The 72,089-nt window shown below is 39.5% G+C and overlaps 2 protein-coding genes and 1 long non-coding RNA gene across 7 annotated transcripts in view; 1 reads left to right on the top strand and 2 right to left on the bottom strand.

Moving 5' to 3' along the window:
• LOC120111876 overlaps positions 1–4,941 on the top strand; it is an 11,299-nt gene extending 6,358 nt beyond the window's left edge. Inside the window, exon 2 of the mRNA XM_039129959.1 lies at positions 3,302–4,941. Coding sequence (XP_038985887.1) covers positions 3,302–4,697 — 1,396 coding nt within the window. The 3' untranslated portion in view covers positions 4,698–4,941. The remainder of the gene's footprint in view (positions 1–3,301) is intronic.
• A 4,768-nt stretch (positions 4,942–9,709) lies between these two features.
• On the bottom strand, positions 9,710–10,645 carry LOC103709390. The gene is made up of 2 exons (XR_604441.4): positions 10,295–10,645; positions 9,710–10,211 (listed from the first exon to the last, which is right to left on the bottom strand). It is a non-coding gene; the product is annotated as an uncharacterized LOC103709390 (long non-coding RNA).
• Positions 10,646–38,302: 27,657 nt separating this feature from the next.
• On the bottom strand, positions 38,303–62,131 carry LOC103709388 (zinc finger CCCH domain-containing protein ZFN-like). 5 transcript variants are annotated; one of them, XR_005513280.1, is made up of 12 exons: positions 61,888–62,131; positions 61,242–61,454; positions 60,843–61,000; positions 55,930–55,992; positions 50,187–50,306; positions 49,772–50,065; positions 45,660–45,986; positions 39,529–39,991; positions 39,315–39,434; positions 39,153–39,237; positions 38,784–38,868; positions 38,303–38,694 (listed from the first exon to the last, which is right to left on the bottom strand). XR_005513280.1 is itself a non-coding variant. In XM_039129957.1 (7 exons), the coding sequence occupies exons 1-7, from the start codon at positions 61,988–61,990 to the stop codon at positions 39,653–39,655; spliced, it is 1,404 nt and encodes a 467-aa protein (XP_038985885.1). In that variant the 5' UTR covers positions 61,991–62,131; the 3' UTR covers positions 39,463–39,652. The 5 variants fall into 5 exon arrangements, 1 of the variants encoding a protein (XP_038985885.1); XR_005513281.1 differs by having other exon boundaries at positions 61,242–61,390; positions 61,888–61,957; XR_005513278.1 differs by lacking the exon at positions 61,242–61,454.
• Positions 62,132–72,089: the final 9,958 nt, after the last annotated feature.

The following is a 72,089-nucleotide window of genomic DNA, read 5'->3' as shown; positions in this document are numbered from 1 at the left end:
TTCAGATAAACAGCTCAAATGGTTAGCAAATCATGCCACATCATTGATTAACATGCATGCAATGATGTTCACATGTATGTGCCATAGAGTACATTTTGTAAATGGAAACATGGGTGGATTCCCACCTTTCTTCTCCAAAAAATGAAGCCCTATAAGACACCTCTCTTTGCACTTGTGCATTGATAAGAGAGGCACCATCAACGAGGAATAGATGTACTGCATTCATAATCAAATGTTGCACACTGTGAGGGTGAACCGAGTTTTTCATAGAGATCAACAACTAGATCTAAAAGTTCCTTCTCTTGTTTTCCTTTACTTGGAGAGAAATGAGTGGGAAAAAAACAATTTCCTTCACCTTCTTTTTAACTGGAGTTTTGGAGTGATATTCAAGTCTAGGAAATAAGATGGTCAAAATAATCAAGTTCCAGTTTGATGTCTTTTGGCAGGGAGAATATTCAGAGTGAAACAGTTCTCCATCAACTTGGGGAAGAGAACTAAAAATAATTCAAAAGTCCCTTTAAGCGGCCAATAAAAATGAGAAAAAGTGAAAACAAGATGTCTGTTCGGAAGGAATGTAAGGGAGAAGTAGAAGAAGGAAAGAAGAGAACAGACAAGACAAGAGAGTACGTAGGCGTGAACAGATGAGATAAATTGGGCATGGACCTTTCTTTCTTTATAATTTACTATGATGAGCACTTTGGTGTTAGTGCTTTAGTTTGGTATTTAGCTTATGATTTACGGTGAAATGTCAATGCAGTTCTATATATCAAACATTTTTGTATAGGCTTTTACCAAGTTAACTGAAACTTTAAATTATTAGCCTCTGATTCCCTGAGCTTCAACAGTTAACAAGTATAGTACCCATTAATTGATTGGCCTTTCAATCTTCAATCAGATCCCTTTCTTTCTCAAAGTTGCCTGGCCTAGAAATCTGGCACCAAAAGATGGGGTTAAATAAACTGGTTAACTGGTTGGCAACCATAAGACGGCCATGAATTTCTCATACTATCGTGTAATGCATCGTCGCATAAAACCAACCGTCATATATGGCATACAATTAAGCTTAAAGTAAGTTAGGCTACCATCATGTATCCAAAAGACTAAAATATCCTTCTAGTGGTGGTCAACGACTGACTTTTGTTACATCAGCTTATGTACATAAAGTAGGATGTTTAAAAGTTTGACTTATATTTTTTTTGTTTGATACAGTCTTGTGTTTAAGTTTTTGCTTAATCCATTAATTACATGCATGGGTCACTAAGGTCTGTCGAACCGGGCCAAATCGCTCGGTTCAGACAATGCCGAACTGACCGGATGCAAAACCAAGTCGATTCGCCTAATACATTCGGTTTCGGCTCCATACCGGCCGGAACCTCTATCGAGCCGGCTGGAGCCGGTCTGTTACGGACCGGAACCAATCGATAAGTGTCCGAACCAGCTAGAACCGGTCAGTTCGGTGCAGACTTGGTGCGAACCAGTCGGTATGCACCGATTGAACCCAACTCCGAACCAGGTTGACACTGTGGACTTGCTCCTGCTGCTTTTTAAAGCATCAGATGTCTGTTGGGAAAGCCTTCCAAACAACATTTTGAAAGTGGCGGCTCTCTCCGCTGCTTTCGCTTCCCAAATACTCTAAAAATAATATCGATTCAGGCTATCAGAAAGAAGATTCAAGGCTAAATAAGGTGTGCTTTCTCTCTCCTATCTCATTTTCTCTTTTTTTTTTTGGAGGGGGCCTGAAAAAATTGCAAAATAATGAGATATCGTATCAAAATATTTTATTTGGGCTTGATTTTTTTATATGTTGTATATCTATGGACGATCTAAACGTTGACATAAAAATTTTTAATTTGTGGATTATATATAAAAAAATTTAAAAAATAATTTTGGATTAAAAAATAATTTTTTAAAAAATAAATAAAAATTGAAAAAATTAGGGGCATGCAAGCTACTCTCCATAAAAATTTGGTGTCGATTCATTTAAGTTTTGATGCGATTATGCGCATAGTGGTCTAGACCTAAATTTGGAAAAAATTAAGAAATAAGTAGAGTAGGATCTATAGACGTATCAGATTTCAAGTCATATACTGGATCTTATCATCTGTAGTCACAGACAGCCTATGCCTATACGCATACGGATATAGATATGGTGCGTTTGAGGCATCTTCCAATGGCTACTACCCTACGCAATCCAAAGCATCTTACGTGTCAAATTTTGCTGCCAGCATATTCAGATAGGCTTCTCCATAGTCGTATTATCAACTAAAGCTTCAGCGAGAGATCCGAAAGTGCTTATAATCCGGTGTCCGTTCTTTATAGGATGAACATACAAAACTACAATACCGTTTAGTTAGAGGGGTGGGCTGATGTGTCTCCTGACATATGCTAATGATCCGAATATCTATAAGAGGCACGCTACTCGATTCGATTTTAGATATTGGTATGCATGTTGGACTTTAATCCGGATATCTACAAGAGGCATCGCCACTCGATCCGATTTTAGATATCGGTATTAATTTTTAATTTTCACATCACTACTTGATTTGAGAATTTTTATATTGTTTATTTTATGATTTGTATCATTTTAAAGCAATAAGATTCATCATCTAGGTTAAACCGAGATTATAGAAACATCAAAAAATATAAAAAAAAGTCAGAAAAACATCATATTAGACTTAAAATCATTGAAAAAGTTCAAAAAGAATGATTACCAATTAAATATTCTTGAAACTCCAAAAAAAATTGAGCGTGCCGGCCCGTGAACCGGCACGCCCTACTCGTACCGGTTTGGTACAATACGGAACCGGTATCAAACCGTACCGGACGCCGACCGGTATGGGTCTCGATACTGGTCCGGCGGACCTGTGGGTCACTACTTATGATCTTTTTTAGACTTGTCATTTGACCACCCAAGATTAGTTATGCTTTGCGGTTATTCACCTGGCCAATTCCTATAGAACAAAAAGTGGATCTTTATGTTGGTTCATAATATAAAATGCCAACTAAATTTATTTTCTTGGACAAATTAATCTTTTGACTACTAGTTTCCACTCGGGATAAGCCGCTTACACTTCTAGTGTTATGAATTTCAACTAGGTTCTGTTGCATCATTCTTCTAAACATGCATGTATCTATTCATTAGAACATATATCTTTTATTCACGACAGGTGCGTTGACATGACTGCATTTATGATCGGGGCGTATATTCTTCATGCCTCTTTTGTTTTTATTTTTTTCTTTTTTGGGTTAGATAAGCAGATGGAATACTTGTCCTAACTTCGATTTGTCATTTTTGTTCCAGATTTTTCATTACCAGTTCTGTTCTTGATCTTACAATTGTGGGGTTTGATACTGTGGATGTTGACTCAACTTCACAGGGGCAGCAGCCTCATTACTTGAAGACCTGCTGCAACCCGAGCCTTGATCTGGGCAGTGTGGTTTACCTTCTAGGGCACACAGACAAAAAGGAGCTGATGGTTGGTGAGGGCAAAGTAGTGATAGCCACTGACAATCTCATAAAACTTTCGACAGATGGAGGGACATGGTGCCCAGGATCTGCTGGTTTTGATGTCCAAGGAAATCTTGCTTTCATGGTCTGTGATCCAATGAAACTTGCCTCATCTCCTACTGCAAGATCATCATCTGCATCTTCTTCATCATCTCTATCCTGGAAGAAGGATTTACCCATGCAATTCGGGATTCCAATTCCTATCATCTGTGATTGGTTGAATCAGCACTGGGAAGGTAGCTTTGATGAGGTCAGCAAGCCCAAGTTGCCTCTTATTCGATTGATGTCTTCTGGACAGAAGAATGAGCATTCTTGTGCTTCTTTCACCATGCGTAGGGTATTCAAGTCCACTGAGGAAGATGATGATATTTCATCCGCACAGATAGCTTCAAAATCTATACATCAGATTGGATCAAGTAGTTCAGCCAATGCAAAAATTTCTCAAGGGGAAAACCAACTTGTTGATTTATGTGCAGCCCATGAGCAGGGAATACCGACTCCCGAAATCTTTGAATCTCCTAGGCTGACTTCTGGGCCAGTTCATGAGATGGAACATGCCCCAGTACAGCTCTTGGATATTAATTTCCCTCCTAGAGCTCCAAGATCTATTGTTCTGCCACTTCCCCTCAAACAGTTGTTCTCTAATCAAAATAATGTTGAAGAACCTAAACTTGGAAATCCATCAAGAGAAACTGGTCATGCAATGTCGGAGGTGCCACACGCCAATTCTGAAGCAGATCATAAGGTTCTTCAAGTTGGTCCATGTCCAGAGGATTGCTGCAGTGAGGTGCAGTCGAGTTCATCTCCATTGGTGGTCTCGGAATTTCGAAATGAGGGGGATGGGTTTAGTAGCGGGGAGGAAACTATGTACTCGGCTGAAACTATGGAGAGCAGAAACATTCCGAGTCCCAAGGAGAGCAAGCTTCAGCATGTTGGCAGGAGCCAAAGCTGTGTGAACTACAGCAGATGGAATTCTACTCAGAGGAACTCGGCAGCACGGAGGGGTGCCTTACAAAAGCAGCGCACTATAATCCCTGTGAGAAAGACACGCTCACAAGCTGCGCCTCAAGGGAGTCATGATTATTTCAGCCCGACTGTCTCCTCGAGCATGAAGAAGAGGAACAGCACAGAGCAACCGATGAGGCCCCGCCAAAGTGTTGTTCAAGTGTCTCCGAGATGGATGTTCTGATCGCTTGTTTCTCAACGAAGAAAACAGAGAACAACCTATTCCTTATATCTGCTTGGTGTTCTGTTGAACTCTCAGCCACAAATTGTTTTCTGACAATGTAGTAACTAATATTTTTTTGTGATTTTATGTGCAGAATGTTAAATGAATAAACAGATCCACTCAAGGGTCCAGATCTGATGGATAGAAATGAGTGTGTTTCAGGTGATTATATTAAAAGGGAAAATGTAGCATTGCTTCTTTATCATGGATTTGCCCATTTACTGATCTCTTCTTAGGGAAAGCTTTAGGATGCTCTCAAATGGTATTTGCTGTAGCAAAATTTCTCAAACAGCATCCATATCGATAAGTTTTAATACCTTGTTTGATAACCAGACGTGGCAGTTCATGATTTTCACCTTAATGATTTTGCTTAAATTTGTCTTCTCAATATTTTTATGAATATTACTATATTTGGTGATTAGATTGGATGCTACATTGTAAAAATATTTTTATGCCTGAAGTTGCACCTGCATAATATTTGGATCTATCCTATAGTGAGCTTATGGTTGAGTTGTGCAGTGAATTTCTGTAAGAAGTTGCTTTGTTAGGTGGCATGTTGTCCTCGTAGATGTTCTTAGCTAAATTAAAGTTTTGAAATTATTGTTGTAACCAAGATAGCTCTGCAACTATATTCAGTCGATGCTTGAAGTATTGTCGCAACTAAGGCTCTTAACCTAATTTATTATTTAGTTGTTGTAACAAAATATTTTATCCACATGCATATCATGTTCTGCAAGTTTTTGGAGGTATCAATGAAAGTAATGCTCATTCACCATGCCTTCGCTTCTTGGGCTATCAAAATTACCCTAAATGAAAAGATGCAAACCTTACGCTGTAAATATTATGTCCCTGTAGGGATACAATTGAAAAAAATATTCTAAGTTGGGATAAGTATTCGTTTTGAATTTAAAGATGGGAGAGCCTAAGTGAATTCTCTCTCAACACCACTCTCTATAACCATCCCTAACTCTAGTCCTAAACTCCTAATGCTTATCTACTTCTATTTTTAGCAGGAATGCTTATCTTCTATAAAACTAATTCATAAATATTACATAACTGATTTTAATTATTTTGTTAATTTACATATGTGTGTATATATATCTATGTATGTATGTATGTGTATATGCACTCGTAAGCATGCATGCATATAAAATTTTCAACAATTACTAATGTTTATTTAACAGAACCATCGAAATATAAAATTTTTATTTCTAGACAATTCCAATAATGTATTTTATGATCAACGATCTGAATTTTTAATTTAAAATTTTTATTTTTAATTTTGAACTATGAAATTTTTAACTAAAAATGAATGTATAATATATAGTTTAGTGATGAACAAATTGGCACCAAGATATGCTGCTAATTTTAGAATTTTTTAATTGATTGGCTGAAGGTTTTTCCTGTTACTATTTGCAAGGGTCTCATCTGTTCCCATCATTGCTATGCTATTTGAATTAAGATCTCACCCAACTGGCCATGATCTACATCATAAATTGCTGAAATATTTTATGAAAGCCTGATCAGGTGGCCAGAAAGTGGACCGATTTATTTTTGTAACATGTCAAAAGTTTATGATTTTTTGTTTATTTTAGCTTATATTTAGAAATATATTTTTTGTTGTGTAGATCATGAATGGCATAAATTTAACAATTAGGTGGCGAAGAAAACATTTTGGCACTCCTGTAATTACAACTTATAGCAACATAAAATGCGCGAAATGTTTATAAGTGAAGAATGAAATGTTTTGGAGGCTCTTTCTTTTTCCTCCTAAGCATCAAGTAATTGCATAATTCTTTATGACATTATAACTGGCTTGCTCAGAATTTATGTATGTGTAAATGATGGCCAATGTGCAGAACATGCAAAATTTTGTGGATTTTTAATCCTGAAAATTTCAATTAACCATTGGCATGCACCTTTCTGGATGAGCAAAGCACCCTTCTGCTTTAATGAGTGTAATCAAGTCATCCACTACCTATTAATAAATGTCTGTTTAAGGAGCTTGGGTGCAGTAAGTACATGTGATGAAGTACTAAGTTCTATCAGTTAAAAGAAATAAAAAAGGGAGGAACAGATATTATGACAGTTCTGCAAACTCCCAGTCTTTTGAGCTTATTAATAGACCAGTACTTTTTAATAGTATATTTAAAACAAGAAAGGGAATAGCATTCTTTTGGTCTCTTAATTTTATTTTGTCCATAATGAAAAATAATTAACTATTAAGAATTTTTATTATCAATTTCTTTTAATGGCTGAAATTTAAAACTAGAAACACACATTTTACCAAGATACTTCTAATGAAAGATCTCTTCTCTTTACTATTGGAAAAACAATATTTATGATATTTTTAAAAATAAATTTTTGGGTGAGAAAGTGAAGGGGATAACTCCATACTATATTCGAAATACTTAGGAACGTGCTATCCAACACTTGAATTTAAAACCTCTAGTTGCTGAACAAAAGATTAGGGGTGCTGCTGAGCACGACCTAGTTCACTATTTAAAATAAATCCATATCTAACCTACATGAAATGAACCTGTCCATCGACTGAAAAAAAAAACTCATAATAAAAAACATCTAATAATTATCAATTATATTTTATATTCAGATAACATAATTTTCAAAAAGATATATAAGTAATTCTAATATAAGATTTCTTCTTCTTCTTCTTCTTCTTCTATTTTATAAACCAAATAAAAATAATTTAATAAACTACCTTTAAGTAAAGTAGGTTTTGCATAGGAAATCCACTTAATTATTTTTTTGATTGAAAAAGTTGGATTAATTCTTTTTACAAAATAGTCTACATTTAGGGTTTCTAGACAATTTTATCCCTAGGTTTAAATACGAAATGAGCATAGTCCAAAAGAAATGTGCATATGATGCTCAAAGTATGTTAATCATATCAATAAATACATATTGCTTGTCTTGTAATCAGGCTCATGGGCAAACTTATCTTGAAACCCTTAAATATGTTTTCTGAAAAACTTAATTTAAACTTTTTTTTATAAAACCAATAATTAAGTGGACTTTTTCTTCTTTTTTTTTTTGCAAAATCTGCTTAAGTGAAGAATTTACCTACTTTTTTTATTATATACAATAATGCATGACATGTATACACAAAGCACTACCTATGCATTTGATATTTTAAATAGAAAACTTTCCCTTTAGTTATATTTTAAGTATCCCTCATTGATCAATAGTTGCACCCCTTGCTTGGAAGCAAGGGGTGAAAGATTTGGATTTTGAGTAGTGTTACCGATAGGTTCATCTACCTCCTTTTCTCCTACTGAATGGGACTTTCCTCCCATATGTAAAAGAAAGTCAAGTTTTAGGGCTATAGGCCATGAAAAGAAAGATATTAATGGATAAGTGGTTTTAACCACCCACTTAGAGATGGCCTTTCTGTTTACCCAAAAAAATGGCTTTTCTAGTCAACACCTTAGAAATCTTCTCATAATTTGCAGAGGTAACATAAACAGAAATTAGCTAGAAAAATTACTCTAAATTCATATTGACCAAAATAAGCCTTACATAAAGAGCCCGATTTTAACATCACCGGACCATTATGCCTCCATCATCACATGAATGCATGTATATATTTATCTTGGTAGATAACAACGCATTGGTAAATGATAATAGATGAACATAACACAGTTTGATGCACACTTGAAATATTTTTATAAGTAATCATGAAGATAGGAGTTTTAATAATGCAATAAAATTCAACTCAAATTCTTATAATTTATATATAAATTTAATAATAATTCTCTTCTCAAATGCTAATGATTATCTGATTTCAGAACTTGGTCCATGAACAATTTTATGTATTAAGGCCTTCCACAGAATAATACAGGAAATTTTAACAGCATATTGATAGGATCCAAGTCACAATGGAGCTGAAGGGCAGGTTTGTATTAATCTATTTGTCCATGGCAGACAAAGTCATGAGTGTTAAAAAAAAGCAGGGCACAGACATCTTCCAGGAGCAAGCAAGGTTCCTAATCCTAGCAGAATTCCCTCAAGGCTTTTATTATATCCTTATTATAATAGTTGGGTATTGATCTTAAGTTTAGTCCTTGCCTGCAGAGCACATGGTGGTGCACTGTCCAGAATGGAGGTCAATGAGATTCCTCAGGGCTCTCCAAATGAGGCCATCCATGACATCCTTAATAAAAACAAATTGCAATAAAGGTTGTGGGGTGAAGAATGGGGAACAACCAGAACAACCAACCATGCTCATGAGATGCCACATGCATCAAGACAACATGTCTCCTAGGAAATTTTGTTTGTAATGCTGACAAATACTGCAATTACATTTTACCTTCAATCTCCAACTTTAATCCCTGATGTTTTCTCTGCATTGACCAAAGTCTGCGAGGACTAAAACAAGGAAGCAGGCACCACGTATGGTTTGCCTCCCTTCTTTCCTCTTCTCACATTACCGGGATACTTCCATGCTTCAGCATGGGAGAAGTAAATAAAAATAGTCATAAAACTAGGCAAGATTTGCCGTATCGGTTGGTACTATACCGTACCAATACTCGGTACAAAGCTTGAGCTTACAACATTGTACAATATACTGGCATGGGGTTCACTATCGAGATGGCGAATTTTGCTAGGAGGCTTTAATTTCTACAATCACATGTTACATAACATAGTCCAAGCATTTTCTTGCACAGCTGCAACACAATTCAATCATGATTCATATCAATCTCAAAAACAATAAAATAATCCTGCGATAACAATTGGCCCATCTTTTCGCTCTATGCTCACTTGTAACAATATCAAAGCCAACATTCAAATTCGGGATGATATGATCTCTTTAGATGATAGATACACTCTGTGTGCCTCTACATGGACAAACGTTCTACAAGGAGACTAAACAAGAGAGTGTATTTGTGAAAGCAGAAATCCATGCATCAAAGTACTGCACCACCACCACCCTTGAGTCCAAAAATAAACCAAGCTATGAGCACAAGAACCCTGGCCCCAACATAGAAGGGTGGTAATTATAATGATCAAGCAAGCCACTACAACATGTCCACTTCTTATAATAATGGTATTGTTAACAAAATACTCTTGCACTGCGACCAACAGAAGAACAATTCCAATAAACTATAGGGAGGGGGAGCAGTCATTGTTTCTTACCCCCTCCCAACATCATGAACAAGCAAGTAGAGACTGAAAACATAAACAAGATGGAATACATCTTGATCAGTAATGGCATCCAAAGCAGTTGCAAGCCTTGGGTGTAAAGGAGCAGAAGCCAAATGGTCGATGAGGTATGTTGCAATTGATGGCATAGCAGCAGGGAGAAGGGAGGCAGAGTCCTTTGGGGCCACCGCAGCAGGTACAGAGAGCACATATTTGGAAGTTCCCGAGCCTCCTTCTGGTCTCATTCAGCACCAAAGCCCCCTGCCCCGGCACAGCCACAGGCTTCATCGCCTCCGACTCGTTCAACAGAGCCTGCTGAAATGGCACAGATCCATTAGAAAATTCAGTAAAGTAGAGCTCATATCAATGCCCCATTAAGCAAAGATGGAAAAACTTACATGACCTGAGCTTAGCCCATTGGAGAGATGACTCATGAAGAGGAGAAAAAAGAGGTAGTGAGAGAGAACTCTGAGTTTGGAAGTCATCTCTCTCTCTCTGTCTGTAGCTATGAAGGGAGCTTGAGAGGAAGAGGATTTGTTTCTTTGTGGTTTTAAAGACTGGAGAGGGAGCTTTAGTGGGAAATTCTAGTGCACCTACCTCCTAGTTTTATGTGAAGGAGGTCTCAGTTTTGTTGGTGAAATGCCAGGAGATGGGAGTGGGAGAAAGGGCATGGAATAGGTGAAGAAGGTGGGTTGGAGGGGTGGGGAAAATGCTGTGGGGGCTAAAAGGCTTTCTGAGCCTGGGAAGGAGGGGATCTGGGGTTTTGCTTTGTATTTTGACCCCTTCCCTCTTCCAGCTGTCAGTCTGGAAGTCTTTTCCCATATAGGGCCAAAATGATGGTCCCTCTGCTAGCTAAAAAGTAGCAGTGAAAAGAAGGGGTTTAAAAAGTGATGGATAGCATGGCCTGCTCCCATCACTTGAATGCTGAGGCTTGGACTCAAGTCTTCTCTATATCTCATCCTCCTAAATATATGATCTAAGGCAGAACCCAAAATGGCCTAAAGAACAAATATAAAAATTTTAAAACTACTGTTGGTATAAGGAACAACCTCTCCCATTTAAATGGAGAAGGCTTTGTAGCAGATTTGAATAGAGGATTTCGTTGAGACATGGGAAAGGAGTTCTTCCAATAGGGTAATTCTCACTCCTAATAAATGTAGGAGAAGGTGAGGAGAAAGTGTGGCTCTCACATGCCTCCCTTCTTAAATTCCTTTCTTCTAGAAAAAAAATAAATTACTGTACCATACATAAACTCTTATGCATGACTTATACGCTGCTAACTTGGTATCTGATACATATCATCACCCTTCCAAGAAAGGCAAAAGAGGAAGCCAGCTCTCTCTCTCTCTCTCTCTCATTGGGCTCCATTTCTCACCTATTTCCCATTTATTTTCTCCATTCAAACATGCTATTATTTTTGATGGGGTTGCCATCTATAGAAACGACATTACTCGTCCTTGGTCTTTAGATAAGATTGTTATATATATATTGTGGTTGTCGCTATCAAGAAATGCTGTTGCTATGCTAGATTGCCATGCATCTATTCTCTCTTTCTTCTTTCCTCTCTCTGGTCAAAATCATCACCACTGCTGATTGTTGTTTTTCAGTTCAATGTCGACGTTAGCAATTATGAAGTGGTTGTCAATGTGATTATCTTTATCTTCGGTCCTCTCTCCATCACCATTTCTCTCTCCTTTTAGTCGCAACCATGGACATTATGAATGCCGAGAAATTAATGGCACCGCCCTTTTCATCAAGTTGACGGAAGCCGTACGTAGGTAGGAAATATTACAGCTGGCATTTTTTTTTTTTTGACGAAATGGGAGCAATAACCACCCAGTAAATATATTAAAGCAGAGGAAAGGTTATAAGATGGTTAAAGAGACGGAGCTTACATACATGTAGCACTGCAACTCGTGCACTTGGTTTGAGATGGAGCAAGGCAGCGAAGGAGTTGCACCTTTCTGAGGGGGATTCAAGATAAAAAGAGCTTACAGATGCAGTTTCTTTCTGTTTAACAGCCACGGACTCCACTTATATTGACGATTCATTACTTCTTAAGGGAGATTAATCCCAAATCTATTCCCGTCGGCTGGGTCAACTAACTTTTTTCATCTCCAATAATGCAGCATCTTAAAGCTGCCAGAATAGATAGAAATCCAGCTTTTCATTAAAGCAATGCTTTGTTTCAGATGTCTTAGTTGAGAATCTGCTTCAAACTGGAACATTAGCTCATTTCGATCGTCCTTTCGATGCGATGACTCCGGCAAATAACTGATACAACACGATCCCATGTCGTCTTCGGTATGTCTTTGGGCAGTTCTTTTCTCCATGTCGTCCATAGATTTTCAACGCTATGTGGTGTTTGATGTATACGTAGAGCCTGATCAATCCTTTGCAAGAGATACTTGGAATGGTTGCATGTTAAGAACAGATGGTCAGAAGTTTCTACTTCTGAACTACACAGCGAGCATAAAGAAGGAACTTGGATATTCCATTTTTCTTAGTTTTTGCAGCTGTGGGGATTTTATTTTGAAAGGTAAACGAGATGAAAAAAAATATTAACTCTCTCTGATACTGGGAGTTTCCGGCTGGTTTTTGCGAACTCCAATTGGATGCCTCCATGGCAGAAGAAGTTGTAACGCTTTTTAACTGAGATCGAAGGGTCAAGTAAGGAATTTATTCCAGAAGGCTGTTTGATTTCCATCTCTGATTTTAAGCCTCGATCGAGCCTTGCAAGAATAAATTCCTTACTTGCAGCACACTTCTCCATGCATCTGAACTTAGCCCTCGTTTTCTGAAATCCGTTTGACTTGGAAGTTTGTTTGCATAGTATCTGGCTCGGATTATCTTTCTCCACTGTTTGTCATATTCTCCATAGTATCAAGAGACATTGGCTAAAGATTCTCAAATTAGTAATCCCTGGGTCTGCAAATGTTTGACCAACCAGCAAGGCAGCGGCGTCCATAGCCGGCTTTGCTTCCTCTCTTGAATGACTTACGGTGCATCCTTTCAATTTTCTCAAGGATTTTGGCTGGGATGAAGAACGATGGCATCCTAACATATTGGAATGGATCCCAAAACAACATTGATGAGTGAGTGTCAATCTTCCCCCAATTGACAGGACTTTGTTCTTCCATGTTGCTAGTTTTTTTTTCCCAATCTCTTCCACAATGAATTTCCAATCCAAACATCTTAGCATGCTGTCCCAATCCAAGATCTCATCCAAAAAGGCTAGTCGGAAGATATTTTTTGGGGTTCCTTGGTCCTGTATAAATACCCAAGATCTTCTTGGCGAATAACCGATGTTGGACTAGACACACGTCCGCACGGGTCCTCACATACTCCCCCCGTTCAAGCCTTTAGGACCTGACAAGTTCAAATCTATTCAAATCTAATTACAAGCACCACAATCGGCATGTGGTTAGCCTCAATAAATTCGTGCTACAGTGTCCCCTAGTCCACATAGGTTATGGGTCGGATCCGCTCTGATACCATTTCTGACAACCCAAGACCTTATCCAAAAAGACTAGCCAAAAGGTATTTTTTGGGTTCTTTGATCCTGTATAAGTACCCAAAATCTCCTCGACGAATAATTGATGTAGGACTAAATACACACCTGCACGGTTCTCATACACATTTATGTGAAGTGGGAAGCCAAGGTACCTTGTGGGGAGCTTTGCACTACTACATCCTATCAGGGATGGCGAAAAACTTGCATCTTGCCTCTAGCATCCCGACTCCGATGAGCGAGCTCTCATCGAAATCAATCTTAGGACCTGTAATCAGCTCCAAACAAATATAAAATGAATTTTCAATTTGAAGCATACCTTTTGTTAGCGCTGCAGATGATCATTGTGTCATCAGCATATTGTATGCAGTGAGTCTCCATCAACATCTTTGATGATCCCACCCCTCTTATCAAATCATTCCTTGCCACCAGCCCTATTATACGTTCTAAGAGATCTATAACTAGGATGAATAACAGGAGGGAACGGGGCTTATTCCTTTTCTAGTTTGGATCCATCTTGTAGGCTTACCATTCATTAGGAGGGCTACCTTGCTTGCTTATAGAATCGTTGAAATCCAACCACACCATGTTGCCCCAAACCACCTTGCTTTAAGGATCTTGATGAGAAAGTCCCTATCCACATTGCCAAAAGCTTTTTCATAATCTAACTTGTGGAAGAGGCCCTCCTGTCCATATCTTTTGCAGCATGCCATAACCTCCATAACAAGAGTAACAATCCTTGATTTGTCTGTCTCTAATAAAGGCCAATTGTAGTCTGAAATGAGTTCATTCATGTGTGCAGCTAATCTCATTGCTAATACCTTTGTAAAGAGCTTGCGGATTCTACTTATGAGACTTATGGGTCTGTAGTCTTTAAGCAGGGTACTCTCTTGCTTTTTTGGAATCAATGAGATGAAGGCATAATTACTCTTATCAATGTTAGTTGGTTCGAGAATAGAGATTGCCAAATAACTTGCCTATGTCATTTTTACGAAGATCCCAATACCCCTCAGTGCCCTGCACCTTCTTTTTGGGGAGGCTGAAGAGAGCTTTTCGAATTTTCTTTTCAGTAAAAGGTTTCTCAATGTCAGAAAGGTCCACCCCTTTATCACTTTATAAAGCTGCCCAATCTAATTGTATTATGCGATCAATGACTTTATTTGGTTTTCCTAGAAGGTCAGGGAAAAAGTTCAAAACTATTTTCTTAATTTGTGCAGCTTCCATGATAACCACACCGGTTTGTTCAACTTGTTGGATTGTATTTCTCCGCCTTCTTGAATTGGCCTGCAAATAGAAAAAATTGGTGTTCTTATCTCCAAACTTTAGCCTTGGCCTTGATCTTTGTTTCCAAAAAATTTCTTCTTGAGCAATAATAAATTCCAATAACTTTTTGAGGTTGAGTCATTCTGATAATTTCTCTTGTGTAACTATTCTCCATTCTTCTTGTCACGCCCTAGATCCAGTGCATGACATGGCCGTGCTACTATAGGGTATTACCCATAATAACATGAAGCCCACAAAAAAAAATTCTTCATAAAAAAAATTATAGAATAATAAAATTAGTCCAATTCTATTTGTTAAACAAAAAGAAGCGGGTACTAGAAATCTAAATCCAATATTTGAATATTCCAGACTACATGACCCAAACTTTATAGTCATAGCTACACTTACTGATAACTTGCATCTATGCTTCGAGCTTTATTCTTTCATCCTTTATTCATTTATTCTTTCCGGCTCCTAGTAACCTTAATTATCTGGAAAAGAAATATAAAGAGATAAATGAGCTTTGCGACTCAGTAAGTAACCATGCACCACCTTACCGGATCAAGCATAAATTTTTACATAATTCAATGCATCATTTAGAAAGTAAAATTATACTGTAAAATAAAATATTTTATAAACATAATAACAAATTGTCGTAGCAAACCAATCATATATGCACAAATCATGCAATTTGTAATGCTGAAGGTGCATTTTAAAATATCTATAGTCATCAAATATTTACCATTTATTTATACTTTTCATCAAAATAGTGCTCACAGATTTTTGCGCTACGGTCACTATAACCCGTGATAGGGTCGTTTTCATAATCGACAAGATATCATAGTTCATATTCGTTACCAACTTTAACCCATTGGCAGAAGGCCATTTTTTTAGATGCTAGCTCTAGAGTGTCGATTGACCTTCATTTCTAGAGACGGTAGCTATTTAAGAGCTCGTAAAATATTTCATATTTTTTATAAATCATATCTTTATAAATAAGTTAGAAATGCTAAAGTATCGCAAAAGTTAAAATGCATAATCATGCCATATATATCATTTTCATAGTAACATGCAATTTTTCATAATCATAATTTATGCGTAAATGAATTATAATGAAGTATTTAATAAAAATGCTATTTGGCCAAGAAAATGAATCATTTCCAATCATATGCTTGAACCTATTTTTTTTTAAAGAAAATGTAGGATCAATCATGTCGAATATAATTCATAATTTCATTCTAAAAATTGATCAATAATATAAAATTAATAAGGTTTGTATTAAGGTCACTTACCTTTATTCGTCCAAAGATCACTAGGTTCAGTTGGATAAATCTGCTACACCTATCAAAACCATTTAAGAAGTATAAATTACTTGATATTCACTATTTAAAAAATTAAGTACACATTAAAAAGCTCTAAACAACCTGAAATGGACTTTAGCAGGCTTTAAGCTCCGACTGGGTAAATCGGTCTGGAATCTACAAATTAAGTAGAGAAAAAAAAATATTGAACCAAGGATAGAAAGAACGGGAGAGAGAGAGAGAGAGAGAGAGGTTAGAGAGAGAAGAGAGAAAGAACGAGAGAGAGAGAGAGAGACGTTAGAGAGAGAGGGATGAGTTTTTCTCTCTCTCCTCCTCTTCTTCTTCCTAGTCTTTTCTTTCTTCTTCTTTCTTCTTTTCTCGAAAATCAAGAGAAAGATGAAAAGGTGGTTCATAGTGGTTTCCTTGGTCAAGATTCGGCGGATGGTTGCCGGAGGTAGCAGCAGCAGCGCAAGCAAGCGGTGACGACCGTGCTTGGCCAAAAAGGAGGAACAAAGAAAGAGAGGCAGAGCTAGCTGTCTTGGTGGCAACCCCCACAGCCTAAAGGAGGTTCAACGAAAGATGGGGACTCATCGGCGAGGGACACGGATGGCGACTCACTATCGGTGGAGGCGATTTCCAGTGGATCCCGGCAAGAAGAGAGGAAAACAACACTCAAAAATAGTGGAAGAATGGGGGTGCTTTGAGCAACAGTGCTTGGCCGAGGTGGTACACCAGCCACCGAAGATGAGGAAGAAGAAGAGTGCTCGACGGATGGCGAATCAAGCAAAGAGAAAAGGAGGGATTTATAGAAGTTCTGGAAGGGATAAGCTCGATCATCTATGGATCTCGGTGGCAGATGTGCACGACCCCAACAGTCGGCGGTCATTCAATGGCCCCGCGAAGTCTGAACAACCACGATTTACGATGGTTTATCGGCTCAATGGAAGAGGGGAAGCAGAGGATCGCGATTGCAACCTCTATTTCGATCCCCTCTTTTTTTTCTTTTTCTTTTTTTGAAATTTGAATCAAGCCGGTTGGGCTTGTCGACTTTGGTCCAGGTCATGCCCAATTGGCCTAATTCTTATGCTTCTTGAGCATCTAGTTGTTCAATGAGTTGCTTCATGAAATTTTTTTCTCTAGAGGATGTTACCATTTTTGTCTTAGTTCCATAATTTGAGCTTCAGTATTCTTTTTTCCTTTTTTGATTAACAGGATCTGTAAGCAATTTTGGAACATATAGTAGTTGATGCATATGAAAGGTGCCAATGCTACCTTCAAAGTGACCCGATGAAAGTAGAAAATAAAAACCCAACAAATATTAAACTAAAAGCTAACTAAGAAGAACTAGAAGCTTAGTAACCAAAGGTTCTAGGTTTGAGTATGCATCTTCAAGAATTTGGGGCAAGCGTAACAGTTAGGTGGGTCTCTCTCATTCTCTCTCAAAAAAGAAGAATGAGATACTAGAGAGAGAACTAGAAAGCCAAATATAGTTAGAAACTAAGACTAGAGAACTAACTAGTAACTTCTCAAATTCCATAAGCTAATACATAATTTAACTAGGTCAAGTTTATGTCCCAACTTATGATCCCGCAAGTCCAAGTTGGATCCAAGTGAAGTCTAGATAAGGGAAAGTTCCCTTCAACTTGACCCAAATGCTCAAATTGTAGCCCTACTTCAACACCATTACTATATCATTACGGTGCAAATTCATAGTTAAAAAATAAATTAAATTTATTATATCACAAACTTATATAGGTTCTAATTGCAGAGAGGATTTGGGAGGAGGTAAGATTGAATACATATGGATATTGAAAAGATGAAGCAAAGTGAAATGATGTTTGTTGTGATACATTGCAATGGTAATATATGGTCAATGGTGAGAAGAGTGCATGACTAATTTTATCTTCTTTGGATGTTGGATTTCCTTCGCATCCACCTGTTTGACCATCAAGAGATGGTCCCATTCCAAAGTGAAGTAGTTAGATAATTTAATGTTATTTTTAGTAATAATTCTTATTAAACTTTACATGCCAATAGTTATGATGTATTTTTTCTTTTGCGGGAACTAATTAAAGGGTAAATTCGAGAAACCCCAGCGCATCGCCGACGCTTTTGGGTTTAGTTATAACAGCCTGTCCGTGACACAGAGTCCACCGGCGAGAAGCGATATTCTACTCTGTTGGCGTGGAAGCTGAGGAAAAATTCCGATAAGGCGGCGATGCCGAGGCGGGGCGGCGGCGGCGGGGTCCGGCGGGAGTCGCTGCTGACGAGGGCGGTGGGCGCGGTGTTCGCCTTCGTCCGCTTGGCCGAATTCGAGATCCTCTTCTTCCTCTTCTTCTTCATCGCCTTCCTCATTTTTAAAGATCTGGTGAGGGTGCTGATACCAATAAGAAGATAAAATACCTTAAAATAAGAAATTTATATGTGATTTATTTGGACCTTTACTTCTTTGATCGAGTTCTCGTGAAAGGTGACAGCTTTATGTGAATTTAGAACGAATCAATATTCCTTAGGTTTTGGGATTTCTCACCCAATTTAAAAGGAAATATAGACAAAGTTACTAACTATAGATGCCTATCCGGTTTTAACTGTGAATTGAGAATCTTCGAATTTTATTTCTCGTCTTCTCTTTTATTATTTATCTATTTATTTACTTATTTATTTTTGAGATTGAATGTGGCAGGAGTTTTTCGTGCAGTTAATGAAATTTATGTTACTCAACTGTGAATGGGTTTTGGGATGTGGATTTTGGATAGAAATTCATTTCATGAGATGAATTATTTGACTTGGGTACCAGGAAATTGCCATTTAGGTATTGATAAAAGAAAATTTCCTTAAGTTGGATTTGGCTTCAATGCTGACGTCTTCCTACTTGAAAAGTTTAAATTAATAAAAAATTGTCTTTGGGTTTGTTTGAAGTGCTCTTGAATTCCTCTATAAGATAATTTATGTATTAGTCTTGTTGGAGTTGGTCAGGAGTTTGTATAGGATTTTTTATGAATATTTGGTCTGTATAGGCTGCGTTTGCAGGTTTTAGATTTAAAAATTATGATTTCATTCTTTTTCATGATTTGAAATGTTTGGACTTTAAAGTTGAGATTGTCTTCATCGTGTTTATTTCTTAGACAAAGGAACTTCAAAAATGGAGGTATTTGAAGATAATATGAAGAGAAAAACATGTTTTTTGAAAATCTCTACTTAACTGGAAATTTTTAATTTGATGATTTTAGGATGCTTTTGAAATTTCATCACATATTGACATTACAAAATCATAAGTAGTAGTTCGAAAAATCCTAAAACATTATGATCTTTTGGGACATCCAAACACATCCATATTTAGAAAGAATAGGTTTCAACCATCTACTTGAATTCGCCATAGATATTGAGGATGGAGGAATGAATGGTGAGAAAGGTGATGGGGACATCAGCTAGGTCCCCATCTTATTTGCATATTTGTTTATTTTATTTCTGGGTTTATTTGCATTTAGGGGTTTATTTATGGTTTATTTTATTTCTGGACTCATTTGCATTTTTAGGGCTTATTTGTGGGTTCTATTTTGTGTAAGGGGTTTTATTTTAATTGTTCTTATTGGGCCCTATTTATAGGGAATTTTTATGTTGATTAGGGTTAATGAAGAATTAAGAATTTCTTTCCCCCACGTTTTCCTCTCCTTTCTCCTCCTTCCTTCTCCTTCTTCTCTTCTTCTTCCTCCTCTTCTCTTCTTCTTCTGCTTCCATTTTAAATTTCGTCCGGCATCAACTTGGTATCAGAGCAATTGGTTTTGCTTCTATTGCCAAAGCCCCGATCCAACAACAATCTTTCTTTCCTCCGGTTCCCATCAACAACAAGATCAGGGTCATCCTTTCATCAGTTCTGCTCACCAGGAAATGGGGTCCCTCGCTCTCTCAGTTGTCACAAGAAGGAATAGAGGGGAACAATCCCTCGGTTTCAAAACAAAAAAAAAAAACAAAACAAAAGATCTCTCGCTCTCTCGGGTCTCACAAGGAGGGACAGAGGGGAACAACCCCTGGGTCACCGGGCTTCTCTCGGTTTCCTCTTCTTTCTCTCTGTCAGTGTTAAACAAAAAAAAAAAAGGGAAATCTTCCCCGTGGCCGAGCAGTCCCACCGTGCCCCTCCCCGCAGCAACCGCCTATTTCCAACAGCTCCGCCGGACCCCTTCCTGCAATGCCGCTGCCCCCACCACCTGCAACCACTGTCAGCCGGTGTATGGCCGAGCGTCGCCGGATCCCCGGATTTCTGTGGCCGCACGAGTACTACGCCGTACCTCGACCACGGACACCGGAGCGTGTCGAAGGGCCACGAGTGACTCCCGCTGCCGGAAAGAAGAAGGGCGTCGCCGAACAATTTTCAGCATTGTCCCTCGGCACTGTCGACGCACCCGCCGACCACCGCGCACAGGGGGATCCCAGCCGCCGCAACGACCGGCCGCCGCCTGTCGCCTCCGACCACGGAGCTGCGGCCGCAAGCTCCGTCGCCACGCCGTTCGGCCGTTCCGCAACCACCGCCGAAGCGACCGGACCGTTCTCCCGAATCAATCGGGAGGTTGAAGACGAAGTAGGTAACAGGTAAGTCTAAACCCGTTACCCAAAACCCGTTAGCCCGGGTCCACATCCAACAAGTATATAAAAAAAAAAAAAATTCACGTGATCTGCACGTGCTGGTCTTTACAGTTATCGGAGCGGGTTTCATCCGAAACCCGAAACCGATAACCCAAACCCGTTAAGGTTCAAAAAAAAAAAAAATTCCGTAGGATCACGTGACCTGCACGTGTTCCCAAAAAAAAAAAAAACTAACCTCTGTCTCTGCCGAAGGAAACCCTAGGGGTTTTCGCCGCTTCCTTCGCCGCCGTCGCCGAGCTCAGCCTGCAGCGCCGCCTCCAGCCGCTCCGCCTTCGTCACCTCCACCGTCTCCGCCGTGTCGCCGAACCCCAACGAGTCCACCGCCGCCGTGCGACGCCTCCTTCGGGCGCCTCTTTCCCGCGGCCGACCGCCGACGATCGAAGCCGACCGTCACCGAGCCCCGACGACGCCCTCCCCGCCGAGCCACACCACCTGCATACCCTTCGCCGCCTCCGCCCGCGCCGTCTCCTGCCGCCGCCTCGCCGTCGCCGTCCCCGCCGCTTCCGCGACCGCCCGGTTGCCACCACCGCTGCATCCTTCCCCGCGCCCGTGTGCTCCACCACTGCCGCCGTGCGCCGTTGGCCGCTGCCTACTCCGGACGGACCGCTTGCAGCGCCCATCGCCGAGCCTTCGTCCGAGCCGCTCCCATCCAGCTCTCATCCGCGATCAGGGACATCCCTGTGTGCCAGGCTGCCAGCCGAGAGGTGGCATCAGGCCACATCTGAGCCCGACCGGCCTGGCCCAGTTGTCCTCGGCAGGCCGCCAGCCCAGGCCCGTGCACCGTGATTTGAGCGCGGCCCAAGGCCCTTGGCCGCAGGCCCTGTTTCAGGCCCAATCCAGAGTGTTCTTCAGCCCAGGAAGCCTTGTGCTGTAGATCCAGGTCCACAACTCCAGCTAGCTCTGCCCGGCGCCAACTTCGTATTCGAGACTCCACGAGCAGACGATTCTGGTCAACTGCATTCACCACAGGTAATAGGTTCTTCCTCCTTTGGGCTTGCTTATCTAAATATGTTCTAGTTCTCTTGCATGACAGCCCTATTTTGAAACTTATTTTCTTGTCAAACTGCAAAACCTAGAACATTTACTACCACACCCATCCTATCCACCATTTAAATCTAAATATTAAATTAGCACACCTTAGCGATGGGATAATTCTCAACATCCATAGATCAGATTACTTTCGGACTTTGAATGACTGTAAAACGTGTTTGCAACATAACTTCTTATAGTGACTAATTTTCTACTTTAATTCTGAAATAACCAAAGTACAAATTAGTCACATTTAATTTTAAGTTACTTTAGCGAAAATTTGCTGATTTCCGAATTCATAGTAGGTTGCATTAGTAGGTTGTCCTGCATCACATTTGGTCAGTTAGGGTTCATTAGTAGCATTGCATATCATATCACCAACTAGAGTAGTTCCTGTATGCCCACCTGTAGTGGTAGAGAGTACCTCCTCACTGACTCTCAGACCCCTTTATCCACCATGGACCCCAGAGTTATACAAGATATTTTGGAACAATTAGCTGCAATACGAGCTGATCAAGACGAATTCAAACGTGAGATCCGTGCTCTAGTACAACACCCTAGGACTCCGGAACCATCAACCCCAATCGCAGCTTATCCCAAGTTTGGTTTGACCACACCACCTGTAGCTTTTCCCCATCCCCTTAGGAACCAACTTCATCCTGATCACCAGCGCGATCTTGACGAGCGACTACTTCGTACCGTGCGAGTAGAAGCCCCCACATTTGCTGGTCAATTAGAGCCGAGCGTGTACCTTGATTGGAGAGCAGCCATGGATAATTATTTTGAGTGGTACGATATGACTGATGATAGAAAAGTGCGGTTTGCCAAAATGAAGCTTATTGGGCAAGCTCACTGGTACTGGCATAACGTTGAACATCGGCGTGAGACCCAGAGGCTTTCACGCATCACCACTTTGGAGGATATGAAAGAAAAACTGAATGAGAAGTATCTGCCATTCTCTTACCGACAACGCCTTATGGATAGCTGGCAGAAACTAACTCAAGGAACTTCAACTGTTGCCGATTACATTGCACGATTTGAGGAGTTTCACATGAGGTGCGGTGTAATCGAAGAGGAGACTGTTACTCTTTCTAGGTTTCGGGCGGGACTCCGCGAGGAGATCCAGAAAGAATTGATCCTCCGAGAGATTACTACCCTTGGCCAGGCATACTAATTGGCTCAAGATGTGGATAGTTTTTTACGAGTCCCTGTAGTGAGACGTACCGACTCTCGGTTCTTACCCCCAGGAGCCCGATCTAATCAAAGCTATCTCCCACAACCCAGACCACTCTCCAACCATCCTTCCCAGCCCGGTTCTAGCCAAACACCGACTAGGACATTCCTGGTGCCTGCTCAAAGTATATCAACTGATAAAGGAAAAGGCATATTAGGGTCCAACCCGCCCTTAAGAAACCAAACCCAGTGTTTCAGGTGCCAAAAGTTTGGCCATATTGCGTCCCAATGTAATGCCAAGACCTATTTAATGACTGAACTGGAAGCAGGAACCCAGGATACTGAATGTGTCGAAGAAGTCTATGAACCGAACATCGAGGATTTTGTAGATGACTTTGGAGATGAAAAGACCGGGTTAGAGTTTGTTCAGACTGAATACCAAAATGAGCCCACTGATAGGAATGACCAAAACCATAGGCTCCATGTGGTTAGGTGTACGCTAGCCCAAACGAAGACCGAACAAGACTGGCGTAGAACCTCCCTATTTTACACACTTATTAAGATCAATGGTAAAACATGCAAAATCTTATTTGATAGCGGGAGTTGCATCAACGCCATTGCATCTGGAGTTGTTTCTCGCCTTGGCCTGAAATCTACCCCTCATCCTAATCCATATAAAGTAGCCTGGGTAGATAAGACGTCCATTTCGGTATCGGAAAGATGCCTTGTCCCGATTCAATTCCTATCTTATAAAGACGAGATTTGGTGCGACTGCCTTTCGATGGACGTAGGTCAAGTCATTCTAGGAAGACCTTGGTTATACGATAGGGACGTCACACTTCATGGTCGGTCAAATTCGTATAGTTTTATATTCCAGGGTCGGAAAATTATACTGAATTCATTGCCTCCTAGAGAGCCCGGTCCTGAGAAGAAGGGCGCTACACCACGAAAAGACGAGTCACTTCACATCATTACATCGAAAGAGGTAATGAAAGATATCGAAAGCCACTCACCTGTGTTCGCTCTTGTGGCTAGAGTTATCAATGTGGAGAAAAATATCGAGCATCCGGCCGCCGTAGTTCCCCTATTGGAAGAGTTTCACTCTGTTTTCCCAAATGATCTTCCAGCTGCACTTCCATCGATGCGTGATATCCAGCACGTAATTGATCTCATTCCTGGAGCGTCATTGCCAAATCTTCCCCATCATAGACTCAACCCAAACGAGCATACTGAACTGAAACGTCAAGTTGACGAACTCTTCACTCGAGGATATATTCGTGAGAGTCTGAGTCCTTGTGCTGTACCTGCACTCCTCACTCCCAAGAAAGATGGCTCTTGGAGGATGTGCGTCGATAGCCGTGCTATCAATAAAATCACGGTTAAGTATCGTTTTTCCATTCCGAGGCTGGACGACCTTTTAGACTATATGTCTGGTGCTACAGTTTTTTCCAAGATCGACCTAAAGAGTGGGTACCATCAGATTCGGATTCGTCCTGGGGATGAATGAAAAACCGCATTCAAAACCAAAGATGGACTCTACGAATGGTTAGTAATGCCTTTCGGATTAACAAATGCTCCAAGTACTTTTATGAGGGTGATGACACAGATCTTTCGACCTTTCTTGAATAAGTTTGTCGTTGTATATTTTGATGACATCCTCATCTATAGTCAAACTCAAGAGCTCCATCTCTCACACTTAAGGCAAGTTTGTGATGTCCTGCGGAACGAAAGCTTCTTTGCAAACCCTAAGAAGTGTGCCTTCCTGACTGATCACGTCACTTTCTTAGGGTTCATAGTGTCTTCCAAGGGTGTCTCCGCTGATCCAGAAAAAGTAAGCGCGATAGTCGAATGGCCTGAGCCCAAGACCCTAGCAGAAGTACGTAGTTTTCATGGTTTGGCTACTTTCTATCGTCGCTTCATTCGAAATTTTAGTTCGATAATGTCTCCCATTACAGATTGCATGAAGAAAGGAGACTTTATCTGGACTAAGTCGGCATCCCAAGCATTTAAAGATATTAAGCATAGGATGACCGAAGCACCTGTCTTGCGCCTCCCCGATTTTACTAAGGTATTTGAGGTCGCATGTGATGCCTCTGGCATTGGCATAGGTGGCGTGTTAAGCCAAGAAGGTCACCCTGTCGCGTTCTTTAGCGAAAAGTTAAGTGACGGCAGGTTGCGTTATTCCACCTATGATAAGGAATTCTATGCGGTAGTGCAAACTTTACGACATTGGCGACACTATTTGCTACCGCAAGAATTTGTCCTGTATTCAGACCATGAGGCTTTAAAGTATCTCAATTCTCAAAAGAAACTAAACCTTCGACACGGCCGATGGATTGAGTTTCTGCAAGCCTATACTTTTGTGCTGAAACATAAAGCTGGAGTTGAGAACAAGGCTGCTGATGCGCTCAGTCGACGGATCTTCCTCCTATCCGTGATGAGCACTGAAGTAATTGGTTTTGAAAGGATCAGGGAACAATATACCACCTGTCCCGATTTCAGTGATGTATACCTGACCTTACGAGATGGAGTAGAGAGAGAGCACGATGATTTCTTTTTACAAGATGATTATCTCTTTCGCTCCGACCGATTGTGTATTCCTCGAACTTTTTTGAGAGATTTTCTAGTATGGGAAGTACACGCTGGAGGACTGTCTGGGCATTTCGGGAGAGACAAAACCATTGAAATGGTGGAAAGACGTTTCTTCTGGCCGAGTCTCAAGAGAGACGTGGCCAAAATCGTCGCTCAGTGTCGCACATGTCAACTAGCCAAACAACGTAAACAGAACACTGGGTTTTACAATCCACTACCTGTTCCTGATTGTCCGTGGCAAGATGTTAGCATGGATTTTGTGTTAGGGCTTCCACGTACCTCGACCAAACACGATTCCATTTTTGTAGTGGTAGATCGATTCTCTAAAATGGCTCATTTTCTCCCGTGTTCTAAGACTTCCGATGCTTCTAGGATTGCGAAACTCTATTTTGACGATGTTGTTCGACTACATGGCCTCCCAAAATCTATTGTGTCCGATAGGGATGTTAAATTCATGAGCTATTTTTGGAAAACTCTTTGGCATATGATGGGTACCAAATTAAAATTTTTCTCTGCCTATCATCCCCAAACTGATGGCCAGACCGAAGTTGTCAACCAAAGTCTAGGGAATCTTTTAAGATGTCTGGTAGGTGAGCATGCTAGGACTTGGGATCTCGTGTTACCAACTGCCGAGTTTGCATATAATAGTTCGGTCAATAGGACCTTAGGCATGAGTCCTTTTGAAGTGGTGCATGGATATAAACCTAGGCAACCCATAGACTTGATTCCCATGTCTCATCAACATAGAGTCTCTGAGTCTGCACAATCATTTGCTTCACACCTGCATTCATTGCATCAGGAGATCAGCAAACATATTCACTCTAATAACTTAAAATATAAATCCCTTGCTGATTTGCACAGACGTTATAAAGAATTGAATGTAGGCGATTCTGTCATGGTAAGAATTAGACCTGAACGACTTCCTTCGGGGACGTTCAAAAAGTTGCAATCTCGTAGTGCGGGACCTTTCAAAGTACTAAAGAAAATCAGCTCGAATGCGTATGTTGTAGATCTTCTTGACGACTATGGGATTAGTGCGACATTTAATATTGAAGATTTAGTCCCATACAAGAAATCAACATTCATTCCTTCTGACCCTGTTGTTGATACATCCACTGTTGTTGATCACCCTGATCTAGCACCTGCTAGTGAGCCTCCACCTCCACAGTTTCATGCACGCAGAGAACACATAGAACATATATTAGATGAGCAGGTTATATCTACCAGGAGAGGAAGCTACCAACGTTACCTTGTTCGGTGGAAAGGTCGACCCGAATCAGATGTGTCGTGGATTTCGCGAGCTGAGTTGCAGCGCCTTGACCCGGATCTTCTGGAGCAGTACGACAGCCGACCCGATCTACACTCGACGGGGTCGAGTTTTTCTCACCCGGGAGGAGTTGATGGGGACATCAGCTAGGTCCCCATCTTATTTGCATATTTGTTTATTTTATTTCTGGGTTTATTTGCATTTAGGGGTTTATTTATGGTTTATTTTATTTCTGGACTCATTTGCATTTTTAGGGCTTATTTGTGGGTTCTATTTTGTGTAAGGGGTTTTATTTTAATTGTTCTTGTTGGGCCCTATTTATAGGAAACTTTTATGTTGATTAGGGTTAATGAAGAATTAAGAATTTCTTTCCCCCACGTTTTCCTCTCCTTTCTCCTCCTTCCTTCTCCTTCTTCTCTTCTTCTTCCTCCTTCTCTTCTCTTCTTCTTCTGCTTCCATTTTAAATTTGGTCCGGCATCAAAAGGATTTATAGATTATTCATAAGTCTTGTTATTATGATTATGGATCATAATTGAAAAGAGAAGTTTCCGTTAGAAAGAATAGTCTTCATCTTTCTTTCGTGCTTTTGTTTGTCTGTCTCAAACCCTAAGATTATAACATGAAGGCTAGCTTCTCTTTAACTTGATCTTGGGGCTATGTTCGGGGGCATGGTTAGTTGGGTATCACTTGTGTGTGCATGGAGGCTGGTTATCATGGTACACGTTGTTATGTGGAGTTGAAATTGATTGTGTTTATGTAGAAAGAGGAAACTCTAAAGCAAGGTCTGCTGTGCCGGAACCGAAGCCCGGACTGGTTGCTTGGCAACATAGGTCAGTACTCCCCTGTACCGTTCCATGCTGGGTTCATACCGACACAGTAGAAGAGGCGGGGGAGAGGGAGAACGAGAGAGAGAAAAAGAGAGAGAAAGAAGGGGGAGAGAGGGAGGAAGAGAGAAGGAGGGTGACAAAGTCCAGCGAAGGCCGGCGAGCTCGAAACAAGGGACCCGGAGGCAGAGCCCCTTCTCCACCTCCTCCACGCGTCCTCCGCTCTCTCTTCCTTCCTCTCCCTTTCCCTCCCTCCTCCACTCGTTCTCTCTTTTTTCTCTCTTTTCTTCTCCTTTTCCCCCTCCGACGGCTTTTTATTTCGGTTGCCGGAACCATGCCGGTCCGCCGCCGATATGGCTCGGTACTTCCCAAACCACCTGGTTCAGGATGATTCTGCCGACTATGCTCTAAAGGCTCACAATCAACAAAATCATGCATTTATAAATGGACTTAAAGAGCAATTGTTGGAAAGGTTGTTAACATGCAATACAATCCTCTCATGGGGACAATGTCCTAATGCATGTATTATGCTAGACTAGAGGCAAGGAAAGAGTAGTATCTTGGCTAATTTTGGATGAAGCTGATGGACAGCCAAAGTTTGGCTTTTTATATCTACGCTTGGACTAGATGATCTCCATGAACCATTAGTTGTCAAATGGTAAAGCTAAAGATGAAAGTGCATCAAGCATTGGTAACACTAATGAAGATCCTTGAAAAGGTAGTTGTAGCCTGATATAATGCAACAACTGAGGACTTCATAGCTTGAACTTAAGTTGAGTACTAACACTAATGCTTGAAATTTCTGATTGGAATTAGGAAGATTTTGTGCGGAAACTATTTTGACATATAAATGATTGAGTGAGATCCCATGCTTGCAATTATCTATGGAATTTTTGCTTCTTTGTTTGTGAAAGTTCTTAGTTGGTTCTGTTGTAGTTAACATGACAAACTTCGCATAAAGATGTAAAGTCGGGCAAGTTAATATTTGCACCTAAGTATTATCTTGTCTTGTTTTTCATTGAGTCTGCCCTATTATCATTTTGTTTAGCATTCTGCTGTGTGAGAAAGCTGCATCATCTTACAAATGTAACAAGATATATACATCAATTTGGTACCAAGAAACCATCATATAATTGTGATGATCCTCTACTGACTTTCATATGGTCCTTAGCGAACAAGAGTATATATTATTCACTAGCACACAACAATTACATCGGAGCATGAAATCATGTTGTTCACCAGTGGGAGCAATAGCACAAAGTTTTTTTATTTTTTTAACATATATAATAGAAAAGATTTGAGGCAATAATACAACAGCAAGGTATTATGCTTGTTGAATGAATGGGTGATGGTTTAACCATCTTTTCTTAATGAAAAAACAATGATTATGTAAGCTTTCAACATTTGACTCCTCTTCTCCCTTTTTCTTTTTCCAAACTCATAAAAAATTTCATAGGATCTTCATAAATGTAGAAAGAAGTCAAAATGGTGTGAAATTTCACAAGTAAATTACAAGGATTGTCCTAGAAATGGAAATGATAATGATATATGCTCCTTGACTAGCTATCTAGTCTCTTCACAATTCTTCCCCAACTCTTATTTTGATCTTCAGAGTTTACGGTCCTTAAAACAAGATCCCTGGGAATCAACCTCCATTCTATGTTGTATGCAAATAAATTCTGGTGCCTGCAACAAATGAGAACATGTTGCAGCTATTAAAGCATGTGTTATTGGAACACTTGCGTCCAACTCCAAAAATCCATGTTGGATATGTATCCAAATCAAATATGTACTAGATACCTGGATACTTATGACAGTTTTTCATTGCCACCTTTATAGATTAGCAAAGAGCAGAACTCTTCCAACAATGAGTTTGACCCTTAATTTTAACATTGGCAATGAGTATTTGTTACTTCTAGAGATTGGTCAAGGATATAGGATTCAAATAACTTTCAAAAATTTTATTTTGTTGCATCCTTAAGTTAATTTAGGAAGTTTGAATGAGAAACTTAAATATTGAAAGACCTTAAAAAACAATATATTGTTAATGTTTTTCTAATATTCAAACAACCAATATTTAAAGATATTAAAAATTTCAATTTAGTTAAATTAAATTTTATTTTTGTATTCTTGTATCGCAATTTTTCTCTCTTGTTGGCTCAAACACTCAGATGTGTCAAAATTCATATTTCTTATTTGTGTCCATGCAATATTGATCACAACTTTATATTTTTTCAGAAATATTATGTACAGGCTCCAATTAGATACAATCACAGTCACCTTTTATGTAGATGGGGTAACTTAAAATTTAGTAACTAGAATTCTACAACTAATACTGCAGTTAGTCAACCCTTCAATAGGGTGTCATTAGTCTTGTTGGTGTCTTGGCAGACAAACCATTTAAAGAAGCCCTGGACACTTTGCCTGAGATGAGAGCAATTGCTGGAAAATGCAAGAATGATCGAATATTATCATGAACTAGTTCCCAGTATTGTGTTTTGATCTGAAATTGAGGGTCTATATGCAACATTTGTGCTAGTGGTGGCTCTACTATGGCACATTAGCAAGAAAACTTGAGAATGATTGTTAGTCCAGATACTCTCCTAGATTGTCTAATCTAGTGGTGGGAGCAGAATTAATCCATATTTGTTCTCATCCACAGCAAACAGAGGAACAACCTCATGCAGGCAAGGCCAGAGTATATGTGACCTACAATCTGATGTTGAAATTGAAGTTCATTGCTAAGCAACAAGATGAAAAGTTCAAAGATCCAATGGCAGGCTGGCTCGAAGACTAGTCCAACTAGGGTGACCTAAAGTTGGATGAGCCAGATGATCCTCTTAGACTAGCTAGATTCTTAGCAGAGCCAGCAAGGGTGTATTTTTGGGTAGATGAGAACATGAAGGCTGGCTAGGGGCAGGTGGGGGTGGAGGAGATGATGGCCATTCAGAGGAATTCGATGAACAATTCGATCATTAGATACTTGGGGTAGATGGTGGTTGCGACACAGAGGGACTCGATGGGTTGTAAAAGCACTATGCCAACTAGGGGGCTAGTAGCAGTTAGAGTGGCGAGCCAGGCTACTCAAGGGAGCCAGAGAGATGGGGTAAATAAGGGCAAGAACCCTCAAACATGTTGCCAAAAGGGCAACCAAACTGACAAGGTAACAGATCCTTTTGAAGCAGTGAATAGGGTACCTATCCAAGGGATGATATTAAGAAGCAGATTATTGGGTGGCTAGGCTTGTAAGAAGCAGACTATTAGAAGGTGGCCATTAGGATGATATTAGATGTGATATCAGGATGATATTGGCTGAAGGAAGTGAATTGGATGTGTTTTGCTTGCTTCCTTCGTAATTTTTATGACTTTATTCTTCATGTTGTGATTGATAAATAGAGTATTTTACTAAAATCATTTTTCATTTCTTTAAATTATTCCAAATCATACTATATTGGATCCTAATTGACCTTATGTTATAGGTTTTTTAGATGTTGTAGGTCATGGAATCCTGAAAAGCCATTAAAGATGGGAAAACTGACACCAAAAACTATTAGAACAATAGAATAAATCAACTAAACAGAAAAAAGACAAATAAGAATCAAGCAAATTGGATTTGTAGTGTACCAAGAGCGGTGCCCTCACAGTCCAACATAAAATGTTAGTAATTACTCTATCAGCATGATAGCAACCTGGTATCAAACAAATATGGAGTTCAGTACTGGTACTTAAAGCATTAAACAGTATTATGGCGAGCTCATATGCTATCTGTTGATTAACATTCTAATAATCTAACCTGTGGGTTCAATGTAAAACAATGATATTTCTACCATTACCTTGTCCACTCTCTAGATTGGTCCTCCAAATAGAATAAAACAAGCAACTATTACAGCAATAAGACAAAAAAAATAAAAGCAAAGAGGATGGTTCCAATCTGTCTTGAATAGAAAGAAGACTTTATGAATGGTCTGGCATGAGTTTAAAATGGGAAAGTACTATATAACCTTATGCCATTATGCATCATTCTGTATACTATCTATCAGTTAGATATGCATAATTATAGCCTGATAAGCAGTGATTTGGACCAGCATGAATGGTATGGAGATGTCACTATACAAATACATCTGCCTTGCCTACAACTTTATGCAATTTAGCTCATGTTTGCACTATCACAGCCATGACAGGGTTCTCAGTCAGTTTTAAAATTTTCAAACCAGGTGGATTTCTATGAACACTCTGATCATCAATACAAAGAAGAGGAATATAAGCTTGCAGTGACTAGTAGCTATATAATCAATCCTCCGGAATCAAGACATTTTAATTCAATTAGGAAGCAAAGATAAGGTCTACTATAGTCTCAAAAAAGTTAGCTAAAAAGGATATCTTAGATCTAATAAGGAAGAAGGGCTTGATCTGAACCTTCATAATAGGTAAAATCTTACAGGCTTCAAAGCCCAAATAATGAGGTTGACTAGTAGATGGGTCTATCCTGGGAGTGTTTGTAGAAATTAGCATGATAGACTATTTTGCAGCCCTATACAGTGGTGGACTCTCCGGATACACAAATGTCATCCCCATGCTCATAATAGATGTCTGAAAGAGTTTGAATCACATCAAATATCAGCAAAGGTAGCACAGAGCTATCAGGACTCTTTAATTTGTTATTGAGAAGAGTAATTTTGTGCACCTTGTTGGTGCTATTCCTTTCAATGCATGAATGAGATTGCTCATGCTCGAACTAGAATGAAGTTTTAAGGCATCTGATTGGCTCTATATTTATGTTCTTAGTTAGATCTATTAATGATGAATTCTTTTTTTTAAAGGGAGTTCACTGCATGGTTGCCCATCCTGACATTCAAAGCTATATGACTTGATGTTAATTTGGACCTGTTTGGTATTATTCTTGTTTTTGTGTTATTGTTTTCTATACAAATTAGTGAACTAGCACGGAGATTAATGTTAAAGATAGCATTGGCAGAAAACATATCCTATTCCTTGCTTTTGTTTTCACTATTAACGGAGTCAGAAGCAATAAATCATTGCTACCAAAAGCTCTAAATATTTTGCAAAACAATTTAAAAACAAAAGGGTTTCTTTTGAGATGATTTCCAGTCTAGTTCATTTTGTCTTCTTGGGTTTTTGAAACAAGAGCAGAAAACAAGAGGTGTACCATATGGGCTCTCAATCTCGTGCTATAAATTATTGCATCTGCTTTACTCTGATGTTTGTCCTAGATTCACCAATGAATTATTTACTGACGGTCAAGATCTTCTACAGACATCACGGCCTGAATACAATCAGATCTTGGTGAAAAAGCCAGGTAATCGTGACTACTGGCCTTATTAGGGGGACAGGGGCTGCTACAGGTTGATGATAGAATCAGGGCAAGAATCTGAAGCTGATGCATGACTTCCTCACAGGATGCTGTTTCTTGCGTCTGTATGTCACCTTAAATTAGTGTTATCAGAGAGTGGAAATTTTGTAAGACATCTTCATATTTAAAGAACCTTTCCTCTCTGCTTCATCTAAATTCTGACAGAACTCTCCACGCTTTCCATCAGTTCCTGCCGGGTAATTTTGGCTGAAATCTGCCAGTCTTTGCTGTTCTCTGTGGATCTGAACCAGCCTGTGAGTTCCTTCTTTATCTTTTGTTTCGGTCACGGGCGGTTTCTGATTTGATTCTCTATATTTCTCTCTTTATTAATTGCTGGATCCACTCAGTAGAATTAGCCTTGCGCCATTCACCATCCAGAGCACGCAAGTGCGCACACTGAATCCAGCAAAACTAGGATTAACCCTTTTCAGGATTCTGATTTCAAGCATGTCAAAAGATCAGCTTCTACACTCATAGGCTGTTCTTGTGATGGAATTACGGAAACAACCCTCTGCAATCGCCATGGTTATTACTGTGCTGTGAGATTTTTACGGATTTTGCCCTCTATGCTTGTGATACTTTCTAGGATTTTTTTTTTCTTCTTTTGGATGTTTGGGTTTGTGTTTGCTCTGATAAATTATGCAGTGATTTTGTCTACTCTCTTGACTTCAAGAAATAAAGCATTACTTCTCAGCAATGTCATCCTTGATAGATTATCTTATATTGTTCTTGGGTTTTTTTTCTCTCTCTCTCTCTTTCTTTTTTAACTTTTGTTTCTTTCAAAGCTTGAAACATTGCGTTTCTTTCCCCCTTGTTTATCCCCTCATTGTAACAGAGAAGGGAAAAAAAAAAACATTGTGTTTGTCCATTTTAGAAGTAGAAAAGATGCACTCATGGAATAAGGCCAAGAGGCAGTTTGACATGAAATGCCTCATAGATTTCCTGTTACCAGGATATACCATCTTCACCAACAGTGCTGATCGCCAAAATTGAAACAGGCTGCATCCCCTAGGCAAAATTTATGTTCTTGCAAACGAGTCCTACGTTATGCAATAGAAGATTAGATTGTGCATCCGGAAAGTAAGGCTGTCGACATGAGCAGGACGTTTGGCTTGAAAAGGTCTTGCTCGGTATGTCACGGGTCTTGCTCAAGTTTAGAATGCAAGAGCTGTGCGCACAAAATGGCTACGCTTTAAATTTGTGCGGTTAACTCATGTTCTCAACCCTATAAAAAAATAAGCAGGATTTTGCCGCTCACCATTGTAAAGAGATTCTCTAGACCTGATATGTTTTTGTTTCTCCACCTCTTGGGTGTATTATTTCTCTTAACTCAGATGGTAGTGCTCATACGAGATTCGCGTGAACAGCCGATATACCACAAAAAAAAAAAAGGTTATTCTTTAATATTATCAGGGAAAAAGAAGAAGAAGAAAGAAATCGTACTGGCTATACGATCTTTGTCTGCTGGCTGCAATATTCGCCACATTTTTGCTCATTGAATTGAGGGCAAAGTGTATGTAAAAAAAGCCTTATGAGACCACCTCAGGCCCTGACCTAGTACTCAAGGTTTGAGCAGCTAAACATGGTCTGGCCTTGCCGCACCTCCCAAGCTTAAGCTATGGAATGCAAGCATGCATAACTGGTAAAAGAGAAAATCGTCGTCATTCTAGCTGAGCAAATGAGATGAACATGGGTGTGCCAAGCATGGCTTTAGGTTAGCTTATTTTATAATTGAGCGAGCTTAAGCCAGCTCGTTTAAATGCTAAGTTGAACTCGAGTCCATGAATGTCTCATTTTAAAAAAAATCTAATGAAATTTCAAAATCTTTCACATTTATATAATTTGGACTTATTTTTGGTTTATATTCGATTTAGACTAAAATATATTCTACTCTTCATAAATTATATAAATTTATAATAAATAAAAAATATTTTTTTATTAGTTAACATGTTGTTTTGAGCTCCATTGAAGGAGCTCAAACAAGCTCCATAGATTGCTACTAAGCAAGCCAAATAGAACCAAATATGAGAAAACTTGTGAACAGCTTATTCATTTGCCCCAATGCGCGTCTGTGCACTAGACCAGACCTCCAATAATCTTGATTCCAGTGAATAAATTGAATTCCATAAAATATAAATAAGATGCCAAGAAATTGCTGTTTTCTCTTCCTTTAATGATTTCATGTCTCTTTCTGCGCACATACTCTAGACAAAAACTTTTCCAACAATCTTGATTCCAATGAAATAAACTGAATTGCATAAAATTTGAATGAAGAAAATAGGATCCGTTTGGCATTGCTTTTATAGTTTTATTTCATCCTTTTATTTTTTAAAAAAAATTACAGAAGTCGAAACAAAAAAAATGTCTAGTACTACTACTTTTATTTTCTATTTTTAAAAATCACTTTTATTATTTCTGTAAAAATAAAAGTAAAAAAATCTTTACTTTCAATATTTTTTAAAACAAAAAACTTATAATTTTTACCACCACTACCAACACCATGCCCAGCACCACTGTCGCCACCTTAGCCACCACAATTGCTATTGCTACGGTTGAAAAAGAAGAATAAGATAAGAGAATTGTATTTTTGCCTATCTTTACAATGTATACGAGCAACCTTTTTATAGTGCTAGGAGGCTGACAAAGTATGGTGAGGCCGACTATGTTTGGCATAATCAATCACAATTCAATCAAGATAAAGTTTGGTAAAGCAGACTAAGTTTAGCACAATCAACCTTGATGGAGGCCGACTATGTTTGGCACAATCAATCACAAAATCAATCAATAGTCCTACAATGATTCTAACAGCTACCATTATCGTCGTTGGTGCCATCCTCATTGCCACCTTTGCCGCCACCGTCGTCGCTATTACCATCATCGCCGCCTCCACCATATCACTAGTGACTACACAGCCACTACCATCGCCTTCACTATTATTATCATCACTCTTTTCTATCACACCACCGCTATTGTAGCCGTCACCTCCACTACATCATTGATACCCCCACTAATACCATTGTCTCTGCTACCACCATCATATCGCCTCCACCATAACACCAATATCATCACCATTATCTCTATTATACTACCCTACCTGCTACCAACATCATCACTATCTCCACTGCCTCCGCTGCAGCTATCATCAGGCTCATCACTATTGATATGTTTATTTTTAAAAAATAATTAACTATATCAAAGATACTCAATTTTTACAAATTAGAAAAAATAAAAATAAAATTTTTATTTTTATTTTTAAAAATAGAAAAAAAATTGAAAGTGATGCCAATTGATACTAAAACTGTTTTTTTTTTTTGTCTATCTTTAGCGATCTCATATGTTGCATACTTGTTTGGATATGGCTAAAATTGGCACAATTATCAGACGTCCATGTTTCGGTCTCTTTTTCTCTGAACTTAAGGATCTGTTCCACACATGTTTCAGGGTTTCAAGCTATTACAACTATGTGCGCCAGGATTTTAATGCTATTCTAGTTACGGAGTTGTCGGAAAAATAAGGACGGAAGCCGCTTTGGTTGAATGCATACATATAGTTTTCACCAAGCTTATGTAGCCCTTAAAACCGAACAAAGAGGGTTGATTGATGATGTATTCAACATGAAAAGCCACTTTATCAGTATAACAAGCTCAAATGCGTCTTTCTCTCTCTCTCTCTCTCTCTCTCTCTCTCTCTCTCTCTCTCTCTCTCTCTCTCTCTCTCTCTCTCTCCCACTTTAAAATTTAGCCAATAAAGGCTGCAAATGAGTCGGGTGGACTCGTGACCCGACCCAACATGACCCGTTTAGACCTGGCCTGACCCATTTTGGAGGACTCGTCGGGCCGGTTAGGACCTAAAATTGGACTCATTCCATTTTTCGGGTCGGATATAGGTTTACTAAATTCAGACCGACTCGACCCGGCTTATTTGAAATTTGAGTAATTTTTGGTTTTCAATCCTACGACCCGACTCGGCCCAACCCAAATCTATAAAACTATTTTGGCCCGCAATCCATAGCCCATAGAGGTGAAAACAAGTTCTAAAGCCATGGATGGATTGATCCGAACTGAACCAGACCCAAATTTTTTGAGTTGGGTTCGGGTTATACATAGACCCGACCTGACCCTAATGACCCGTTTGGTGAAAAAATGTAGCCGATGGATCTGACCCGACCTAACCCAATTTTCTATTAGGTTGGATATGGGTCCAAAATTAAGACCTGAACAAGAAATCGAATTGGGTCGGGATCATTCATGATCCGACCCGACCCGACCTATTTGCACCCCTAGTTATAATATCCTCCCCTCTCTTTGAGGGCTCTCGCTTCACTAGAAGCCAATCGCTCCCCCCTCCCCTGCCCCCAAGTTGATGATTCAAGAGCCTTTGAGGGCTCTCTCATTCACTCCCTCTTCTTTTTGCCAGACACCACACGCTTTCGATGTTGCAAAGCCATCACCGGTAAGCAGAGGTGGCAATTGAGTTGGATATGGGTGAGGTCAAAAAATTATTAACTTGAAACCAATTAAACAAATCAAAAATTTAGATCAGAACCCGACTTGTTTGCTAAACAAGTAAGCCGGACTTACATAACTTATTTATTAAGTAGGTCAAGTCATGTTAAATAGGTCAAACAGATTAAGTGAACATTTAATGAATTAAATAAATTTAAATAGGTTAAACATATTAAGCATATTAGGTTAAACAATACAAAATAGGTTAAGCAAATTTTACATGGGTTAAAGATTTTAAATAGGTTAAATATGTTGGATCATGACCCGACTCAAATATTAAACAAATCAAAATGAGTTAAATGGATCAAAAGATGCAACTTGAATCCAACCTATTTAATAAATAGGTTTAGATAAGTTGACCCGTTTACGATCCAAATTTATTTATGTCAATTTGAACTTGCCTAAAGCAGACTAGGTTAATGAGTTGGATCATAAACGGTCACCCCTACCAGCAAGCCTCCCCTTTTTCCTCTCCCTTATCTCTCTCTTTCTTTGAGGGCTCCAGTTTCTTCTTGCCGAGCGACCGAGGAGAAATCCCTTGGTTTCTCCAATCCACCATGGTAGAGTGCTCGAAGACCTTGCTGGCGAATTGCATTCGAGTTCTCAGTGGTGTCATGCTAGGGGAATAAGCTCATCAATGATTCCATCAATTTGTCCCAATTTTTTCTTGCTAAACCCTAGTGCTTTTATGAATCTCTCTCCACTACCCCACCTCTCTCTATTTTGATACACTGCGGCACCAAACTGGCCGATGGCCGGTACAAGCCCTAATATCAATCCGGCAGACCTTTGTCCTGTACCAATGTGCAAATGCCAGTGCTAAAATCTCCGACGCTGCCAATTGCATTATAAACATTTTACTACAAGATATACTAGGCCCCATACCTTTAATTCTTTCACTACACAAGGACCTGACAAAATACATAAACTACACCAAACAATATTCCTATTCCTTTCATTCTCTATTTCCAATACATAGGCGACCTCAAATAAGGTTCGCTTGCTAGTCAACAGTTATAAGTATAGGATTACATCAGATAATCACTGAAGAAATGTACACACTTTCTAATAATTGACAAAGTAACCGCTTTTGGGACAGCTTATAAAAAGCTAATTTAAACTTATTTTGTATTAACCAAAAAACTTACTTTTCATTCAACATCTGCTGACCCAAATAGCTGAGATGAGGCCGGATGATTATGGTCGTATTCAACATCTAACTTGGACCTAAGCGACCTTTTAATAAAATACACTGAATAAAGTCCAAACTCGTGAATGTGAGAGTCATGTACAAAACTTAATTACTTGCTAACTAGCAAACCTGCAACAAACATTAATGAGGATCACTCTGGAGCCACCTTTGGTCAGATAAAACTTATTTAGAGAACAGCAATTTACATATTAGAATACCTTGTGAAATTCAATAATGCATATCAGGGATTCAGCTGCAACAGGATATTCTTTTGAACTGTCAAATCTGTGGATTTCCATGATCCTGGCCGAAGAAACTAGAAAGTTAATATTGCAAAATTTGTCATGTCAACAAATGAATAATCCTACGAGCAACAGCAGGCTTCCAGAGCTTGAACAACTACATATTTAGAGCTGAATTGTGAAAATTACAAATTTAGAGGTTGCTTTCCTTATATCAAGCTGGAAACTTGCAGGTGTCTTACAAGATCTAGATACAACCTCAGCAGCCACCATCAAGAACTATGCATTGCTGTGGATAATAGAATGTAAAAGACCAATTGGAAATAAGAAAGATTAACCACCAACCTACGAATTTTGGAACATCAAAACTTTGTTGAACAGAAGCATGCAAAGCAAACAGAAGTTTGGAATATCTGATCCTCCCCAGACCCTGCAGTTGCAAGGAAACTCATGCACTAAGATGCCCTTTTAAGTATACAAAGTAAACAGCTATGGTGGTGGACAGACCTGAGTGCAAACATGACACGTAGACTGCTACATGATGACCAACGTGCTAAGGTAATTGCTGGATTAGCGACTTCAACAATTTATACAGTAAGAACTGGTAGTGCAACATATACAGAATTTCTGGAAAGGTGATCCACAAAAAAAAGAATTGAGAAAAATGAAACTTTTATTAAAAAAACTTTAACCTCAAATTTAAACAGTGTGCAGATCTAACAATGTGAATGAGATGGCTGTCGAGTAAACATATCTTCAGATGAACAGCTTCATCTCTTCGTGAAAAAACTGTACATCTCTAGCACTGGGAACTCAATATACAGGGATTCTTTTACTTCAAGGGTTTAGGAAAAAGAAGAAACTTGCCCAATGCTTGAAGTGGTGTGTGATCCCTCTGCCTCAACATGTTCATCACCAGAAGACATTTGCCGAGGCTCTGACATTAAAACTCTTCTGGGTTTTCCTGTCCCAGCTTCAACAGGACCTTCTGAAGACAATGTAAGTGCAGGAGGTACTGATGAAGATGCCAATAAATGCCGAACTATGGGGATATCAGCTGATGCAGATGTTGAAAGACTGTATGCGAAGATTCCCATGGAAGTTACCACAGGATGATCAAATTTGCAATTTGGACCAAATTTGCAGATACCATAACGAGAATAAAAAACACACAAAGGTTCTCCCTGTCAGAGGCAAAAAAAAAAAAAGAGAAATGAAAACTAAACACTCTTATTACCTAATCAAGCAGGAAAATGCACTACGCAGCAAAATTGCTGCTTTCATGAAAAGATTTGTACTGAAACATTTGTAAGTTCTTAGAATACAGCTCAATTCATACAACAGGAGCTATAATGTAAAACATCGTAACATATATCTTAAGACCAAAAAGAGTGGGGGAGAAAGAGAGAGAGATGCAAGATATTACCATCTAAACAAACAAGCAAAATTCAAAAATTAGCAAAATAATGTACAAAGATCGGTGCCCTAAAAAGTAATAGCCATTAATTGTTATTGAAGATGTACAAAATAACCAAGATTACAAAGCACTTAAAATCATAACCATCACCATCAAGTTCTGCCCTTATTATTTGCAGTCAGCTTTAGACCAATCGCTCCTATAAAGGCTAATTCTAGTGTTACGGTAAGCTTTCCTCAATTCTGTTGTGAATTACCATCCACATCAGCTCAGGTCTTGCCCTCCTCTTTTCTAGACCCTAATATTGCAAAGCGTTCCAAATACAGATTGTAATTTCCAGTAAGTGCTTCTACATCAGCCTGACAAAATAATATTACTAACAAAATATAAAAAATTCAAAATCAATAATAAGAAAATTTGATACTTATGACACAATTTCTAATATATGATAGCTTTGGAACAGCATATTTGAAGTATTCACAGATTGATTCATCGGATTTCTATGTCAGGTGACAGATAGTTAAGTTTATAGATTTCCTGGCATGCTAGTTTATGATTAAATTCTGAAATTTTTAAAATAAACAACCAAGATAGATTCAAACTGGTTGGATACAGGTCTCCACAAAGAAAGTGGACTGTTTCAAGTAATTTGATTAAAACCAGGTTAATCATTTAACACAAGTTAGATTCATGAGATAGACCCAACAATTTGACTTTTATACCAAGCCTACTCATATTGAGTAGGATATTCAAGTTTAAGCTAATTTTTCCATGCCTACATGTACCTTGATGTGAAATTCAGGTTAACTGCAAGAACCAAAAATCAATCGGAAATTCCAATTTCTGAGTCCGGGCCAATTCAAAATTAAATTAAGTATTGGTCTGCCATAACTACCTGCAACATAATCCGATACTCCACTATATGAGAGCAGAACCAAGAAACCTATAATGCTGTTAATCTATCCCGCATTAAGTTTCATAATTTGTATCAAAAATCTCACGCCAAAACTGATAGCTAGGAAAAAATCTGACCAGAGAGGGAAGGAAGCAGCTCCTTCAATCTGCTCAACTCAGACCTTAGAAAATAATAAATAATAGAGTGGGGAAAGTAGAGCTCTAGGCCATTTTTGCTTTCAATTAAAATGTTAAAACTGAGTTACAGTGCCTCTATTTATACTAGTGAGGTTTGAGTCCCCACAATTCTGGTAGAATTTCTCTTTTAGTTAAAAAAACTAAGAATTTTTCTAAATAGCAAGTGACGAGTAGGGAAAATCACGCCAAAGCTAAAATCATCCGGGAGCTAAATCTCTACCAAGGGCATCCCTTAATGCAACAGTAAGGTTACTCCATTAGGACTTGGATGTCAGGAGTTCGAAACACAGAAAACAACCTCTCTGCATGCAGGGGGTAAGACAGTATTTATTTGAGCCTCCCCAAACACCACAATGACAGGAGCCTTGTGCACCGGTATGTTCTTTTTAGCTAGATTTCTACTTCTACATCAACTATGTCTGTTGTTGCATCATCTAGTTCATCACAGATTGGGAGATATGGCCAACAAAAGTCTTAGCTGAAAAGGAAACTTCTACTTTAATTGGTCCCTTTTGAGGCCCCAACATCATCGAACCCACATATCAGTGGGGTGTGATAAAACTCTTGCGAGCTGTAGAGGAAGTTATGCCCTCTGAAAGTTTTGATGTATAATTCAATCTTGGATGTGGTGAATTCTACTCAAATCTTGCTCAGACCTATCCGAGGTGGCTGAGCACAACCACAAGAGATCTAGTGATCCTTTGGATCAATATGGTTGTCTTAACATGACATACTGTGATAATCAAAATATAAGACAAAAATTGTGTTCAACAAAACTGCAGTCTAATTATCACAAAAATGCTAACACATTTGCATTAGGTTTTGGTTTTTGGGGGGTGGGGGGGTCCCCCTTTCTCCTTTTACACCACCCTTTCTCCTTTTAAAAAATAAACCACACACATTTAGCTTCCTAGAAAACCTATCATTTCCACTCCCCCCCTCTCCCCTCCCTGTCCTGTGATCTTAGACTTAAGAAAACAAGATGCCAAGTGTCTCTCAACATAGTTTGAAAGCAGATCCAAAGATGTAAATGAATGTATTAGTCCTTTTTAAAACTTTGGAAAAAGGAAAGAAACATGTTTTGTTGCATTAGATTTATGTTGCAAATCACAGATCTATGTAAGTGCCACTAGATTCACTAAAATAAAGGCAACCACAGAATTCAGAGGACTCTAGCTAGGAAATGAATTTGCTCCCAATTTCTCATCCAAAATATGATAAAATGGAAGTGCAGCCCATAAACCACAAAGTAAATCTATTTAATTCTATTTGGATATCATGCATTAAGGGCTGTTTCACACATCCATAAACAAACTTTGACTTTTAGCCTTTCAGTTAGAAGAGAGGTGTGGGCACTGGGCTATATGATGGGTAGATCTCCAAAATCTGCTGGCACCCCAAACTCCGGGGAAAGGCAGGATCCGAACCCAAGCCTCTAGTACAACCACCAAATCACTGTACCAGCCTACTAAACTGGCACTTTTGTTAAGATTTTTAAAAATAGAACCAAATGGCATGTATCTTTATTTGTAACTAAGTATAATCTAGTTCTTGCAATAAGTTTCTTGGCAAGATAAACGGAATGTAAATTAGTCACCAGTAAAATTAATGGAAAAAGATAAAGGCAATTAAAATATAAAGTGTCTATCTAAGCATTTTCTTATCTTTATATATTAAATTTAGAATAATAAGAAACTAGCATTATGATAAATAAATCTTCAATTTGGCTAACTTAAACTGCTTGATATAATTAATTAGAACACCGATTTTTTTTTAATTGATTGGTTGATTTTAGTAGGATTATTGCACTTGAACATGATTAATAGACTTGTCTGAACATGAGCAGATTCCTAAGTTCTTTTTTTGTTGGTAGGCATTCACTACAGTGGCCAAACCAAAGCACTGCTTAGAACAGAAGGGATATTTGAGAATGTCCTAAATTTTTCCTCTTTTAAATGTTGAGGAGATATATCTGGAATGATTGCATCAGGGATGAACAAAGCCTTTCATCATAGCGGAGCACGAGACATTCATTTGACACATTTAAAGCTACACAAGCATCTTGAATGACCGACCGCATTACCATGCAATGGTCATTGAAATGAGCAAAGTTTTGCAAAGACTCTGAGGGGTCGTTTGGTTCGCGGGAAAAGAAGGGGAAAAAGTATGGTCAACAAGAAAGTAATGAAATGCCTCTTATTTAGTTGGAGTTTTCAAAGGAGAGAGATGGAAAAGTTGTATTCCCATAGGAATATGATTCCTACATTTCATAGGAAAGTCTTTCCCATGAGAAACATGGGAAAGTTACTTTCCCATAAGGCGAGAATCACTCCACTTTTATTTCTTTCCAAAAAGGCCCTTCAGCATTAAAGTGGCATTAAAAACCTAATTTTTATTAAGGATATAATAGGAATCACACAACTTTCCTAGAAAAGTGGATGGTCAACCAAACATAAGCACTCTGGAAATCTGTCACTTTTCCATGTTTAACCAAATATGCCAAAAGAACATTTCCAGGCAGTCTCTTCCTAGGAATCTTCTTTCCAGGAATCATATTCCTAGGAGGAAAAATGCTTCCCGCGAACTAAACGAGCCCTGAGGCTATGGAGTTATCATAACAAATTTGGTGACGCTATCTTATATGCCAGTATCAAACAGTTGATCCTTTGATAATTTAAAGTACAAGATCTACGACCAAGATCATATAGTTTCATATTTCATGAGCTCCTCATCACCATCCAGTTTGCATCACTCAGCATTCTGCTACAAGATCACTGCATTATGTAGCAGTTTGTTGACACTAATGGTATGGAATGCTGGCTGGCACATGTACAAATCATTTCTATATAGAGGGCACCATGTACTATTATATTTATATGATTGCACGATATTTTTAAACAAACCATATCTAGATGCTTTAGTTATGCATCTTTCAATACTCGAGCATCTTTTATATTGATGTATGTTGACTTTTAGCACCGTCGAGAACAAAGAAAGCTACTTAAAACTTCGCCCAAAAGAACACATGAGTGATTGCCTAAAATCAGCTGATAACCTTCATCAAAAAACACATTATTTGAGAGAATCTATAAGGACCATCTTCGCCAGCCCTAATTCACTTGTTAATGGCTTATGCCTTGTATAAATACAACCATCCAATGATGCACATCAGAGTTCCTCATGTGGATCACCTACCATGATAAATGAGCATAGTGCAATTAGAAGGGGTGAAATCTTAATTAAGGATTCAGTATGTTAGAATGCATAGATCCATTAGCTTGGCTGTCACCCATGTTATGCACTAAGTTTTAATCGGTGTTCCATGAATTCTTCAAACTACATGACGGCCCATTTAAGACAGATCCAAGGTGGATGATCAACAAAAAGTGTGCTGAAGAATAAAATATTGGAAGGCCTAAAAAAATCCTATTTAGAATGCACTCTAAAAATATACCTTCTTAATTGATAAATTATTGTAGCACAGGATAGGTGTTATCAAAAATAATATAAGCCAAAAGACAATTCCCCTTTATACCTCCTCCACAAAGATCTGCACAAACTAATCACGAATCATCAATAATCTACAACTAGAAGAACAAAAGTTCTGTTTCATCTTAAATCAGTGTTCTCTCGGATCTGATGTATGCATATACCATTTCTTTTTCCACTTCCCTGAATTCTTCCATAGTTCTTTTATGAATCTTCTACATTTTCAATTCAAAATCAGCCTATCTCCAAAATACCAAACTTATGAACATGGCTTCAAGTATGCTCAAAGTGGTACAAGCTAATGTCAACTACTGCACAGAGCCACAGACCATGAAAGAGCCATGTGAACCTCAGTAAAAGCAGATCAACTGCTTCTCGGTTTAAGTACAATAGATCCTACACAATCCACCTAATTCAAACTAATCTTGCAGCTTATTAAGAAACGTTGCTTCTAGGGTTAATTAGAATAAATCTTGCACAATCCGAATATTTCCAATTTATCTTACTGCTCATCAAATTAGTTGCATCTTGCACAATTTGTACGGGTCAGTATCTCAATTTCAAGTCAGCTATGTGAATGGAAAACTCCAACTTGTATTCACACAAAGTATCGTTCTAATTCTAAAAGATGATAAAGAATAAATAACGGAATAATATTTAACAAAAAATATCAATGAAACAAGGTAAAAGTTCTGCACAAGCAACATAACAAAACGACACAAAAGAATACTATTTTATTACATCTCCAGCAACTGAAATAAAACAGATATCAAAGTTAATTAGCATGGACTAAAACATGCATGGGTCCTAAATCAGGTCATTAGGGAAATATGAAGGCTGACTGTATAGCTTACTGGGCGTAGTGGAAGGCCTGAAGGACTCAGCAAACAGTTAGGAGCAGTGATCAATCTCTCCTTAGGATGATGGAACTTGCAGGCTGCACCAAACTTACAGTCTCCAGTCTTCATGTAAAATTGACATTCAGGTTGATCAAGCCTCTCAGGAAACACATTATCCTTCTGCAATGCATGCTGGCCCATAGTAATAGAACTGGATCGATACGATGAGACTATCCCTTGAGCTCCTGCACTTGTTTCACTTGGGCGAGAAGATCCATGTATTTGAACAGTCCCTGGTGCTTGTTGCTGGCTTTCAGAAGATGAAACAGACCCCAATGGTCCCTGCAGAGAAACATCAGAGCATAATAACACTTTTAACAAATCTTGTAGGTAATTTAATTTCAGATCTAAGAAACCATAGACTTGGTAGGAAAACAGATACTGATGAGTATGGTTGAACAATGAAGTAATATCTGATTCTGGGGGTCATGTTTTGGGCAACATAACGCATAGACAAGTAATGTAGGACAATCTATGAGGACATAAAAATTTTAACATGAATTAAAATCGTCTATTCACCATGTAAACTTTGACAAATGGTTGCTTGCACTATCTTAGGCTATACACCCTAGCAGTTGTAGCCTTGTAGGATTCAAGCCGATAAACGGTGAATAATAAATTTATATTACAAATATGCACATAAATTCATACACGTGTATGTATTGTGCATGCGTTAGTGTGACATACATATAAATATATAAATACATACATATATGTGTGCACATTTGTGTGTGCATAACATAATGGACATCCATTGGTACCTAATGCACATGGAGCAGCTGTATGGAAAAAGGATGATTATGGGTAAAAATTTCCTAATTTATGGTAGATAAAGCTTCAAGCTTCAGGATTACCTCAATGGCAAAATTTCAAGGACTAAAAACAGATTAATATTATCCAACTCTATCTACAATGACATAACACAAAATTGATAATCAATATTTCAGATGCCTAAAATGAATGTAACCAAATATAAAACAAATTACCCTATCATGAAAATTCAACTAGATGTTCTAGATACATGAGAGGCATTAGCTGCCAACGTAAGTTACTTCCATAATTCCTGAAAGAGCAGGGTAACTTTTCGATATCTAATGTACTGTAAAGAAACTCATGGAGAAGAACAAGGATAAACATTAGAGAAACACATTTAAATTTCTGCAGATATTACCCTTCTGAACTTCAATTCTAGATTTCATAGATTCATTACGCATCTTGAGTTTGAGTTAGGACTTCAACTCCTATGTAATCATGTGTTATTAATATATCTCCAATGCAATGTATGCCTGCATCCTACCTTAAACATATCTTAGTAAAAGAAGATGGCGGCGATGAAAGTTCTGTAGTTTATACATTGTAGACATGTTTCTCCCAGTCATTTTTTTTTTTGTAAATATGATCATTTCAGTATTCATGTTTCTAAACTACTCTCAAGCTTATACACTGAATGAAACAAAAAAGATTAGTCTTGAAATGATCATGACTCGTTTACAATGAACCTCTTGACCACTTGTTCATAGGAACCAAGAAAATTCTGGAGAAATTAGAGGCCATCAATTTTCTCATGGATTAAACCATCAATTTTCCTATAGGTGAAGTGGTAACTAATTTCAGTGGATTGTATAGAGGTTAACTGACAAAGCAAAACCAATCACAACATCAGAAATCACCAGCGGTGGCTCAGTATCCAGCTTTAAGACCTCAGAGGCAACAAGTTCTTGGTTGTTGCAACACCAAATAAATTGGAGAACCAACATAATATTGGAGAAGAGCGAGAATACAATATCAATTGCCTTACAGCAGTACAGCCCAAGACAAAAGATTAAAACAAGTCTTCTGTGGGCTTAATGTGAATTAACTGAAGAAAGATATATCAACAGGAGGCAAAAACTTCATTATGGAATTATGTGAACAAAAAGGGAGAAAGAAAAGCGTAAGAAGGTAAACTTAAGATAGGGGGTACAAACATGATTGCTTTCCTGAATTTGTGGTTCTTGTGCCTACCTCTTACATAATAATTTTGAATTTTGTACTTCCTGCATCCATTAGCAGCCTTTAACAATTCTAGTTTCATAAATCGAGAAAAGCGGAGAAGAAAGTCTGAGATTTATCCACTAGCGGAAGGTGCAACAAAAGAAAAATATAGCTATCATGGAGACACAAAATAATTTGTTTAATTAGAACTCTTTTCTAGAATGGCAATTAGCAACCTAAGGCAAAAAGAAGCACAATCTACCAAAATATCATTTCCAAGTTTTTTCTCTGACTTTACTGGTTTTTCATTATCCTCAATCGATGTATAATTACTTATATGTATGTTTTTGCAGAAGTTCTTTCCAATCACCATAGGACCCCTAGCGAGCATTGCCTCTCATGGCACAAAAATTTATGCACTATGGAAACAAGATGTTGGCACCTAATACGCACAAATGGTGAAAAGGGGAGGATCATTTGATGGGTGATCTTGGACCCACCAACCAACAAGATGTTTGGGTTAGAACCAAAGGTTCACCAAACCAATACCAGAGAGGGTACCAGCTAGCGAGCGCTTCAGCATGGTATGTGTTTGTACTATGCCATTCCAAGGCATATGACACAGGCAGAGACGGAAAGGGATGGGGAGAAGAAGAGGGAGAGGAAAAAGAGAGGAAGAAAGAGGGAGAGGGAGGAAGGGAGGGAGAGAGGGGGGCAGGGAGGGAGAGCAAGAGGCCGAGAGAGAGGGTGAGTGGGAGAAAGCCGAGAGGCCATCGTTAAGGGAGAGAGAAAGGGAGAGAGGGAGACAGAGGAAGAGAAGGAGACAAGGAGAGGGAGGAAGAGAGGGAGGGAGATATAGAGAGGGAGAGGCTATGGTCGAGTGAGAGGGAGGGGGAGAGAGACTTACCTAGGCCTGGGGACCTCGGTAGCAGCGGTGGCGGCGGCGGCGGCGGCGGCGGCGGCAGCTTTCGGCATCATTGTCGAGCATCGAGGATCAAGGATTAGGGTTTCGAGCAAGGAGGGTCGAAGCCGCGATCGAGGAGTATTAGACATCATCCTATCACTGTGAGGGTGAAGCAATTTTATATGTCGAATCATACCGGTCAAAATTTGCCGTACTGGTCGGTACTGTAACATATCGGATATACCGTACTGTACCAATACCGAACCAGTACGCATACCGTATTGCACCAGTACTAAACTAGTGCACAGTCTCGTACCATACCGATACTCGGTACACCTTGTTGTCTCATACCGTACCATGTACTAACACTATAATATGATGATACCGGTAGGGGGTCCAATACCGGAATGGCGAATCTTGGTATCGAGAGCCAACTGGTTCGATTCAATATGCTCTGAACCAGCTGGTTCGATATGGTTCGGCAAACCATGATTAGAACTTTTGCCATAAGGCACAATAATGATGGTTAGCTTGGATAAACTAATTTTTATATTATAATATTGCATGGTGCTTGTAATTGAGGATCTTAGTTACTGGTACCAATACTTGTACGAGCACCCAACCGGTGTGCACATTCTGAGCATCAATATATTATGTCGGTCTGGTACATAGTGTCGATACAAGGGGCTAACAAGCATCGGTTCAGTACAAAATACTTGGTGTTAAAATCAAGTAAAAATCAAGTACTCAAAACCATGCCTGCTATTTTCTTTCAAAACCAAAGGGTGTGCAACTACGACAGAAAGAAAGTTAATTTATCTTTATGAGGTCAAGGCTCCAATGTTTGCATTGTAACATAGAAAGTAGGAAAAAAAGAATTTAGCAGAAGAAAGACAAAACATGGACAAAGAAAAATGAGAAGAGTAAGTTAGTCACCTTAGCATGCACAAAAGTAAAGATAGTTCCAAGCTCAAAGAGTAACCATATACACAGACGCGACATATATATAAGCATCATGAACCGTACTATAGAGTATATTACACTGTCAAGAAAATCAACATATTCTTGATATCGACCATCATTCAAATGCATTGTATGTTGGATAATCAAGAAAGCCATTAAGCTCTTTATATGAATGAGAGGTACTACTAAGTCCAGAATGGAATGGAAGCATGCAAACTGAACTCACAGGATATGCATTCCAGCTGGGAACTTGAACCAACCCTTGAGGAAGAACCACTTGAGCACAGCTTGAAGGACCTTGCCATCGAGGGCTTGGAATGAAAGAGGTTCTTGATGACGACCAGCTTGTCAATCCATCAGCATAAGATTGACTGGGAGAGGTGGGTGAATGTACAGAAGGATAAAAAGGAGAACCGCGTAATGAAACCATCACATTAGAAGGCTGTGGATGATGAAATTTACAGGTGTTCCCAAATTTACATTGTCCAGTTCTTAAATAATATGCACACTCCTCCTCGTTCTACAACCAAAAAAAAAAGCGAGTTTTCATGGAAACACAACTGGCATGAAGTGTAATGGTTAATTAAAACTCTGGATAATACAAAAAAAAAATATAATATTAAAAAATGGCAATTACAAACCGGACGAATTGGATATCCCAAAATATTTAGTTCAGCTCTCCCAAGAATTCCAGCCTTATCTTTGGGGTGATGAAATTTGCATGTAGCTCCAAATTTGCATGTTCCAGTCTTAAGATAGTACTAGAAAAGGGTAAACCGAAAGAAAGGTAGATTAAACACTGGTCATTAGATATTGAATAGATACGGAAATGAATTTCAAACGCTTAGCAAGTGATAAGGAAGATAGAGTGCCACTAGACTAAGTAAAACAAATTTAAAATAACGTGAAGTAAATGCCAATGAGTTGGACAACATATATTTAAAAAAAATTGCATTCAAACAGGACAAATATCAACAAATCAAACACTTTGGTACATGCATCAGATGCTTTCAAATCTGTGTCCTCCTTTGACCTTAACGGGCTCTTCACGTAAGAGTCACACATGCAGAATAAAGAGAAATGCGATTAAAACAGGAACGCAATGGGATGAGTTTCTAATGCTTCCTAGGAAAAGAGAGGATGAGGAAGGACAAGCAATGCTATTGATAGCAGCATTAGGAAATGGATAAAGGAAGTGGCAGTCATGCTGCCTGCCTTCTTTCTCTGCCAAAGGCATCAGCCAAGCCATTCAGGATCCCAATATCAAGTTGCCTCAAGAGCATTCATTTCAGTGAATCTCAAAAAGATAGGGAGCAAGTGAGAAATCCGTTTGAAACAAGATTTGCGGAACCAGTACTGAGAATTGTACCAGTTGGCAACCGGCACAATACAATATGGGTTGGTACAGTGAAATCGGCAGACCATTTGCCGACTTCAGTTTAAAATCTTCAAAAAAATAAATAGATCCCCTATTTCGAAACAGAACTGGGATGGACTTTCGATCCCTCTGTCCCTCTTTCCAAACCCTCTCTCCCTCTCTCTCGGCCTCCTTCTCTCCCACTCCCTCTCCCTCCCGCTCTCTCTCTTTCTCTCTCTCCCTTTGTTTTGAACTCATGTAAAGAACTGGGCCAATAACCGACCAGTCCGGTTTGGTCAGCCCCGAACCAGCTAGTTCGGCATGGTTCAACAAACCATGATCCAAAATTTATCCAACAAAATTTCTATAAATAAAAGAAGGTTTTTACTCTCTACCACTTCTTGCAAGTTGTCCGGGACGGCACATCATTACTGAGCAACACTTAATCTCTTTTTCTTTTTTTAAAATCATCTCTCCTTTTCTTTTTGGTTTTACATAAGGCACAATCAAGTCGGGTTGGATCATTGATAAGCACAACCCAAATTCAATCCATATTTGGATAGGTCAAAAGTTAATCCAAACAAAAACCATAATAGACATACATAAATTGATTATGTTGCAATATAAAAATATGATACAGTAAAATAGTACTAAGCAACATCTAGATACTATAAAAAAATATTCTATTAAGATTTGATCGATAACCACATATGTTTATGATTAACAACACAAAATATTACTTAACTATATTATAAAAAGAAAACTAATTTCTTATATTCAAGGAGGGTTCTGAAATTATATATATATATATACACACACTAGTTTTGGGCCGGTTTGGGTTGGTTCGGGTCAAGGTACGCGGTACCAACTGTACCGATGTACCGGTGGGCATCGGTACCGGTACGGTACCGAACCAAACCGAGCCGAACCGGTACTGTACCGATGGAGTTAAAAACCAAAAAAAATTGGAGCCGGTATGGACTGGTCGGTTCGGGCCGGTACCGGTCGGTACGGGCCGGTACGGCTCGGTACCGAAATATGTAGCTGTACCATATCGGTACGGCAGACCATGGTTCGGGTTCAAATTGGAAATTTAGTGATTCAAATACAAACCATATTTGAAAAGGGTATGTTTTTGAATCCAAGCCTAAGTCACATAACTTTGGTTTAGTTTGAAATGCAATTATTTTCGGCTGGTTATAGATTGGAAGTGGGTCAATTCAATCTACTTGCATCCCTAGTTCGACGTGAGTTCAAATAGGAGCTTAATGCCCAAAGCAGTGAGGCTTTGAGGAGCCCCTCTTCCCGGATGTACTTGCTGCACCTAATTAAATTGATTCCTAGTGTCATCACATGCTTACAAGCTTCAAAAGAAAATATACTACTAGTGCTGGGCAAATATGATGCACACTAGATGAAGTATGAACTGCCATGATTTCGCCTGATTGAAAAAAAATTCTATTAATTATGTAACTCAATGTATACAAAAATTTATTGCAGGTGCATTGTTCATTTTCCCTCCCTCAGTGTAAGGTGTATCTAGTAAAAGATGGCATGGTTATAGTGGTTGGAGAATGGCTGTCTCACGGGTCTCACAAACAAGTGACCGAAAGTAGTTTGCATTATGATGCATAAATAATTAAAACAATAGCAGAGAATCATTTGTCGTGACCATCCTTCTGAACATTAGCTGAAAGTATTGTACTTGTGACTAGGCTTAATCACATCCTCTGTTTAAAAAGCAGCAAAACTCAAGGATTTACACTTCCATGATTTGCTAGCTAAACATCCCTTGCCACTCAATGCTTGAGCACTCAACACAAGCAAATATCTCCCAAAAGAATCAAAGCATAATTTTCTCAGGTTAAAATCCCATAGAGATCCAAATTCCATAAGATAATAAACCAGACTAGAGGTCTATCAAATAAAAAATTGACAGCAGATTCCTTCTTTATAGACCAGCATCATCCATAAACTAAGTTTTGAAGCATCTCAACAGATGGCTAGAGACAACTCCACTTTCTCCAATGGACACTAAGGTTTTCATCACTCACTGATACAGTATACATAAAATATGGCGCTTATTACGTCAGCTGATATAGACGATATGACCAAAGATATCTATCAACAAGATATTGTACCAGCCAAAATTTTTCAATTATTTCTGTTAGCATTGTAAAAAGGGTTTTATTTTAGTAAAATTAAAACCACCATAAAAAAAACAGTGGTTAAACTTTCTTCAACTATATTAGCAGATATTTCAAATCTCAGCTATTAGATGTTGGCAGAGATTTTGGGATATTTGATCTCTTTTCTTTTGAATTTCTCCAGTCTTCCATCTCAGCTCAGATAGACCTCTATCATAGTGATCTTGGTAAACAATCATCCACTGACATATCCAAGATATGAACCCAAGGATGGTACCACCAGTACCTTAGCACGCTAATGGAAAACTGGCATTATGATGGGGGCTCACGGTCCAAAGCCCCTCGCCATGCACCTTTCCTCGCACTCCTTGCGTGCGCCTTCAAAAATCGCTGATGATGGACCGATTGCAGGCAACGCCGGTGGAATAACTCAATAGAAAGATCAACAATGAAAGCAAACTGAATTATATTCCACTTAATTAAGGAACAAATAACAAGTACAATGAAAGCAAAAGAAATCTAGCAAGGGATTGAAGAGATCCCCTCCTAGCCCAATCTAGTGGAGATTGATGTATCTACCACTAGCACAAGTCCTAGAACACAAGATCTAAGGACCGAAATCGGCACAATCGCCGCCCAAGCCTTAAGGCCGACTCTCTAACAAGAGAACACGACTCTAGAATAACTCTGAGATGCCTCACAATGGTCCCTTACAACTCTATTTATAGGCTAAGACCCTAGACAAAACTAAGTAACCCTCCTTAAAATAAACATGGAAAACCGTCTTCTCATGGATCCAAGGCTTTTCCTCCGTCGATTTGGCATGAGATCAATGGCTGAAAATCACTCAAGAAAAGTCCTCCCGCAGCTGGATATTGACTTAGTCTTTGGCCATTGGATGGTGGGTGATGGAGGGCTGGGACGGCTCGGATCTCACGGACTGGGCGCATGGGACGCGTGTCCCGTTTGACCGGGTTGCGCATCCCAGCTGGAAGAGTCCCAGTCCGGGAGGGACTAAGGCTGGGCGCGCGGCCTAGGCGCGCGGCCTAGGCACGCGGGACGCGTGTCCCGGTCGACTGGGTCGCGCATCCTGGCTGGGAGAGTCCCATTCCGGGAGGGACTGGGACAGGGCGCGCAGGCACGAGTGGGCTGGCAGGCTGGCTGGCGCGCGGTCACTGTAGCGGGCGAGGTTCAGCAGGCCGAACCTCGCCGCACTATAGCAGGCAAGATTCCTGCGACTGAACCTCGCCTGTCCTATGCCCAGCCCCGGGGCGCGCCTGGCCTGCTGCTGCCGCAACTGAACAATGCTAAGCCAGCAGTAGGCATGCGCAGGGGCTTGGCCGTGTTGTCCATGGTGCGCGCTTGGTGTCGCCGCAGCGCGTACGTCCTCAGCTTTGTGATGGGTTGATGAAGCGAGGTCTAGCGCGCAGGCTGATCTCACACGGTGCCAAAGTCGTGGTTGGCCAAGGGTCGGCCGGCCACAATACACATCATTTGGCCACTTTGGCCTTCGGTTGGCACATGGTCCTCTCTCAGCTTGGCGTTTCCTCGGTGTTGCTTGTGTGGGTCCTCAACACATTATCACTAGGTGTGAGACACCAAAGCCATTGTGGTACATCTCACATTATGGATTGGTTCAGGCTTGTACCATGGCTGGTCCAGCTAGTACCGAGCCCAAACTAGTGAGGGACTGATTTATGAAAAAAGAGAGAGAGAGAGAGAGGAGAGAGAGAGAGAGAGAGAAGAGGTGTAGGTTCTCTCACTTTTAGGAGCTCCAATTACCCCAAGATCCTTTTGACCAAGAGAAAGAGAGGGGACAAGAGACAGAGAGAGAGAGGGGAAGGGAGGAGGATGGTGGTGCAGCAATTCCACCGGCTCCTCGACACTGGAATACATGCTAGATCCAGCAACTTCCGATTGCACCACAGTTATATTTTGGCCTCTAATTGGAAAAAAAATAGAAAAGCAGAACTCATGCCAAATTTTTCTCTGTGGTATGAAATTAGAATATGTTGTGGGATGGACTACAGCACATTAATTTTTGTTTTCAACATATATTTCATTGTTATTCTAATTATATTATTTATGAATTAAATTAATTTTTAAAATAAAATAAAAATAATTTCAGGGAGGAAAAATTAGTAGAATGTGTGCATTATTATTGCACATGCTCCTCACTTGTTGCACAATTTGTATGAATTTTAGATATTCGGGAGCACCTAAACCTAAACTCCAAATTTTTCGACCAAAAACTAGTCATCCACTGTGTCATGTGTATATATATGTGGTAGCCATAGGGATGTCCACATAACTCTTAAAAAATTTCAATTTTCAGAATCCTATAATTTCTAAATCAAATTAGTGATATATAATAAAAATTAGAAAATTAAATTATAATTAAAATTATAAAATTAATTATAACTATATATTCAGACTCATTATTGTATGACAATATTATGAATAATTGATACTTTTTGCACCTATTGTTGCAAATATCTCAAACTAGATAGTACAGAGATGCAATATGTACTGAGTTGGTACAGTATGAACCAATATCGTACCAATTCAATAAGAAACCTTCAACATCATGGTCGGTACCGATATCCGAAACCTTGCCATGGACCTTTGAAACCTTTCATGCATAGCAGCAGAATGTGTTGATTCTTGACTAATAGACACTGAAGCATATTGTGCAGAAATTAAATGTCTGTAGTTTTTTTTACCTTCCTTTTTCAGGAGGTTGCAACACACAACTACACCAACTAGTAATGGATCAAAAGTTATTTACTACCAATAAAGTCATATACCTTTAAAAGCAAGGAAATTTTCTAAGGAAATAAAGAGAACAACCTTTAGGGGAAAATGATAATGTAAGGTTACCTGACACTCAGGTTGACCTACTATTTCAGGATATCCACCCTTAAGTCTCGCAGCAGCAATAGCCTAACATTTAACAGGACCTAATCAAGACCATTAATTCTGATAGAATTTTCTTACATAAGTGAACAAAAAAAAACATTTAAAAAATATCAAAACAACCTAAAAACCATATATAAGAAAAGCTTTTAAGAGAAACTTCTAAGCTATCCATGAAGAAAAAATCAACATTGTTGATCATGAAGTATTCTCAACAATATACATGTGGGGGTAGAAAATCTTCTATGCCATATAACAATTTGATAAATATGCAAAAATAGAATGGATTCTAGCTAACAATCATGAAAAGATACTAACAATTCTGCCCTCAATCATCTTTACAATGCATGACACAAAGAACTTTAACTTTTTTCTCCAAGTGATTCTTTGTTCATAATTTAGATCCAGTAACAAATCATCACACCAATGCATCTGTATGATGTTTACTTTGAATATGACATTATAGTGCTCAGCTGTAAAGCAACGATAGGAATAAAACTATTTTTCCATTAAATTATTATGCAATGCTATATTATGCTTTTGAGCATAATTGACATATATTACAAGCCTTAATCCATGAATTTAGGATTAGCTATAGAGATAGCACTAGACTACCTTTTACCAGATTTATGTCCCATTTGTTATAGAGGCTATTTTGCCTACACTTTAGGTGTCCAAAGCCATCTCAAACGAAACCTCTATTTATCATTTACTAATTAGACACTCAAGGATCAAAATATCATGACTTATTCTTGTATGGACCAAGGATGCGTTCAACATACATCACATTGAGAATCGTGCTAATAAAGGGTATGCATGGGTATATATATATAGTCATAGATATGCCCAAAATATCCCTTGGTACAGCTTTTTCTGGCGTTCAAACTCCAACTTTAAAATTTTATCATGGTCTCTTATCTAAGTGTATGTTTTTCTAAGAAATAAGGTGTGGGTATCAAGTTAATTGCCTTAGTGAAGGTTTTCTGTGTGTTTTGAAGTCCTACACAAGCATAGATATCACATAATATAACTTGCAAACAAAAATACTTAGAAGATAATATGTGTCAAACTTAAACCAAAAAATTGTTGATTTTGAATTTCTATTTATATTCTAAGGCATGAGTACAATGATTAAATAAAACATAATCTCAATTTGGTGGAGTTTTCCCCTAATTTTGCCAATTAGTCATGAATTAATGGTCAAATTAAAAAATGCATGGAAGAAAACTACCTAACTAGAATAAAATTCTAGCATAAAAATGTTTTTAAATTAGTCAATCTGATGTGAAAACCCTTGTAGCAGCATGTTCCCTCTTCCTCTTAACTCCACCTTCAAATGGTTGAAAACAAGGTAAAATCACCCTTTAACCCACTTTCCTGAGTGGGCACTTGGGTAGTTCCTAGTTTGGGTGCTGTCCAAGATTGTTCCAAACAAACTTGCCTCAATCTATCCCTGAACTGCTTCACCCACTCTTGGTTTGGATGTTTTTTCACTTGAACCAAGTCTCCCTATACTAAACTGAGCCTCCTTGTACTGAATGAGAACCACCCTGTATCGAGAAGTCTTCAATATGATACATATTGATGGGTACACATTGAATTGCTTAATATTTCAAACCTTGGGGACAACTTACTTTCATGTAACCTGCAAATTTCAGCCTAGATCTTAACATGCAAAATGCATATGATTTGGTCAAAAAGCAGCACTTGGTGGATGGTCGTGATCCTATCAATTAAGATTACTTACAATAAATTTGTGATATAAAACAACACAATTTTTTGTCTATCTATTTATTGGAGAATGATTTTTTTTTTTTGGACGCGGGGGGGGGGGGGGGGGGGGGGGGGGGGGGGGGAATGTGCAGACAGGCATGATAATATTGAAGGTTGACTTGGATCTTTCTCTTATTGTTCACAAGATTAGAAAGAGAAATGCTGAGGGCCTCAAAGATAGATGGCTCGATTTTCTTATTATAATATTCATAGTCAGGATGCCAAGGACCTCATGAGCTTTACAAACAGATGGTTCAAAGGAGTTTGTACAATAATAATAAATGAGTTTAATCACTCCTAGATTTAACACATCCGCCTCAAAATCCCTATCTCTACTATCTCATCTTTGGCTTATGGGTCCTTGTTGCTACCCAACTATCTTATCCGAACAATAAACTTATCATCCTATACATGTTTTATCAAGTTTTCTCCAAAAAGCCTCATCTTAGAGTGCCAAAATCCTACACAATGAGACTTTCTGCCAAATACTACACACAAGCATAACTCTTCCAGCAACAAGTTTCAACACAAAATAAACTTATGGGTTTTTTCCATTGCAAATTAATTCAAATAGCCTGTAATCATTGAGATCATGGAGAATTAAGCAAGAGTTCTAGACTAGGGACTGCAAGGAGACGTGCATGAATAAATTCTTTTTTTTTCATCTTCCGTAATGTAAATGATGGGTGTTGCAGGGAGTAGTTGCCTTGCTGTTTTGTCATCAAACCTCAACTAGGCCTAAGTGATCGACCACAAGTACGGTAGAACAAAGAAACCAAGGAGGCCCACATTTTTAACATTATAAGCAAATGGACCTGCATTCATTCTTCTTTTAAAACATATTAAAATATTAGCACAAGCAAAGCTAGCACTATCTGTATATACTAACTAAAAATTGTATAAACCATTTTCTAGGGCATTTGGCGACTATCAAGGATCAAGATTTATTAAATGCTTACAGTTTAATTATTCTCCTTAGAAGAAAAGATAAATCAAATGCAAGGATCTTAAGCAAGAAAAGTCAAACTACATAACATAAGCTGCGAGATATGTTCTTACACTACAAGCAACTAGAAAAGGGATGAAATCAATATGATGTCAGGATTAAGGTAGAAAATATAGCAAGGGAGGTGTAACATCTGTTAGACATTATCTGGAGTATGAATAGTAAAACTTGAAAACTATATAATAGGTGATATTGAGTAGTTGTTAGGCAATCAAAAGCCTTTTTTCCTGAAGAATCTAGAAGTAAGCAGCATCAACAATAATATAATTTGCAGAGAAATATTGACATATAAAATTCAAACCAGTGACAATAGAGAGGAATAAATGACATCAATTTTGGAGGCGAGGAGATTTATCTATGAACAGCTTTTTTTGGAAGAGCCAATCAAAGGGGCAGATCAAATTACCTAAAATAGCACTGAACAAGTAAGGATTGCAATATCAATTAATAAGTGAATATTCTGTTGGAGGCGGAAAAGCAGCAAAACCATAACTACGTGCAGTACGTTAATACTAGTCTCTTAACATAAGTAAGTAGAGATGAAGATGAAAGGACAAGAAGATTAGGAGACATGCATATCTATTGAAGTTTTGCTGATCAAGTAAGAGAAATTAGGTTCATTGGTTCATTTGGTATGCCAGTTCAGTCAGTAAGAACTACAAAATAAGAAAATTTTTGCATGATCAAAGAATTATATTACTACAACGGGCCACCATGGCAAAGTTTTAAATACCATAGGATGGAATCATCCCAATTTCCCTATGGAACAGGGACACCCCACGCTCAACACTCGGAATGGTGAACATCCCACCTCATTCCTGTCCACTTCTTGACTCATCCCATTTGAGCACTCAAGATGGAAGAATTTCCCACCATCCAGCCGGCGTTTAAAATTTTGATCAATGGAATTGGCTAGACCAAGCAGCCTGAAGGCCTTAACTAATTGGGTACAAGCTTGAATATTAGACCCTAAGGCCTGCTTGGGCTCAAACCAAAGCCCAACATATCTCAGATTGGACCCGGGATTTGTAATTAGAGTCAAATGAACAGGGCCCAGCTTTGGGCCCCACCTGGCCTGAGGATGTGCTTGTATTCAAGTCAGAATCAGGCCTGGTTCAGGCTCACTTTCTTTTTTAAACGTTTGCACTGATACTGGGCCTAGGCACAACTGCCGAACATAGCCCATCAGTACAATTACTTCTGGGAAATGATAGTTACATAAGAATGTGTGTGCACGCCCACAAAGCACAATGTGCACGTGCGCACATGCACAAACAAACATATAGAACAATAATCATGAGAGCCGACCTATGAGCTATGGTTATGAGATTGATTGACAATCATGCAGCGAGCATTAAGGAAAATGACATTAGTACTGATATATTGGAAAGTCGAAAGGTAGATCACAGAGGCTATTTGCTTGATTAGACAGTTGATGGAAGGGGAACGTAAACTACCTGACTTGAAGAAAGCGAATACTGGTATATCACAATTATAATTTCATTGATTTTTAAATAAGTAAGTACTAAAAGAGACTTTAGAGTTTTAAGCACGTAGCTGAAGTAATTGCTAAGAGTGCTTATGAATCGATAAGTTTTCAAATGGAGTGAAGTAAGTCCATAGCTCTTGGAATATGATATGTTTGAAATTATAAGAGAAATAGTTCCCCACACCCATGGAACTGCAGAAAACCTTCTAAGGTTCCCCTATACTTGAGAAAAGCCTAGACCAAAAAGTAGAGAAGAAGGTGTAGTTGTTACAGGAAATGATCAAGAACAGGGGCACTTTTAAGCAAGCAAACAATATTGATATGCCTAGAAATGCAAGTGTCAAGCACGTACATGTATTTCTTGCAGCAAAAGAGTTAGATCTTAAAGTCAGATTATGAATGGTACTTAAAAAGATGTCTTTATGGAAAGCCAAAAGCAAAATGATACTTAAAAACATATAGCTCAATAAAGGCACTCAAAATAAATGTCAAATCTGAATAAAGACCAAAAGGAGATACCAAATGAACAACCATGTTTTGCAAAATGATCAATTAGGCACAGTTTCACATGAGTGCAATATAAACAATAAAACAAGCAGTAAGCTTTACCAGCTTTCTATTAGGAGGATGATTGTATCTGCAAGTCACCCCATATCTACAGTGACCCGTTCTGAGGTAATAAGCACAGTCTGGCTCTCCCTGGCGCTGCGGATAGGATCCAGATTCCATGGATTCACTTCCTCTCATGTTCATCTGCCACAATGTCTCTGCAGTAGCACCAAAAGCATAAATTCAGAAAATACATCCCATATGCTTCCATAGGAAACTTGTCATAGTTATACACTAAAAAATAGCCACTTCAAGACGAAAAGTAATAGAAACAAGAGTAGCAGCGTAAATAAATGAAGAGGCTTCCAGACAAAGATTCAGGAAAAAGACAAATTGCCATCATTTCATAAGGGAATAAATTTAGAAAGGAAGATAAGAGGAAGAATCCAGACAACGTACAGATAAAGTACAGTTGCCATTTTCCACAACGAAACACCAATTGGTCACAATTATACAGGATTCACTGCTTGAATGAACTAGCAATTTCAATTCAGGCAGTTGCCTGACAAAGAAATTTTGAAACATCCAACGTTCGAAATTTGACATCGCTACATGAACAGAAACGCATCATAAGGAGCCATTCTCATTGCAACATTCTTCTTCTGTAGCCCACTGAAAAGGTTGAATACCAAAAGGAATTCTAAAAGATGGGATCACAGAATCACATGTGAAATATAGATACAGAAAGAGATCAACAAAGCAGACAAATCCTTCAAATGACCAAAAGGTATCAAACAGTTGACCCACCGAAACAGAATAAAAACACCTCAGACCCTTACTTTTACTGTCCAATCTGATTCAGTATTAAAGATTCTAAAGAGACGATTTCGGCAATGTCTAAATTCCAATCCAACCAAATATATAATCAGGTACCAGGCACATAATTCCACCAATGGGAACCCCAGATTCACCCAAAAAAACCCAACTTTCGAATTCCCATTACCACAGATCCCCAAAAACATGAACTCTCGTAATATTTCGGCGACCAATTGAATGAGAGAAACAAGGTCAAAACGGAAGCGGCATGAGAAACCCTAACCCTAACCTTCATCAAAGGCAGGGGCGAGCAAGGACGACGACGCCTCCGTCACGGACGCGGCAGTGGCCCTGTAGCCGCGCGTCTGGATCCCGGCGCCATCGTAGCCCATGGGCGGGCTTCCGCCATCAATCCCCGGATCTCAGCGGTCGGAGCTCCTCCCAAGCAGCGATCAGACAAGAGGAGGTGTAGAGAAAGGAGAGAGAGGAGGAGAGGGAAGAGAGGAGGAGGGAAAGAGAAAGGGAGGGGGGGGGGGGGGGGGGGAGAGGAGGACGCAGAGCTCTCCTCTCCACAAAGCATGAGGAGAGGAATAAAAACCAGGCCTCCTCCCTCAGACAGAACAATATCAATAATTTAATAAAAATCAAAACATTATTTTTAGATATTTTTATTTTTTAGAGTTTAATATATTTTAATTTGAATGTCCATGTTTTTATTAACTTATAAACCAAGTTAATTTTAATGAGTTCTTGGCATGTACTCATAAATAACATGTTAGTTAGCAAATGCTCACTCGCACTTAAGATGTATTTAATGAGGATTTTTGCTAATCAGGCACACTTTTTATGTTGATTTAATCAAAGCTAACTTTCTTAGTACAAAATTAATTTTTATCAATACAATTTTTTTGTATATTAAAATTATTGAATAAAAAAGTATTATTTTTGTGTTTGATGAAATTATCTGCAAGATGCCGACTGCGGCAAAAATAACTACTTATCGATGGACAGTCGCTGCTCTATGACATACTCAAATTAGTGAGAGGGTGCGATTTCTTCCGAGCCACTAATATCTTGCCGATTCGGTCGCTTCTTCTGTGGCCCATCATTCTAGATTTTTAGGAAAAACTAAGTACCTATTCTTTCTTTTCTTTGTCAGTATTTTTTTCTGATTTTATCAGCCGCACTTATTTACTCTTTATTTGAGGCACTGTTATACTTAAAAAAAAAAAGTCCAAACAGTCATTTACCGTATTTACTTGATATTTATCCATTGTATTGCAAGTGGTGCGGTTCTTTCACTAGCATCTTTAGAAAGCTATATATATGGTAAAGTAGAGTAGAGGTCAAATCTACGTAGTGGACCCATAAAGTATGGCTTTTCATAAAATATGAATACGGGCTCTAAATTGGATACAAATCAAGGAAAATCTTTTTTTGTTTTATTGTCTCATACAAAAACAAATATCGATGCTCAAATAAAGTTACTATTACTTAAATAAGTATTGAATTTACTATAGCCCCATGCTCTATTTCTTATCATTAAATGCATCCATAGTATCTTTTATTTTTGTTTTACTTCTTCCTCCAATGACTACTAGATCTTTGTTGATTTTTCTGACAAACTATTATGGTTTTTTTTATTCTATTGGCTCAGGAGCAAGCTTAAATCAGTTTGATAAGCTGCTCTTCAATGGCTACAATGTATGGCAGTAACTATTAGTTTAGATCTGCAGTGAGTTTTAGCTTAGACTGGCCATAATCCATATAATTAATTTACTTGGTAAATAGGTTTTGCTGATTTTATCAAGCACTTTGCTATCATTTATATTGCCATAAATTTGTTACTTTTCCAAGTTTTAGAACAGACTTTAATTTCATATTTCATCTAACTAATGGATGCCTTTGCTTATCTATCAAAATAAGGTGCGGGATGTGCATTTGAACAATCTACTTCACAGATTAACATCCATGGTGTAAAAACCTCTAATTATAATAGCTATTCTAGTGAGGACATAAAATGCAAGGGCTCTCAGTGAAGTCAGTATTTAAGTGAAATTACCTGAACAAATAATAACTTATAATAACCAAGCATCTAATGTTTGTACTTTGATCATGAATATTTTCAGCAATTTTTGTTGACTTGATCTTTTCCACAACAGATAATTGAGGTCAAATAAGTTGGTAGCATTGATGCATCAATACATCCAAGTATGCACAAAAATATGCCAAAAAATACTAATCTGTTTCGATCATAATATAATATGAACACTAGAGATTCTACCAAATCTAACATGAGTAGATATTGGTTTTTCTTTACCCAAAACCCAAAAAAAAATACAAGTTGGTTCCAAACGCGGATTATAGTTTGATCCAAGGGAACTTGTTGGCCTTTCGCTACTCAGAAGACATGACCTCTTGAGCTCAGACTGGCTTTTCTCGCACAAGTGGAAGACTGAGTCTTTGTTCAGCTTCTCCCTCATACAAAGACCTGAGATTTAGGAACTAGCTTGTGTAGCACTGATGTGCCCTCCGAGACCATGATGTTGAGATCCTTCTTATGCTCGAGTAGCTGTAGGAATTGTTAGACCATATTATTTACAACATCACATGGACCCGAAAGCAAACCGGCTCGTGCAACAAAGCCACCAAGTTTGGTGCTATTCTCTTTTAAGACCGTCGTCCAAAGGAATTATGTGAAGACTCGTATAGGCATATATTTAGTCCATATTAGTTATTCGTCGAAGAAGTCTTGGATATTTTATAAGATTAAAGAACCAACAAATACCTTTCTGCTAGCCTTTTTAGATGAGATCCTAGGTTATGATAAATGGTATCAGAACGAACTCAGCCCATAGCCTATGTGGACTAACGGGCACTGTAGTACGAGTTCACGGAGGCTGATCATGGGCCAGTCGTGGTGCTTGTGATTAGATTCGAATGGATTTGAACTCTTAGCCTGATGAAGAAGTTAGGACTAAAAAAGATAAAGTATGTGATGACCTATGCTGGCGTGTGTTTAGTCCCACATCAGTTATTCACCAAAGAGATCTTAGATATTTACACAAGACCTTTCGGCTAGCCTTTTTGGGTAAGGTTCTGAGTTATAATAGATTTTACCTCCTGCCGAAAGCATGAAATGCTTTACAGCTACATAGCTTCCTCGATAGTTTGGATTAATACGATAAAACGATGATCATGAGCAAACAATCTTAGACAAACACTAAATGGAAACTCAAGTAAGAAGACTTTTTGTTTGATCAAAACAAAAGGCATATGCAATGAAAATAAATAAGACTATTCATGCATGTAACAACAATACTGCGATCGCCTCATGGCTGCACTATAAGTCCACACCGGAGAGGAAGAGGAGGTAGAAAGAGCCTTAGCTCCATCGTGGATGGGACTCAGAATAGGATGGAGGCTTAGAAAGGATTTCAAACAAGCTATAGAGAAAGAACAATGATGAAAAGGAGTCTACCCAGGGCCTTTGTTTCAGAAGAAGATGGCCACGAAATAGTAAGAGAATGGGGATAATGGATTAAAGGTTTCTGCATACACAGTGAGAAAGTGGAGGAGAGAGCTGGAGATCAGAGAGAAGGGAGATGGGTCGAGGCTTGAGGAAAGGAATGAACAAGTGGTCAATCATACAGTGAGCAAAAACTTTATAGTAAAGTGCGTAGTTTAGTTTCTATTTTTTAGTTGTTATGTGTGTGTGGGTGTGTGACTTAATTTAATGATTTGAACCTAGGCCATTCGATACAATAATCTAATAATCTTACCAACTATAGTAGCAGGCAACAGATACAAGTATGCAAACTATTTCAAATCATGATCCTTGCACAGAAAACCCTACATTCGGTCGGATAGTGGACTCAAAGCATGTATTCTAATTGGAGTCTCTTCTCCTTTGTTACAGGATTCAAAGCATGAATTCTAGGGTCTGAGACCTTTATGAGTGCTTGAATGTTCAGAAAAAAAGGTTCTAAAGGGATCTAAGAGGATTATTGAACCCACTGCAGACCAGATTACCAACTTCGAGTAGATTTGGATAGAGTAGATTAGTAACTTTGAATTTTTACTTCAGTTAAAGTATATGACACAATGCTTGAGAAACGTAGGTGATAAAATTGAGTTTGATAAGAGAAACATGCATTACCAAATTGAATAGGATGTGTCCAACTCCATCCAATATAATTGAGTCAAAGGAATTTTTTTTGCCACAGGACTCAGTTAAAATTTGTTACACTATCTGAACTCTTACGAAGTTAAATTGGACCATGAATCATGCCTTACAAAATTGAATAGCATAGGAAAATACATTACAAAACTAAATGAGACTGAGGCCACTATAGGTTAGCAAGTTTCCTTCCAACCAAAAATTTCCTAGAAAAACAAGGTGGACACATAGGCTTTCTCTAGCTCATCTATGAGAACTCCATCATAGACAATTGAAACCAAAAGTTTTTCTTACAAAAACAATTTTACTTTATTTAAAATATTTTGCAGGTTTAAAATACTCGACAAACAATGAAGTATGAGGAAGAGCAGCTGTTGATTACTTTTGTTCAAGTTACATTTGATCTAAGAGGCTTTATGTCAAGTTGGGCCTGGGTATTGCCAAATCTAAACCCCCTAGTTGAGGGGCTTGGGTATTCATTACACACCCACTCATCCAAGTATTGGGTTGGGTTGCATTTAGGTAGGATCCAGAAGCTAAGGTAGAGATTGGTTCTAGGCTTGAGTTGAATTGGGTATGGATCAAGTACTGCATCATTCATATGTGATAAGAGGTGACAATTTAGCCTCTAATTTCATATATATTAGGATCATAGAGAAGAGAGAGGCAGGAAGGAAGAGAAGGGGAAAGTGATGATTGGAAAGGAAAGGGTAGGGAGAGGATGTAACTGAATGTGCTTTATAGAGGCCAAAAAAAACATGCACCGCACAGTATCTTATGGTATCTAGGTTTAGCATCTTAATAGACAAAAACTCCTTATGCTTAGCGACAAAAGCTTAATTGCCTCCAGCAAATCTTTGAACTTGTCTGTAGCCTAGCTATCAATTTCGATAAAGGTTCTCTATTACCTAGGGTAGGATATACGTAGGATATACGCTAGTTCCTACAATTACCTCTTCATTAAATTGTAAACTACATCTTGAGCTAGATACAGGTCATGTCAAACTAGTGCTTGCTTGACCTTGACCAAACATGGTTTTATGATTAACTCTTGATTTTGGACCTAGACCCAATTGATTAGCTGATTTGATTGGATGGGTTGAGCCAATGAAAAATATTTTAGATGCATTGGGTCATTCAAATCGAGTTAGGAAAGAGTATGACTCGGACCTAATTGGGTTTAGGTCTGGATCAGGTCGAGTTATGTTGATGGTGCAAGCCAAGTATTTACCTATCCTTTTGTAGCCAAAATACAATAACGAATAATTAAATTTTTTAAATCAAACTAAAAGATTGAGAACTTGAATATGAATTTTATCCAAAAAAAAAATTGAACTAAAATAATAATCACTCTTAAGGTACAAATTTACAAATGATTTAAAAGAACAAATATTAATATATTTGAGAACATTGTAAATAAGAATCCACTGGAACAAATAATAAATACTTAAATATATTGAATGATGGCATGTGAGAAGAGATGGTGCTCTTTGGAAGAACAAAAAGGAATTAATTTAGGTAAAGGCTCACTTGATGGATTTTAAAATACATTCAAGGACAAGTGGAAAAGATATTATATAATTTAGATATTGGGCCAAGTTAGATCAAATTCGGGCCTATCAACCATATTTTTTCTTAACTGAAATAAGACGCTAATGATATACAAGCTAGGTCTACTCAGGTTAGGTTAGAGACTATAAAATCTATTCTAGATCTGATTCTCGAGCAGGTTCCCTTTTCACTCTGACTTGACTTGTGAGACTTCAAAAATGCATAGGGTGATCAGGTTGGGATAGGGTTGGATCATGCATAGTCCTCGACCCATTGGCAGCCCAAACTATGTCTCCCACTAACATATCCTAATCTACCTATTTCTAGCTCCAAAATTAATAATTGGACGGTATACCTCTTAATAACAAAATTGAATAGAAACTACCAACATATGGAAGGAGAAAGTTCTCTTAGGGAGGTTGACTTACTCTTCTCGGCATAGTCCTATTTGTATTGTATCAATACTCTATATCACTCTATAACCTACTCACTTGGGTGATGAGACATCTTGATAGTTTTAGAAAATCCTTCTTTTGGAAAGAGACCTCTTCTTCTATAGGTTTGGCCAGCTTAGAGAAAATAAATATATTGGAAGGAGTCCTTCTTATAAAAGTTTTGATCGAGACAAAACTCAAAATGCTAGCCATATGGTGTTGGAGGCATTTCACAAATAATACAATTTTATGGAGAAAACAAATTTATGGAGAGATATTTTCAATTCTCTCCCTACTCTTTGCAAAAGGATTAAACTTTGTTTAGTTAGCAATGGTAAAAACATTGCTTTGAAAAATATCAAGTGAGGAGAGGTTCCACTCTCCATTCTCTTTCAATCACTTTTTAAAGCTAAGGTAAAAGGTAAGAATTGATATAGCCCCAAAATGAGATTACAAGTTGAAGAGTAAGAAGAAAGAAGAAGCACAAGGATAAGAAAGATAGAGGTGGTTCCCCCACAAAGCCTAAGCCACTTTACATAGATAACTTCTCCACTGATGAACTAGATAGAACTTCTGATCATAAAGAAATAAAAGTAAACATGTTAAAAATGGCAAGACTGAAAATATATAAAACTTCAGCGAAAGCCAATGATGTCTCTAACATAAAAATTGAATTGTTAGAGTTCTTGGTTGCGAATCCACTGGCTCCTATGTGATTTGGCATGACTAATTGATCATAATATTTGCCAACTGTGTCATGTACTGCATTATTCTCCTAGGGCTAGAAGGAACTCGCCCTTGAGTTAGAACACCTTGTATTTGAATAATCACCTTTGCAAAAAATTAGGTGCCACGCATTAAAAACATTAGCTGTCTTGAGATGACTTATAGAATTTCAACAAAAACTTCAATAGATAGACATTGTTGATTTTTGTAAGCAAGTTGCATGGCCCCACCTTTTTCTTACTCAGTTTGTTGTAACCACCAACTAGACTTGGTTAGGACAGCCACACAAAATCTACGATTTCAAAAATTTTCTCTTGCTTAAATCAATCAGTAATGACATTGTTATTTGGCATTATTGGATTCTATCTACTACTTGGTAGATTCGTGGATGGACATCACATACTCTACCATGTCCTCAACCTTTTTGCTACTCCTATCTACTAGGAAAATTAGTGCTAGATTTTAAAACATCATTTGGGTTATTTCTATAGGCCACTTTGAAGGGTCTCCACTCATGTTTGATTGTGGGACTGAAACTCAACTTGTAGTAAAGCTAAGTCCCGTTGCTTTAGATTACCTCTATCAAGATTTCAAAGCAAGTTGCCAACACTCTTGTTCACAAATTTAATCTACGCCTTGGCCTAAGGATGATGCTACAACCAAATCAGTGATCTAATTAGCAAATAATAATAATAATAGAAATAATAGCAATAAAAAAGTTTTATAAAGGAACTTAGCAGTAGCATTATTCTCATCTCCATTATCCCAAAACCTAGAAGGGAAAAAATTGTATCATACATTGCTCTCCCAAAAACTCGTGAGATGAACATGATGATATATGACACCTCATATGTCATCATTTAAGCCAAAATCAAGGTAGGCATGGCCATGGAAGTAGGGGTAGCTAGCAATGTTGGAGGAATCAAAGTTAAGAAAGAGGTGGCACAGAAATAACCTCAATCAATCTTATAAGTCCTGTAGTGGGAATAATGATCGAAAGACACGGTGAAAGTATTATTAGCGTAGTTCTCCATAGGAGAAGGAAATTAGAAATATCAAACAATGTGAATTTTATCTTCATCACCAACATACTACAAAAAATATTGACATAAAATGATAAACAAGATAATTTCTGTTACGGGGGAACTTAGCCACCATGCCCCACGTGACCGGCACGCGCGCCCAGGAAGACTACGGCTGCCCCTTGATCCAGCAATCCGACCTCGAGTCGGATATCTTCAGCTCCGCAGCCCGACCCCGAGTCGGCTGCCCCTTGATCCAGCAATCCGACCTCGAGTCGGATATCTTCAGCTCCGCAGCCCGACCCCGAGTCGGCTGCCCCTTGATCCAGCAATCCGACCTCGGGTCGGCAATCTCTCGACAACAACAACTGTTCCTCTGAGGCACGCCGCGGCCCCCTGCTCCACTACTCCCTGCAACGGCCGTATCCGGCGCTGCCCCACGATCTCCTGTAACAGCCGTACAAAGCGGAGCTCCACTATGCCCTGCCATGGCTGTACCCAGCGCTGCCCCACGACGCCCTGTAACGGCCATGTCAGTGGCAGCCCCATCGTGCCACACGATGACGAATCCCCGGAAAAACCCCCCAGCCTGATATATATGAGGCTGGGGGGGAAGGGGGAGGGTAAGATATATCTTCCAGAGTATCATCTCACCTGCTACCTTCTCCTTCTCCTTCTCCTTTAATCTCCTCTGACTTGATCGTCGGAGGGCCCCCACTACCCCGGTGGTGGTGCGAGGCTTGCTTGCAGGTTTCACGGCGGAGGGCGGAGCGCAACCAAAGCAACTCAAAGGGAACCCCGTTCACACCGCTGTGCCAATCGTTCTCGGTTTGGACCACCAGCAACAGTTGGCGCTAGAGGAAGGGCCGGATCTCAGAGCGATCGTAATGGCACGGCGAGGTGGTCGTGGAGCTTCTAATGCTTCCGGTCGCGGGGCCTCTCGCGCCACTGGCCGGGAGGCCGATGCATCTCCAACACGCTCTCAGCAACACTCCACCGCCCCACCGCCCATTCAGATGGTCGAAGCCGCCCAGTTCGACCAGCTAACCCAGCAGGTTCGCACCCTCGCGGAGGCAGTGCAGAATCTGCAGGGTGCAATGTCCCGGGCGCCGCAGCGGGCTCAGGAGCCGCTGCTGCCTGAGCGTTCGCCTGTCCTCCTCAACCCGCGCTCCTTCCTCTCCCATGGGGAGGAGCGCCGGCGCGAGGAGGATTCTCGAGCACGGTCTATTTTGCCGGGACCTTCCCATCGGAGCTGCGCGGGGTACGAGAGGCGGGCCCGGGCGCGATCCCAGACCCCCCAATCCTCGAGGAACCCGCGCTCCAGTCGGTCCCCCACTCGCCGCTCCTTGTCTCCCACCCACCGGTCGCGCTCCCTGGACCGGCGGGTGGACGATCTCCACCGACAACTCCAGGTCCTGAAGGGTCATTCCAAAGATCCCTTCGCCGACTTAGAGATCTCCTCCCAGCCGGCGCTTGCCTCGAGGATCCTGCGGACCCCGAATCCCCCGGGGTTCAAAATGCCGGCGATCGAGCCCTATGACGGAGCGGCAGACCCGCGGGATCACGTCGAGAGTTTCAGGACCCTTATGCTCCTCCACGAAGCATCAGATCCCCTTCTCTGCAAGGCCTTCCCGGCAACCCTCCGTGGCCCGGCGAGGGCGTGGTTTGCCGGGCTGGAGGCTGACTCAATCCGGTCTTTCGACCAGTTCACTCGCCTCTTCATCACTCATTTCGCCGTCAGTAGCCGGCGGCGACTGGTCTCCGACTCCCTCTTTGACGTCCGGCAAAACGAGGGAGAAAGCCTGCGGGATTATCTTACCCGCTTCAACAGGGCTACGCTGGAGGTCCGAAACCTGAGTCAGGAGGTAGCTCTTTCAGCCCTGAAGCGTGGCTTCCGGAAGGGCAGGCTCACCTTCTCCCTGGACAAACGCCTGCCGCGGAGCTTTCCAGAGCTGTTGTCCCGGGCGAACCAGTATGCGGACGCCGAGGAGGCGGCCGCCCACCGGAGCAAGGAGGCTGCCGAGATCCCTCCAAAGCTTGGAAAGAAAAGGCGGAAAGAGGCACGCCAGAGGAGGAGCCCGACGCCCCAGCGTCGGCGCAGAAGCCCGTCGCCGGCGAAGAACCACGGCGCCCCACGCCCTCGTTCTCCGCCCCGACGTTTCAACCGGTACACCCCTCTCCTGACTCCCCGGGCCCAGATCCTTATGGAGATCAAGGGGCGGGAGGACTTCCCGGCCCCGAGACAGATACGAAGGATCCCTGGAAAGAGGCCCTCCCGGGCGTACTGTGAGTACCACCGAGACCACGGCCACGACACAGAGGACTGCTTCCAGCTTCGGGACGAGATCGAGGCCCTTATCCGTCGGGGGCGTCTCGGTCGATATGTGAACGACCGACGTCCCCCCGCAGACCCGCGTCCGGCCGACCCGGCTCCTCCGGAGCCTCGGGAGCAGAATCGACCCGTTGCGGGCGTGATCCACACTATCACTGGGGGCTGCTCTCGGCCCGTGAGGAACGCAGGGGGCTCGACGGAAGCGTCAGGGACGGCCGTCGTAAAGAGGCAGAGGGTCGGCAATGT

The sequence above is a fragment of the Phoenix dactylifera genome, chromosome 9, assembly GCF_009389715.1.
Source record: "Phoenix dactylifera cultivar Barhee BC4 chromosome 9, palm_55x_up_171113_PBpolish2nd_filt_p, whole genome shotgun sequence".
NCBI lineage: Eukaryota > Viridiplantae > Streptophyta > Magnoliopsida > Arecales > Arecaceae > Phoenix > Phoenix dactylifera.
The sequence above is the reverse complement of the archived record's forward strand: the minus strand, read 5'-3'. Positions and strand labels throughout refer to the sequence as shown.

Excerpts from the sequence above, each read along its gene's own strand:
- LOC103709388 (XM_039129957.1), bottom strand. The coding sequence starts at position 61,990 with ATGGGCTACGATGGCGCCGGGATCCAGACGCGCGGCTACAGGGCCACT. Across the intron at positions 61,001-61,887 it reads CGCCCCTGCCTTTGATGAAG|AGACATTGTGGCAGATGAAC; the intron begins GTTAGGGTTAGG and ends GTGCTACTGCAG. Across the intron at positions 55,993-60,842 it reads ATCCTCCTAATAGAAAGCTG|GCTATTGCTGCTGCGAGACT; the intron begins GTAAAGCTTACT and ends GTTAAATGTTAG.